The sequence below is a fragment of the Ruditapes philippinarum genome, unplaced genomic scaffold (assembly GCF_026571515.1).
Source record: "Ruditapes philippinarum isolate M1 unplaced genomic scaffold, ASM2657151v2 ctg12075_1_1_1_1, whole genome shotgun sequence".
In the NCBI taxonomy this organism is placed as follows: domain Eukaryota; kingdom Metazoa; phylum Mollusca; class Bivalvia; order Venerida; family Veneridae; genus Ruditapes; species Ruditapes philippinarum.
The window spans coordinates 1-56,340 of record NW_026854615.1 but is presented as its reverse complement, the minus strand read 5'-3'; the positions used below and the strand labels follow the sequence as shown (position 1 = coordinate 56,340).

The window sequence follows — 56,340 nt, the reverse complement described above, 5'->3', positions numbered from 1 at the left end:
CACAATAAAATATAATACGGAGTCAATGAAAAAAAACAACAGCTCTCGCTAAAAGTTCTCATTTCTTGTGCTATTGATAATCCAAGCGAAATACATACACATATCATAGTAATTTATGTTTACAATGTTTTATAACCTCAAATATACCTGTAAATATATTGTTGGCACACAAATAAAATATAATACGGAGTCAATGAAAAAAAAAACAACAGCTCTCGCTAAAAGTTCTCATTTGTTGTGCGCATGCGTAAAGGTTAGCGTGACCGAATTCAAAAATGAAGTGAATGAGGCCCGTCAACGTGTTACAGGTCAAATGAAGTTATTAGTATGAAGTTGAATAATGATATGAATGATAGAAAAAGAGACGATAGGGGAATGATATAAAGTATGGGTATGAATTACAGAGTATTCTAGCAAAGACAAAATGACCCTGTGACACATATCCAATGCATTTTGTTGTGAAACAAAATCAACACATTATTAGTAAAAAAAATTGCCAGGTCATTAGAGCTGACGTTGATTCAGTACAAAGCAAATAAATGATATATCAGAGAGACAACAAATATTGTGATACACCGAATGCGAAAGATCAATAATTACATACTTCAAATATCAATTTGTAATTCTTATTCATACCCGTTTTAGGCGTTTAGACAATTTCAGTAAAAAAAAATCATGTTTTATGCATACCATGTCCAGTTTATTAATGCCAATTACATGACTTTTGCCGACCATTTTTTGTAATCACTGCCGAGTATGAAATACTGTATGCTTGAACTACATTGTCATATGGTTTGGATGAATTTTCATAATTTCTAGAAATTCAATTATCAAGCCAAAATTATTGATTTTCTAAAATATTTATCTGACACAGGGTGAAAAAAATGTGCAGCCTGACCGGACTTGAACCCAGGAGTGAGGACCCTTGGAATACCGTAGCACAAGTTATCCGGCCACTTACACGTCTCCCCTAAATGAACAGTTCTGAACTATGACACATGGAAATCATTTTTATTGACAGGTCCATTGGTCATATCGTCAATTTACAAAATTTATTTCCATTGCCTAGATATTTTGTCAGTGAAACCCCAATTAAAAAATGTGTAATCAAATCAGCATCTCTAACCTATTCATTTTGCATTTAAAGAATTTCACATTTATTTAGAAAATTTTACTTCTTTTGTCAAAAATGTACACCTCAAACTGTTTAACTCAAAAACAACTCAATTATCAACTATGCAGATCGTGTGGGAATGCAGAAAAAAATCAGGACGGTTTGGGACTTCAAAGTCTCACTTATCCTAATGAAACTCTGACCCTCCTGTGCAAAAATGCTTTGAAACCAATAAAATCACTTACCGTGCTTAATTTTCGAAAGGAAAACATCCAACTTCAAAGAACTGCAACATAACATATGCGTTGTGTAACACAAATTCAAGTTCAAAACTTCTCCAAATGTCAAGTGAATAACAAACTCCAATAACAAAAGTGTCATAAACATCGTCCAGAATTGTTCCTTACCCGTGACACGCACAAAAAAAATCATCAATTTTTCTTTTCTTCATAATTTAGTAAACATGTATTTTTGCTGTTTAAATCGCAAATGGAGTTGATGTAATGTAACAGATCTCTCGATTGGACTAAATCTACCATCGACCAATCGCGGAACACTTAACATTCGACCTTCTTGTAAATCCGGAACGGGACAGTTAATATGCACACGAAATGGGGAAAAATATCGTTGTCGTCGCGATTTTCGTCCGGTTTTTTTTTGTGGAAATTTGAGCCGGCCCAAATATCGTTTGAAACGGTCAATTTGGCGGGCAGCCGGCTCTTAATGACAACCCTGTGTACCCTGTAATGAACCAATAAACGTTTTATTCCCAACAACGTAAGAAGAAGAGCTTCTTACCTTTTCAACGTCTTCCTTGTTGTTCAAAATTAGAAGCACCCCATCTCTATTGTCTTTTCCTTCCTGCAGGGCAGCTACTCTTAAAGGAGGAATTTGTAACTTCGCCAAGATGTTACAAACGTCGGCAATCGAAATAAAGCCACTACCATACACTTTTATGGCGTTCTCCACGTCTAAAGGATTGAAGAAATCTGTTTTCAACGACGGTTTCTTGACTAGTACAGGCATTCTGAAATTATATACTGATCAAACAGATTAGTATTAGCAGATACAAAGCTTCTGTACCAGGTAAGTATGCCTCAACTCCGAAAATGAAATATTTTATTCCACTAAATTACAACAGTATCCCGGTTAGCAGTTCAGATATACTCCGCCCCTGTGTGCAATTCTCACACCACAGGCCAAACGCCCAAAATCAGTAAAAAGAATCGCCAGTCATAGGCTCTATGTATTGTTAAAACTAATATATGACCGTTATTGTATATGACCGTTACAATAACGGTCATCTCCCGCTCCTTTTTTAACAGAATTCCGAATTCGAGCTACCATCCGACGTACGGAAAACATATTCAGTACGTTGAACCGACATTTTTATTAGCTTGTTGTGATTCAAATCGCCTTTTCTTACCTTATTTCGTAATCTCAGGCTGCACTTATAGTGGAAGCGGCGACGTGACCACCATGGAGTTGATGCTAGGTGGCGTGAATGGTAACTTACACTTTCCAGTAATATCAATCAAACCGAGCCGGCAACATCATTAACTTTGCTTTTTGGCTGTTTTAGGTATTCTGATTTTCATATCCTATGATCCCCTTTCATGTTTTATTATTTTAGTTCCACCTCTCATTATCTCGTTTAGGGCCCGCGCATTCTGTAACTAAGGTATCAACCGCCGATTTAAATAGAATAGCACTAACGTGTCCTATTGATGATTCCATTATTGACTATTGACTATTATTAATTCCAAGTTTAACATGCTGCATTGCTAAAGCGGGTGTAGGGGAGTGGACAATAACTTGCATTCTGTTTTTTATTATTTTGGTTTTAAGGTGAACGATACAGTATTTGAAAGTACACAGTACTTACGTGTTCTGAAGTTACAACACTTAAGTGAAGTACAGGGCAAGTTTTTACAGCTGCCATACAGCACTTGACACCTGACCTTTAGGTTATAAAACTTTTGTCTGAGTTCTGTCTCAAATTCACGATTTTCATTGGACAATGTTCATTCTGTGACTTGTGTTTGACGAATCAAAAACCTGTGCTTTGAGAATTTCTTTAAAACCTTGAGGCCTGCTGTTGTTTAGCATCAAAATCTGGATAAAGTGTGATTGTTCGTTCATGTGGCGCCGAAACAAGATTAAATATCAATTTTGTAGTTTTTAAGGGATTCCCTTTTTCTCTATATTGACTAACTTCGAGGTTTAAATCGTCGAAGCAGCACCAGTTGTAAAAATCAAAGGGCTGCAAGCTCTGTGGTATTTTCTGATCTTTGCAATCTAAATCATACTAACTATCTGTATGTATTTTCCTGTATAAGTTTATTTTTATATACATGTACTATATTTCATCTTACGCAGCGACTGCGTTTAGATTTTTTCTATAACAGTTTGAGATTGATACATATGGAAGTTTGCATGAGTTGCATCAAAAAATCATTTTTCCTTTTTAATCACAGCCACACTTTATCCTTGCATATCGTGGCTTGTTTGTTTGTTTGTTTTGGGTTTTACGTCACATCGACACAGTATAGGTCATATCGCGACGTTCCAGCTTTACTAGTGGAGGAAGACCTCAGGTGCCCTTCCGTGCATTATTTCAGGCACGAACGGGCACCTGAGTAGAACCACCGACGTTCCGTAAGCTAGCTGGATAGCTTCCTCACATGAAAGAATCCAAAGTCCCTGTCGGGATTCGAACCCACAGAGGTGAGGGGCAAGTGATTTGAAGTCAACGACCTTAACCACTCGGCCACGGACGCCCCGCATATCGTGGCTACTTCCTTAAAAAAGACACTTCAAAAAAAAAGTTGCCCCGACTAGGATTTGAACCTTAGGCCTCTCACACCCTAAACGAGCGCGCTACCTCTGCAACACGGTGAAGTAATGCGTATGCAGCTTGAATAAAAACAAATATCCCGGAACAACCAATATTCAATCAGTTAAGTTGTTTTCAGCCAATAATAAATGAAAGGGGAAATTATGCTTTAAATTTATTTTAGATATTAATGCATCTATCAAGATTTATTCATTTTAAGGTTGGTACATTTTCAACATGTCTTGATCTTTCTTAGAAAAACAATCAAAACGATATGACCCACTCAGGTCACTCCCAGGAATATTTTAACCTAAATTCAAACAGCAGTGTAATCACCACTAAAGAATTTGTTCAAGATAAATCAGGGCTAATAAAAATTGTAGAAAATTTAACAACAGTCTATTCAACGATTTTCAACTTTAAAAAACTTACACTAAATGTTATAACATATGTACAGTACAATGCATTGGTATGACTACTGTTAATGTGTATATAAAGGGCAGTTAAAGGTGTCACTTTTTAGTACGCTATTTCGAGTGCAAAATGATAAATGCATTCAATCTTTACAGCCATTTTACCTTCCCCATAAATATGAAAACTTGTCAAGATCTGCCAGATGGTATCGCATACAAAAGATTTATTTTACAATCATCAATTAAAAAATCTTGATTAAAATTTAAGATTTTATTAATAAGGACCCCTCTGTAAAGTCTGTTGAATATTTAGTGGTACATCATATAAATAAATGTTTTAAATACACCTAAAACTGAGGTAAATGGTAAAACCCTGTACCCAATACTGACTTGCTTGGAAATATTTTTATCACTAATGTTAAACAAGTGACTATTTTGATATAGTTTAAGTTGGGCAATTTATATTGTGTCACTTAAAACAAACAATTTCTTATTGTTTTTCTGATAACATCTGACAAGTAATCAAGTATAGCATTCCTGCAAGTGTTGAAGTTAATACGACAAGTGACTTTATGTACTTTAGTCAGACATGGCATCAGCATCACAGAATCAAGAATATGTTTGAGTTTAGGTTTTGATTGAAAATTGGTTGTTTCGGGATACATTGTAATTTCCATTTCGTGTTTGTAAACCTTATTAATTTCGAGGTATTTTGTTCACGATAACACTGATGAAAATAATGTAGCGAAAATCTTCTCGCCAAAACAGTCCGACATGTATATATTCCACTACTCGACAGTCAGATTTATTTGTGTACTACGCTCTGGAGTATTCGGTAATCGACATAGCTAAAAATAGCATTTTCATTGAATCCATAATCCGAAGCTTTACGGAAATAGCCGAACATTTTTCATTGGGTAAAAAAGATATTCATCCGCGAAATTTGTGACTGTAACCTCATATTTCTATTGACTAATCTAAACTTTTAATGCACTGTAATTCGTTAAATGCCTACATAAAAAATCATTCTTTCTTTTAAATTGCTGGTTTTTAAGCAGTTTTGAGTGAGAACTACTTTGCGTTGTTAGATCTGTTAGGACATTTTGTGTTAGACCGTGGATGTTAGCTTTGTATTTACTGATCTTGCGATCAGAAAATACAAAGATTTATTTGTGTACTACGCTCTGGAGTATTCGGTAATCGACATAGCTAAAAATAGCATTTTCATTGAATCCATAATCCGAAGCTTTACGGAAATAGCCGAACATTTTTCATTGGGTAAAAAAGATATTCATCCGCGAAATTTGTGATTGTAACCTCATATTTCTATTGACTAATCTAAACTTTTAATGCACTGTAATTCGTTAAATGCCTACATTAAAAATCATTCTTTCTTTTAAATTGCTGGTTTTTAAGCAGTTTTGAGTGAGAACTACTTTGCGTTGTTAGATCTGTTAGGAAATTTTGTGTTAGACCGTGGATGTTAGCTTTGTATTTACTGATCTTGCGATCAGAAAATACAACAATATAGAGAAAATACAGAATATTGAGAAAATGGAACTCCTAAATAACGCTTAAAACTATTATTAACAAGATCAACTAGAACTATCACTAAATGTGATTAATACCCCCACAAGACTGCTTCGGAAATGAGGATGTTACTAGTAAAAGAATACCTTGTAAAAGAATTGAAATATAGAGTTATGGTTGTGGGCAATTAAAGATAGTTGTGGTTCTTATATGTTGCATTTCCTTTCAATGTGGTTGGCCATTGATGAAGTTTAATTGAATTACTCTGTAATAAGTCCAGAAAGACAAAGAAAAGGAACAAAGGGCAATAACTCTATAAATACTGTAGATAGAGTTATAGTTCTTGTGCACTGCACTTCTTATTGTGCTTGACCATTGTATGAAGTTGTTTTGAATTCCAACCAGTACGTTTTAAGTTATGCTCCTGACAAGGAAAAGTATCAAAGGGCAGTAACTCTGTATTTTGTCAAAATGGAGTTATGGCTCTTGTGCACTGCACTTCCTTTTAATGTCCTTGACAACTGTATGAAGTTGTATTGAATTCCAAACAGTAGTTTCAAGTTACGCTCTGGACAAGGAAAAGTAACAAAGGGCAATAACTATGTAATTACTTTGGACAGAGTTATGGTTCTTGTGCACTGCACTTCCCCTTATTGAGTTTGACAATTGTATGAAGTTGTTTTGAATTCCAACCAGTTGTTTTCAAGTTATGCCCCGGACAAGGAAAAGTAACAAAGGGCAATAACTCTGTAATTAGTCAAGATAGAGTTATGGTTCTTGTGCACTGCACTTCCTCTCAATGTGCTTGACCATTGTATGTAGTTATATTGAATTCCAACCATTAGTCTTCAAGTTATGCTCCGGACAAGGAAAATGCAACGGACATCTGGACCGACCGACCGACCACCGGGTGACTCCTATATACCCCCCCCAAACTTCGTTTTTGGGGGTATAACAAGGAAAACGCCGCAACTCAAACACGACCCAGCACAGGTGATTATGATGTAGGCTCAATTGCGTTCATTGAACAGCTTCCCTTGTTGATCTTGTTTATCAAATTTGATAGTGCCTGTTCATGGACTGTACCGGAAAATTCAAGTTTCCGTCCACTTCAATTTGCATCGGCTTAAGCACTTTCCATTACCGTCCATGAACAGGCTCAATCAAACCGAGCCTACAATATTTTCAATTTTGTCGTTTTATGCGTTCTTTATGGATTCATTGTAACACTATTCGAAGCAGAATTACACATTTGAACAGTGTTTCTCGTTTAGGAACCTTAAATATGTCCGAGTGACGTTAAACCCAATTAACCAAACAAACATTCTCGTTTAGGGCACACGCTTTCTATTACTGGGGGACCGACCATACGCCGCATGTCATGAAATGGCAAGGAAGTGCCACATTGAAGGTTCTATGATAACTGCCGTATGTACACATTGCTGATGTTTCTTAATTTCAAAGTTTTATCATTTCATGTTGAATGTTGTTTAAGCCGGTGCTAGGAGGGATGGACGGTAGTTTGCCCTCGACAGTGCCGTCCATGAACAGACTTAATCAAACCGAGCGTGCAATCAATATTACCGATTGGACTTTCTTTAGGCATTCATATTTTTTTGCTATGTGACCTTATGTGTTCGTTGGTCGTAAAACCAAAACAATTTTTATATACCTGTTGATATTGACGCGATTGCACAATCTCTTCCCTTTTACTCACATCGTTTAATGCAAATCTCAGGCTTCAGCAGTTTAACCCTAATGCAAAATTATAAATTGACTAATTGCTAAGCAGTATGACCAGGGTTATGTGCCTTTTGCTTTCGATCAATGTTATTAGCTCGATTTAATTTTTGAAAAAAAGTAGAGGTATTGCTATAATCGCGGCGGCGTTGCCGTTGCCGTCCGCAAACTTGTACCTGGATCATAACTTTTTTATTTCTTGGTGTATTGTCTTCATACTTGGCCACATCAACCCTTGGGACAAGACCTTTCAGTAGACCACACTAACCTTGACATTAATCCATAAATGACCTTGACCTTCAAGGTTAAAAGTCCATATTTTGCTTGTTCATGCTGTTATTGGCTGTAACTTTGTTACTTTTGAATGGATTGTCTTCAAACTTGAACATAATAATCATCAAGGATATCCCTAAATAATAACCCGACAAACCTTGACCTTCACTCATAAATGACATTGACTTTGAAGGTCAAATTATTGAAATATTCATTTTTGGCTATTATTGGCTGTAACTTTGTTATTTTTGAATGGATTGTCTTGAAACTTGAACATAATATTCTTCAAGGATAACTCTTAAGAATAACCCGACAGACCTTGACCTTCAATCAATAATGAAATTGTCTTTGAAGGTCAAATTATTGAAATTTTCATTGTTTTGGCTGTAACTGACTGTAACTTTGCTATAATTGAAGGGATCAACTTCATATTATAACAGAACACTCTGAAGGACCAGACCTTGTTGATTATCAAACCTAAATTTGCTTGGGCTCTTTAATGACCTTGACCTTGAAGGTTAAATAACTAATTTTCTCAGATTTGTGCATTAAATGACCATAATTAAATATTTATTGGTGTGTGTGTGTGTGTAGATGATTATATATATATAATCATCAACATCATCATCAACAATGACAACAACAACTTTTAGAAGTGCGTGTTTCTATTTTTAGAATTGCTTGTTTCTAATTTTAGAATTGCGTGTTTCTATTTTTAGAAATTGCGTGTATGTTGTTTGTCATTTAGTGATTGACCTGTCCGTGCTCTGTCTTTGCCCTGTCCTGTTTTTGTTTGGGGTCCGCCTGGGCTCCTTGCCACTGGTTCTTGTGGCTGGGTCATATGGGGGTTGCGTTCATTGAACGCCGCCTTTCCTTGTTGATCTTGTTTATCATATTTTCTATTTTTAGAAATTGCGTGTTGCTTTTTTGTTTGTTTGTTTGTTTGTTTGGAATATTACGGCACGTGTTGCTATTTATAGAAATTGCGTGTTGCTAGTTATAGAAATTGCGTGTTGCCATTTATAGAATTGTATATATATATATATATATATATATATATATATATATATATATATATATATATATATATAAACAAAATAGACAAAATAGACAAACAGAACTAATGTGACAAGACAGACCAACTAAATTTATAAAAAGGAAACGTTTAGATATGTTCAAACCTTTCTATGTTTGCTTTTAGAAAAAGTAAAAAGTCGAGCGTTGCCCCTGCCCGGCGGTGGCTCTTGTTTGATTTCCTTGTCGGTTACGATTATTTCCTATTATGTATTATTAATTGATTATGTTCGTGCTCTACCTTGGCTTCTGGTCGCTGGAACTTGTGGCTGTTACGTTAAGTGAGCACCACCTTTCCTTGATTACAAACATTTATGAAAAAGAAATCATTAGCATTGTTTTCTGATTTACGGCGCAACACAATAAAAACAAATTTACTAGTATTACGGCGCAACATCACAATAAAAGAAAAAGCAATATAGGGGTCAAAACAATATAGGTACAGTCAAAAGTGTGAATTAGTGTTGATTCAATAAAAATGCGAAGAGATCAAAATATAACAGTTTAACAATCTATGTTGTATAATCTTTTTAAGATGAGGAAAATCCATTTCAGCCGATGAATATAATAAAACACCCCTCGAATATGATTGACGTACGCGCATTTAACTGTATTTTATGTATGCTTCTTATAAATTAGCCTTATCATATTTTTTTAAATGCGGGAACCCAACTGAACCAGCGGATATAACAATACACCAAGTGAATATGATTTCCTTATTTCATCCCTTGACTATTGTTTATTTTAAAAAAATTCAAGTTAGGTTTAAATTATATAATAATCGTCAATCATAAATGTAGAAAATGATATTTTGAATGAAACCCTTAAAACAAACCCATGGGATATTGTTTCTCCACAAAATGCCATACGTCGACAGGAAGCTGTGTCCGAAACACTTCATCCAGATATGTAAGATCCTGGTAACTCGTCATGATCAATCAATAAAAAAAGCTTAATTTCAAGCGGTATAAATATGTAAATACATACTCAACTTCGAATTGATAGTTTTACCTCAGTGTTTTTTCCCAGAAATTCGTCATTTGGTATAACATTTGTTTTCTTAAAATCTGACACAAATTGAACAAAAAACTCTTTTTCCAGTTCCTTATTAAAGAATGTAAGACTGGTGGTGGTGTGTGGCTTCCTCATAATATGACCGTGCTTTTATTCCTAATATTTTGGCAATTTCAATCAGAGAAATGTTCCATTTTTATTTAAATAATGCTTTTATTATGTTTATTTCGAAATGGCCAATATCATGTATTTAGTGCACTAAAGTGCAATATAACTACATGGATTTACCATAGCTCATCTATGACCTTTTTGGTTTTACTCTGAAACTTGGAGGAGCATTTTTCAGAGTATGTATTGTACACCTGTTTCTCCTGGTCTTCGTGTTCAACTATGAGCTCATTTCTTTCAATTTCATTCGTGCAATTTCAGAATGTCTCATTTACTTCATCAAGAAGTTCTTCTTTGTATAAACTACTTAAATGCAGGAACGATTTTAGTCTACCGCAGCATCTGCGAAGCGGTGGCATATAGCGATTCGTTTGTGCGTTCTTGCGTGTATTTGTGATATTGATTATAAGGTGAAATAAAAATCTTCTTGAGAAAAACCACAAAATATGATAAACAAGATCACCAAGGAAAGGCGGCGTTCAATGAACACAAGTCCAATTTCAACCAATTTTGGCAGGATTGATCCTCGGGTCAAGGGCTTCCAAACTTGTTCAAAGAATTTCATTCCAAGAGGAAATCTAGTTGCCATGGCAACCAAGAGGAATTATAAGAATAAATTTAAAAAATCTTCTTGGAAAGACCAAAAAGGCCTAGAGCTTAGACATTTTGCATAAGGCATTGTCTGGTAGACTTTTTACAAGATTGTTCAAATTATAGCACTGGGGTCAAAATTGGCCCCGACACAGGAGACATTGATTTTCCCTATATGAACATATAGTTAAAACTTAAAATACCTTCTTGTAAAGACCTCAAAGGCCTAGAGCTTAGATATTTTGCATAAAGCATTGTCTGGTAGACTTCTAACAAGATTTTTCAAATTATTGCCCTGGGGTCAAAATTGACCCCGACCCAAGGGGACATTGATTTTCACTATATGTACGTACATACTGTAAAAACTTAAAATACCTTCTTGTAAAGACCCAAAATGCCTAGAGCTAAGAAATTTAGCATAAGGCATGGTCTGATAGACCCTTCAGAAGTTTATTCAAATTGGCTCTTTTTTGTTATCATTTGCAGAGTTTTACATAATATTTTAAAATAGACAAACACAGAATCCCTAAAGAAAGCCCAACACGGCAAAATTGAAAATGTTGCAGGCTCGGTTTGATTGAGCCTGTTCATGGACGGTACTGGAAAGTGCAAGTTACCGTCCATGCCCCCTAGCACCGGCTTAAGCAGAATTCAACATTTAAACAAAGTATTTAAAGCCTATTATAACATTCGGCACGATATGGCCATTTATGTGTTGACGTGCCGTAAAATCCAAACAAACGAACAAACAAATTGAAACCAAGTCATGCAAGTATACGAGGTAATGAAAAAGTAGATGCTTTAGCTAAACAATCATTAAATTTTCAAAAAAAACTGACTTATTGTTACCTGCTTGTGATTTTAAAACTGCTATAAATAAACTCGTTTCATCTGAATGAAAAGCAAATTGGGACAATGCCGTCTTCACAACAGCAGGTGTCAAGTGCCGTGTGGCAGCCGTAAAAAGTTGCCCCGTACTTCATTTCAGTGTTGTTATATTTTCTGGTCCTTCGGGATCATTGATGCCAGCACTATAAAGTGTTGAGAATTGAGTACCGCTCAAGCCGGTGCCAGGGGGCGTAAGGGATGTTGCACTTATTCATTATCCCTCATGTACAGACTTTATCAAACCGAGTCTGCAATTCTTATGTTATTTGGTTGTGATTAATGCTTCCGAGGGATCACTTTGTTTCCAGAATTTTTTTTAATAAACTTCATGTTATAAACCCATCTCTTGATGTGTCACCATCTCTGTCTTCGTCAAACCGCCATGATCAAACAGTTCTTCTTCGATGCCGAATTGGACACACTAAAAATACCCACTCTTATCTCCTCACGAATGACAATGCCCCTTTCTGTGTAGCTTGCAATGAAAATTTTACTGTCAAGCATTTTCTTCTGGAATGGAATGTCATGTTTTTGCACAGGCCCGTAATAGACTTCATAATGTAAATTCACTCAAAGAACTCTTTAATACAATTCCATCAAAAACATCATCGATTATTTGAAAGAGATAAACTTGTATTTAAGAATCTAATTGGCTCTTCTCTTTTTGTTGTCATATGCAGAGTTTTACATAATATTTTAAGCCTATTATAGCATTCGGCACGATATGGCCATTTATGTGTTGACATGCCGTAAAATCCAAACAAACAAACATTATCATATATCTTAAGATGTGGGGGAAATGACATCCCGCGCACCTGTTTTTATACGGCCAATATTCAAACATGGCCGCGCTTACAGATTTGAAGAAATCGGTGATATAGCGATTTAAATTTTATTATCATTCGTTTAATACTATTATTTGAAGGCAGAACATTTGCAGATTTACTATTTATTGTATTTTATTTCTAATATCAAGTTCTTATTCTAACATTGCCTTTCCCTTTAATATTAAGTCGTTAAAATGACGAGGTAAATACATTCGATCAAGCCTACAACCTATTAAATTATTTTTATTGTTGTGACTGATCTGTTATTAGATTGAATAGAACGAAAAGAATCTATAGGCTTAAATTTACTAAAAACTTGGGAAAATATTTTTGAGCTAGAAGTGCCACGTTCAAAATTACCACATATTTTGTCAATATTCGTATCAATAATTAAATCATAATACCCTAAAAGCAATAAGTTGTTAGAAGTGACAAAATTTGGAAAAATAGTTTCGAAAAATTCATTGTGCTCTGTCTTTGCCCTGCCCTGATATTGTTTGGGGTCCGCCTGGGCTCCTTGCCACTGGTTCTTGTTGCTGGGTCATATGGGGGTTGCGTTCATTGAACGCCGCCTTTCCTTGTTGATCTTGTTTATCATATTTTGGTACTTTTGACAAATATAAACAATAACGTAATCAAAAAACATAAAAAAGGATTTCTAAAATCATAGTCGATCATCGGTCCGAATCGATCCAGTCATGAGAAAAAGGATGTTTATCCATTTTGCTAAAATCAGTGTTCCATATTCATATGTGGTTGTGAGGGAAAGAAAGACAAAATGTTGTCACTTTTCAGACGAATGGTGGCCATCCCCCGTCTCTCATAAAACACCGTGCCCGACATCAAACTCATCGATCACTAACGGTGGATCCTCTGGGTCTTATGCTAGGACGTCGAAAGGGTTGCGAGACTCTACTGCGCGGAACGACCTTTGACGGTCTCCTTGTTTTGAAGGGCGGGAAATCTGTTCGAAAAGAATTGTCTAATACCTCATCTTCTCCTTGTGAAGGTTTTCTTCCGCTGGTCTCATTCTCATTCTCCATATCTTCTTCCTCATCTGTATCTTTCTCCTCGTCATTTCTTTGTTCGCCATTACTCAGAACATCCACATCATCGTTTTCGTTTTCATTGTTTCTTTCTGTTGTCTCCCTTGTCTTTGGGTCGTTCCTGTCGTTTCGTCAGTACTGCTCTGTATCTAAAAAACACTACTTCCGGAAACTTTAGATGAGTAACCGTAGGGAAAATTTCTACCAACTTGTCCAACTTGTGAACACCTCGAACACAGTGGTGGACGGCCATAAAAAGTAATCAATACCGACATACCGTCGTCGAATTTAAGGTGTGGTATTGATCTTCTTTCCACTTCTGAAACTTCTAAAGTAACAAAATATGATAAACAAGATCAACAAGGAAAGGCGGCGTTCAATGAACGCAACCCCCATATGACCCAGCAACAAGAACCAACGGCAAGGAGCCCAGGCGGGCCCCGAACAAAAACAGGACAGGGCAAAGACAGAGCACGGACAGGTTAATCATTAAAATGATAAATAATCTGGAACTGATTAGGAATTCAAAGAAAATAATAATAGGCCCACAAAGGGGAAGGGGATAGGAGACGGGGGAAGTGGGGGGGGGGGGTAATTAAAGAAATAAAAACTAGAGGCAATGGGGAAGATACTTACCGTAGACGAGAAAACAACAAGTCTAATGCCATTAGACATTCTTACGTTTTTATTAAGGAAGGAGAGTCTTTTAACTTCTAGAACATGTCCAAAGGGACTAAGCATTTCGTGTATTGCTGTATCATTAATATACAACGGTAGCCAATGTAATTTCAAATAGACAATTTGCTTGCCAAGCGCAACAAAGTGAAAAGGTTGACTTTTAAAAGTTAAAGGTGAAAATTAAATCAAAGGAAAAATTTGTAAGGAATTTTACATGTAAATTATTGCTCTGTATTTAGATACACAATATTGGTGAGCGAAATACGGTTAATTATGAAAGATACCAATTTATAGATTGGAATGTTTTGAAAAAACGACGTATTATAGACTAGTACATGTCACCAGTGGTGAATCCAAATCCCTCAGGTCGTGTACCGAGAAAGGATTAACATCCACAAAACTGGATGGAGCCTTGGGCGGTCTCCTTGGCTTTAAGGGAGGAAAATGTTTTTTTAACGAATCTATTATCTCACCATCATCTGAAGCTTCTCCTGCCCGTTTTCTCACTCTTGTTTCTTCTACATAAATTAGTTCATGTACATGTTGTTCTTGTTGTTGTTTTTCTTGTTGACGTTCTTGTTGCTGTTGTTGTTCTAGTTCTTGTTGTTGCAGTTGTTGTTGTTTAACTGTGTCCTGACTTTCTTCTGCTTTCTCAACTGTCTGCTTCGAATTTCTGAAATTAAGTGGACAATTTTTCTTGATATGGCCAAGATTTTTACAAAGCAGACACAAAGGTGGTCTGCCACCACCTGTAACGACCTGTAACGAGGTACAAATTACCACATTGGATTTCAATTAAATGAGGGAAATCAATGCGTTGAGATTCAAACACTTCAACGGTTAAGGTGCGAATCCCGTTTTTAATAAGGTAGTTATTTACCGTTAAGGCAACAGCATCATTCTCAACATCAAGAACATTCCCAAACTCGCTGAAAATGGTTCGAATGCAGTCTGTCTTCAAATATGCAGGCAGCCAGTGAAGTCTAAAGTGAACGACCTGCTTATCCAAGGAAACGATGTTTAATTTTTTATTATCTATAATATAGAAAATATGAAAAACAAGATCAACAAGGAAAGGCGGCGTTTAATGAACGCAACCCCACATATGACCCAGGGGGGGGGGGGACAAATCAAAGAAATAAAAACTAGAGACAATGGGGAAGATACTTACCGTAGACGAGAAAACAACAAGGGACACAAGCAAAAGTGTCACCAAAAACAGTATGAAACAACATAGACATACATCTGAGGAACACAGTGGGGCGCCGCCTTGGAAGGCTTGTTCCTTACCTTTTCTACGTCTTCTTGATCTTCAAGGACAAGTAATACCCCATCTCTAGCGTCTTTTCTCTTTTGTGGCGCCGCGACCTTCGACGGGTGTATTTGAAAAAAAAAAATTCTCGAAACAAAGTGATCCCTCGGAAGCATTAATCACAACAAAATTACATAAGAATTGCAGTTGAGTCTGTACATGAGAGATAATGAATAAGTGCAACATCCCTCACGCCCCCTAGGACCGGCTTGAGCGGTACTCAATTCTCAGAGCGGTACTCAATTCTCAACACTTATTAGTGTTGGCATCAATGATCCCGAAGGACCAGAAAATATAACAACACTGAAGTGAAGTACAGGGCAACTTTTTACAGCTGCCATACGGCACTTGACACCTGCTGTTGTGAAGTACAAAATTCTGGAGACAAAGTGATCCCTCGGAAGCATTAATCACAACAAAATTACATAAGAATTGCAGACTCTGTTTGATTGAGTCTGTACATGAGAGATAATGAATAAGTGCAACATCCCTCACCCCCCCCTAGCACCGGCTTGAGCGGTTCTCAATTCTCAGAGCGGTACTCAATTCTCATCACTTATTAGTGTTGGCATCACTTGAAGACTTGTGCAGTAGCTTGATGACAATTTGAAGTGACGTGAATCCGCTGCTCCAGATCTTAATCGTGTTCTTGACGTCATGAAAATTAAAATACGACGTCATCAACGCTGGTTTTTTAACAATGACAAGCATTCTGAAAATAAAAAATCTACTGGTTGCCGCTCGCTCATGATAGTTTTTTATCTGGCCTTATTGGCGTACGTCTTTCTACACAAAACACACGAAAATCGTTTTTGTATCCCCTTATTCATATCGAGATTTCACCTGAGATTTACATAAATTTCAAAATGAAAAACTGAAACTTTACCGACTAAAAGTAAAAAACTTTTTGTGTGCCTAATCTGTTAATATCTTATAAATACAAAGCGGTTAAAATGCTTCAATTTTAATGAATTCGAATAATCAAATCGCGTAAGTATTTTATTTCAATATGTCATCACAGTGATACGATGCATATGAAATTGTATATGTTAATCAGTTACGAATAATAACGGTTACACTCCATCATAGTATCACAAAATGAATGATATTGTTGGCTCCATCACATTTTCGAGGGCTCATTTACATTGCCGATGGCGCCAGCACCTTGTCGATGGCTCGATCACAATAATAAAAATGTGATTATTTGGTTTTCAACTAAGTTCTGTAAGATATTTTTTGTGTTGGTCCAAGGAGGAGGTTTGGGACAATGCTATATGCACGATTAAGTGGGTCAGTATCTACTTAACGGTAGTGAAATCACTCAAAATGTGTCTCCTCGTAAAAGAAAACCCACAAGGTTATATTTGGTAAAAGTTCTAGCAACGTCATTTCAGGATATTTCTAATCGAACTGCACACAACATGATGAGAAAAAATGTTCTACGTGGCATGACATTCTTCGATTTTTGAAAAACAAGCATGATCTTTTTAAAATGATATTTTTACTAAAATTTCGTACCTCTTTCAGACTTGTTTTCATCGAGGGCGCTGCAACGGAAGTGTCGATGGCTCTCATTTAAACAGATCACCAAAATGTGAAAGAGCCACCGTTTAGTAGGCGTGGATTGTCTAGCTTGACATAAGAAATTATCGAATGTCTAGCTGATTGTTGATTGTCTATTTCAACATTCACTTTGAGAATTGTTTAAATTTTTATTATAGATCGAATGTTGAGCTGAATGTCGATTGTCAAGCTCGACATAAGTCAATTTCGAATGTCTAGCTGATTGTTGATTGTCTAGCTAAACATTCGTTTTTAAAATACTTTGATAATTATTACAGGTCGAATGTTGAGATGAATGTCGATTGTCTAGCTCGACATAAGAAATTTCTGAATGTCTAGCTGATTGTTGATTGTCTAGCTCAACATTCATTTTAGGAATACTTTGATAAAAATTACAGGTCGAATGTTGAGCTTGATGTCAATTGTCAAGCTCGACATAAGAAATATTCGAATGTCTAGCTGATTGTTGATTGTCTAACTCAACATTCAGTTTAAGAATACTTTGTTAATTATTCGATTCGAATGTTGAGCTGAATGTCGATTATCTAGCTCGATATAAGAAATTATCGAAGTTCTAGCTGATTGTTGATTGTCTAGCTCAACATTCACTTCGAGAATTCTTTGTTTATTATTATAGACAGAATGTTGAGATGAATGTCGATTGTCTAGCTCGACATAAGAAATTTCTTAATGTCTAACTGATTGTCGATTGTCTAGCTCAACATTCACTTTGAGAATTCTTTGATTATTATTTTAGATCGAATGTTTAGCTGAATGTCGAATGTCTAGCTGATTGTTGATTGTCTAGCTCGACTTAAGAAATTTTCGAATGTCTAGCTGATTGTAGATTGTCTAGCTCAACATTCACTTCTTTGAGAATTGTTGGATTATTATTATAGATCGAATAATGAACTGAATGTTGATTGTCTAGTTAGACATTGAATGTTGATTGTTTAGCCAAGTTATTTCACATACCAAAACTTACCTGTTATTTATCTAAGTATACATATAATTTAATTTCCCTGACCAAGGTGACTGTCCCAGACTCTGCCCGACTTCTCGGACTCAACCGGGGATTCATCAATCACCAAAGGTGAATCTGAATCCTCGTCGTCGAGTACCGAGAAAGAGTTATAGACCGAAAAGCCGGGGGGGGGGGGAGTCTTGGACGGTCTCCTAGCCTTTAGTGGGGGAAAGTTTTTATGGAAAGAATCCTGTAGCTCACCATCAGTAGAGTATTGGCTTCTTTTCTTCCCTTTTTTATCTGACTGTTGTTGTTGTTGTTCATCATTCTCGTCATTTCTTTCGATAACATATTTCATCTAATCATCCGTACCATCATCATTCCCCGTCTCATTCTCGCCCTCCGTCTTGTCTTCATTACTCATTTCATCTTTTTCTGCCTCTTCTTGGTCATTCACCGTTTCATTCTCAACTGTTTCTTTCGTAAGTCTGTTCTTAAAAAAAGGTAGGGCACATTTTTTTAATATGGCCGATCTTTTTACACAAAAGGCATAGTGGTGGCCTGCCACCACCTGTTATAAGGCAAGCATTGCCACAATCAAATTCCAGTGTGAAAAATCTCGACGCTGAATTTCAGTTACTTCAGCTGTTACGGTAAAGATTCCGTTATGGTTTTTCTCATTGTTCTTGCCATAATGGCTAAAATCATGCTTAACGTCGATAATGTGCCCATAATCCTCAAAAATCGATTTAAGATTTTAAGACAAATAAGCTGGTAGCCAGGGCACCCTGTAATGAACCAGTTGTTTATTCAGTGCGACAATGTTCAAAGTTTTATTTCCAACAACGTAAGAAGAAGAGTTGCTTACCTTTTCAACGTATTCCTTGTTGTTCAAAATTAGAAGCACCCCATCTCTATTTTCTTTTTCCTTCTTCAGGGCAGTCACTCTTGAAGGAGGAATTTCTAACTTCGCCAAGAGGTTGCAAATGTCGGTAATCGAAGTAAAGCCACTACCATACACTTTAATGGCGTTCTCCACGTCTACAGGATTGAAGAAATCTGTTTTCAACGACGGTTTCTTGACTACAGGCATTCTGAAATTATATACTGATCAAACAGATTAGCAGATACTAATTACCTTTCACAGTAGCTTCTGTACCAGGTAAGTATGCCTCTACTCCGCATTCGGCGGGATCCCTAAAGTCTGCAGGCACTCCACCGCATCATTCATAGTCACGCTTCCATACGCCGAGGCATTTTAAAGTTTGAGAGTACGCTTTAAAACATCGTGGTCAAAAACACCAGTAATCAAAGCAGGGCAGTCAACTATGATGTCCATCTTCAAAGTATGTTTACCGCAAAAGTAACAGACACTACGGTAGCTTCTGTACCAGATAAGTGTGCCTCAACTCCGAAAATGAAACATTTTATTTCACTAAATTACAACAGTATCCCGGTTAGCAGTTAAGATAAACTCCGCCACTATGTGCAATTCTCACACCACGAACCAAACGCCCAAAATCAGTAAAAGGAATCGCCAGTCATAGGCTCTATGTATTCTTAAAACTAATATAATTATGACCGCTACAATAACGGTCATCTCCCGCTCCTTTCTTAACTGAAATCCGAATTCGAGCTACCGTCCGACGTACGGAAAACATATTCAGTACGTTGAACAGACATTTTTTATTAGCTTGTTTTGATTCGCCTTTTCTTACCTTATTTTGTAATGTCAGGCTGCACTTATAGTGGAAGCGGCGAACTGACCACCATGGAGCTGATGCTACTGTCGTTACGTCTTTTTAGTCATTTCCTGTACAAGTTGACGCTATTATAGAATAAGGCTTGTGCCAGCATCATATCCCGTGCCTCGTTCCGCCCACTTCGTGCCTAGAAATAGTCTCAGTTTCGCAACATGTACATAGCTTGTTCCGGTTGTATACTAACTGGGAGAAATGTTTCTTCAATAATTTTTACTTACTTAACTAAAATGCAACCCGATCCAGTATTTTGCAAAGTAAAACCAAGATGTAGAATGATTTGAAATAATATCTTGTTAATGTTTTAAAAGGAGAGAATACAATCTTAATTTAATATAAGGAATGTTTAAACCGCCGTCTTTAAAAGGTAGATATAATGTTTTTCTTAATGAAAATAGGTTCGAAAGATGAATTCCATATAAATCTAAAAGAGGCTCTTTGAAACAAATCTAGATAATGTTCGGGAATAATATCTGCTGTAATATAATAAATAAATTTTGAAAAAGCTAACGAATTTAGAATTATACTTTTACCTTTAAATGAAAAACAATTTGATGACACAAGATTTAATACTCTAGAAAATTTGAGAAAACGGTCATGCCATATTTTATCGAAATCAATATTATACCCCCCAAAAATAACCTAATAGTTTACAATTTTGAACCTAAGAAATGCCAAAAGGATGGTCAGACCGATTTTTCCACTTGCCTAAATATAATCCATTTGATTTCCTATAATTGATTTTTGACCCAGAGACTTGTTGGAATAAGTTTACTTCGTGAAAAAATTCCTTCATTGATAAATTATCTGTAAGTTTACATATAATGGCATTTTGACCTCGAACTTACCACCAGGAGAAATTATATCTTTAATATTTGGATTGTCTTGAACTTTTTTAGCAAATGGTTCTAAACATAAAACATATCAAAGGGAAGAAAGAGAACAACCTTGACGAACAGAACGCGAAAGAGAGAAATAATCTGATATATGGTGATTAATAATTACACTAGACTGAATATCTTTATATAAAACTTAAATCCAATTAATAAAATTGATGTTAAACCCAAAGAATGTAAGGTATTAAATAAATATTCCCACGAAACCCTATCAAAAGCTTTTTCCTGATCCAAATGAATAAAACATGCTTTTAAGTTTTATTGTTCGACATAATCAAAAATATTTCTAAGTAAATATATATTATCGAAAATAGATATACCTTTTATAGAACAGGTCTGAGATATACCTATTATATTTGGTAAGACATTAGATAACCTATTTGTTAATATTTTAGATAAAACTTTACGGTCAATATTTAAGAGAGATATAGGACGATAATTTTTCATTAATTTTGAATTATTTTTATCTTTACAAATCAACGTAATATAAGATAACTTTTGGGAAGCAGACATTTCACCTGATTCATAACAAATTTGGAAAACTTTTAATAGAACATCGCCAAATAAATGGAAAAAAACCCTAATGTAAAATAAAGAAGAAAGACTGTCACTACCAGGAGATTTTGTATAATCCATTTGTTTAAGGGAATTTAAAATTTCAGACTTATTTATTGGACTAGTAAGGAAAAAATTATCAGATGAACTGACTTGAGGTAAATTATATAAAAATGTGAGGAAAGGTCTGAATTAACAGGTTCTTCTGTATATAAATTTTTATAAAAAGATCTAGCACAGAATAAGCGTTGGATAAATTTATATCTGAAGGAGCCCAAAGTGATCGTTTAGCCTTCAGAGGGGGGGGGGTTGCTTTTTTCAACGAATCATCAATATTTACACCCTCTGTCGAATCATGTTGATTTCTCTTCTGCCCTCGACATTCTTCCTCCATTTCGCTCTCGTCTTCCTCTTTCTCACTGTTCTCATCTTCAGATTTATCCTCATCAACTTTCTCTTGTTCGTCTTTCTTTCCTTCTTCATTCTTCTGTTCATCTCTGATTTCTTCCCTTTGTTCTGTCTGCTCTTTTTCTTCTGTCTGCTCTTGTTCTCGAAACTACTAGAGCAATTTCTTCTAATATGTCCTATATGTTAACACTGGAGGCAAAGGGGTGACATCCCACCACCAGTAACTAAACAAGAATTACCACACTCGAACTCGATCAAGTGCGGAAACTCACGTCTTTGAATTTCGGATAACTCCACCTTAATGGTGCGAATTCCATTTATTATTTTTGTATTATTTACAGAATAGTAACTATCGGATTCGTTTTTCAGTTCTTATATGTAACCATATTCGCCATATATTTCTATAATGCTGTCTGATGTGAGATACGCCGGCAGCCAATGCAAACGGAAATAAACATTCTGCTTGTCCAGAGAGATAATATTAAAACGTTTATTATCTATCGTATAAAAAGGTTGGCTTCTCAACTTTTCTACATCTTTTTTCTCCCTCAAAACTAAAAGGACCCCAACACGGCTATCTTTCCCTTTCTGCAATGCCACAACACGAGTTGACCGGATATCTAACATCTTCATCAAATTGACAACGTCTTGAATTGATGTGAAGCCGCTGCTCCATACCTTGATCGTATTCTTCACATCATGTTCATCAAAATAAGTCGTCTTCAAAGAAGGTTTTCGTACAACCACCGGCATCCTGAAAATATATATCTAAACGAAAAGCGTTAGGAAAAATATACTTATCACGGTAGCTTCTGTACCAGGTAAGTATGCCTCAACTCCGACAATGAAACATTTTATTCCACTAAATTACAACAGTCTACCGGTTAGCAGTTCAGATATACTCCGCCCCTGTGTGCAATTCTCACACCACGAGCCAAACGCCCAAAATCAGTAAAAGGAATCGCCAGTCATAGGCTCTATGTATTCTTAAAACGAATATATGACCGCTACAATAACGGTCATCTCCTGCTCCTTTTTTAACTGAATTCCGAATTCGAGCTACCATCCGACGTACGCACAACATATTCAGTACGTTGAACCGACATTTTTATTAGCTTGTTGTGATTCAAATCGCTTTTCTTACCTTATTTCGTAATGTCAGGCTGCACTTATAGTGGAAGCGGCGACGTGACCACCATGGAGCTGATACTACTGACGTTTTTATATAATAAGGCTTGTGCCAGCATCATATCCCGTGCCTCGTTCCGTCCATTCCGTGCCTAGAAACAGTCAAAGTTTCGCAACATGTACATAGCTTGTTCCGGTTGTATACTAGCTGGGAGAAATGTTTCATCAATAATTTCTACTTAACTAAAATGCAACAAAAAGTAACAAATACACACACTAGCCCGCCTGTATTATCTCTGTCCGCGAATATTTCTTGTTTTCTTCTATTTTTTCGGGCATTATTCGCTCACATACAGTAATATGACAGATAGAAAAGCATAAAACTTCATCAAACACGGGGAAAAAATGAAAATGAAAAAAAAATCAAAAGTCTACTGCACCCGGTATTCCCACGACGTTGCTTAACTTCGGTGATCGGACGAGAACCGGTGTTTTCAACGTGATATGGCCGTAGACATTAGAATGTAATTCTTTACGGCTAATATACGAGAATTTCGCTGATACTATGATGTACTTCCGGTTTGCCTTTTAAAATAATAAAAGTCGGACATATTCAAACATTTATACAGAACTATCCTTTATGCTCATATATGGAACTATCTTTTTTTTATTGTAGAATTATTTCCCGGCCAAGACAAAATTCGCATTTACATATATACAGTGCATACTTTTCTCACCATGCATTAGTAAATATCAAGATATACCACTTAAATGTACAACCGTACACATGAGCAATAGACCAACTCACATACGATTCCGTACGTCTGTCTGTCCTTGACAACGGTCGAATAATCACTGTTACGGTGTGCCAGTGCAGTACCGATAGCATTTGTTTGAGAATTTTTTTTCTCTTTTTTTAAAGGCACAGTTTGCCGCCAAAGATCAATAGAATCTACTTTTTTCATTCAATACTTTGAAAACTGTAACGAGATACAAAACATGAGAAGATTTTGAGAAATAAAATTGCTAGCATTACTTAGGCATAATGAGCCTTTAATTCCGCGAGCTTGATTTGATGTTTCAATTAGACATGGGTAAGCGCGAACGCAGACCCCCACACAAATAAATTGCGTACCCGAGTTACCCACATTAGGGGTAATCGCAGGCTTCAACCCAACCGAAGTGCAATGGAAGGGTCTCTTCCTGGAAGCACTTTTTTTTCTTTTTCATAAATTTATTCAGTATATTTACAAGTAAAAATCCTACTGTATAGCAGTAGGACCCGGTTTTAAAAGAAAACTTAACAAATATTTATACACATATATATGAATTTTAACAACAAACATCAATTAACAACACACGTCATACCGGGCATGATTGTTATCCACAATGCCACGCAATGCGTGCCATTTTAGATACCAAACATGAACGGAATACCTTAACAAAATATATACATTGAAACACATATTACTAAAAACACGTATCACTCCCATGCATGCCTGATGTTCACAATCATAAGCTACGCGAATTCTTGCGAACAAAACAAACATGCATGGGAGATCTCAAAATAGTCATGAACAAGAAATGAAGGCAATGGGTATGTTTTTTTTATATAGTCCTATATCACTTTTATCACTGTATTATGTATTTTTTAGTTGACCTATACAATTATCACAATATAAAATATTATTCAAAATTAATAAATAAGACGTGTGTATTTTTATGAATAGGAATAATAGAAACCGGGTTTACAATGTGTGTTAGTAGTATTTATGTAAGATAAAGTTTTGGATAATTCTGTATTTAATAAATTATGAAATAAATTTGGATCACGTTTTGTTTAATGTGAAGAAAAATAAATTTTGGTACAGTAGACGACAAAAAGGTGAGAAAAAATGATTAGAAATTCTTCACAAAGTAAAGAACGGAAGACAAGAAACCCCCAGATCGCGCAACCCCAAGACTATGGGTGGGTAAAGTCCACAATCTCGGGGTGGCGCGAAATAGGCCCGAGCCTTACGCCACCAATAAGGTGTGAGACTCAGACGGGCCTCGGCGAATGACACCCCCAGCCGACTGTCTCGAAGCCTGAGAAAAACAGCCGACCCGAGGAATCACCGCCGAACCCCGTCCGACAAAAACGTGATATATATAAAGAATAAAATTACTATGAAATTTGAATACGAAAAATAACTTTATCTTAAAAAAGGAAAGGTTAGGAGAAAAAAAAATCTGATCCCAAAGCCGCATAAATGAAAACACACATACCTGAAAATATACAAAGAAAAATACTTTAGATGAAACATGTATATATAATAATGAAGGAAATGATTGATATGAGGTAATGGTCCCAAGCTGGGTTACATTTACAATGAAAGTGAGTGATATGAGAATGATATATAAAGAAAATAAATTAATGAAATAATGATCCTTAGACTGGGTGACATATAATAATGATTTATGAAATAAATAAATATATACACGGTCTCTATAAATGCTTTTATACGAAACAGGTATGTGTTATGATGAAAACAAATTATTGAAAAATAAAAGTAATAATGCAAGACGAAAATGGAATGTTTCGGGAAAACCGCATAAGACAGACCAAGCAAAAGTGTGCAAACTGGGCCGATCTGTCCCACACAGCTCCCCACAAACAAAATAAAAGTAAATACAATATACAGACATATACAAAGTTCGCTCCCCTTTCCAGGATGACACCACCATCTCGAAGGAGTAAATAAACACCAAAGAGACAAACTGCCATCATCCTGAAAAGAGAAGAAAACAACAACAGCAGACAGAATATACACGAAAAATATACGAAATGAGAACTATAATAAACTTGGAGATTGATGAGAAAAAATATATAAACTGCATAAGACAGACCGACTTGAGCGTGCAAGCTGGGCCAATCTATCTTATACAATTCAACATAAAAAGATCTTATTTATCCGTATGAGTTATAAGAAAATATAAAAAGGGAAGTAACTTATGTATACAAGTAACAGACGTTAGTGTACAGTTTCTCTCCCTTTCCAGGACGATGGGGTTAAAGACACATCATGACAATAACGGCCACCATCCTGGAAAGAGAAAGAAAAGAACAAACAGCAGCAAAATTATAATTTCAAATTAAAAATCAATGAAACACATTTTATTAAAGGACATATCATTTTCGTTTAAGGATGCGAAACCATGCTGAGCCCAAATATTTAAAAAGTGAAGGGAATTAAAACGTTTTTCATCTAAATATATTCAATATCTTAAAATAGACAGAAACTTTTCAATAACAACCCGTTCAGAAAATTTTTTATTATGGTGTTTAACATTATTGCGTGTAGACCAAATTATATATCTAGAAATTGATAAAATGATTAAACATGTGTATTTGATATCATTATTGATTTTAGGTAAATCAAAAAATCTAAAAACCTTTTCACTAAATTTAATTTTATTTTCACTTAAAGTTTTTAGTAAATATATAGTTATATTATTAAGAGGTTTGAAAAAAGAACATTCGATAAATAAGTGTGAAACCGTTTCGATGTTTTTACAGAAATAGCATAATTTTCTCCTAGATATACGTTTACAATACAAATAGTAATCTACATAAACCACGTCATGTACCAGTCTAAAACAAATATTCTTATGAGCAGGATCAATTGCATTAGAAAAAATATTTGAAAAAACATTTTTGAAATTAAGTTGTGGAAATAAAGTTTTGCATTTAATCATATAGTCTGTGTCTAACAAAAAGATATAAAAAACTTTAGACGGGAAAGAATTAAACATAAAATCTGGAATCTTTTCAGTAAGATGTAATAGAGCTTTTAAACACATATTGTAAAATGGGGGACAAGATTCACTATGTGGAAAATTATTTTCATGTAAAGATTCATTAAATTTTCTTAATTGTAACCCAATCCAATATTTCGCAAAGTAAAACCACGGAGGAGAATGATTGGAAATAATATCTTGTAAATGTTTTAAAAGAAGGGAATACCATCTTAATTTTATATTAGGAATGTTTAAACCGCCGTCTTTAAAAGGTAGATATAATGTTTTTCTCGAAATAGGTTCGAAAGAAGAATTCCATATAAATCTAAAAGAGGCTCTTTGAAACAAAACTAAATAATGTTCTGGAATTATATCTGCCGTAATATAATAAATAAATTTTGAAAAAGCTAACGAATTTAGAATTGTACTTTTAATTTTAAATGAAAAACAATTTGATGACACAAGATTTAATACTCTAGTAAATTTAAGAAAACGGTCATGCCATATTTTATCGAAATCAATATTGTACCCAAAAAAATAACCCAATAGTTTACAATTTTGAACCTAAGAAATGCCAAAAGGATGGTCAGACCGATTTTTCCACTTACCTAAATATAAACCATTTGATTTCCTATAATTGATTTTTGACCCAGAGACTTGTTGAAATGAGTTTACTTCATGAAAAAATTCCTTCATTGATAAATTATCTGTAAGTACAGTTGTGTTATCATCAGCATATAATGACATTTTGATCTCGAACTTACCACCAGGAAAAATGATACCTTTAATATTTGGATTATCTTGAACTTTTTTAATAAATGGTTCTAAACATAAAACATATAAAAGAGGAGAAAGAGAACAACCTTGACGAACAGAACGCGAAAGTGAGAAAGAATCTGATATATGGTGATTAATGATTACACTAGACTGGATATCTTTATATAAAACTTTAATCCAATTAATAAAATTAATGTTAAACCCAAAAGAATTTAAAGTATTAAATAAATATTCCCACGAAACCCTATCAAAAGCTTTTTCCTGATCCAAATTAATAAAACATGCTTTTAAGTTTTTTTGTTCGACATAATCAAACATATTTCTAAGTAAATGTATATTATCGAAAATAGATCTACCTTTTATAGAGCAGGTCTGAGATACACCTATAGTATTTGGTAAGACATTAGATAACCTATTTGTTGAAATTTTAGATAAAGTTTTACGATCAATATTAAGGAGAGATATAGGGCGATAATTTTTCATTAATTTAGAATTATTTTTATCTTTACAAATTAACGTAATATAAGATAACTTTTGGGAAGCAGACATTTCACCTGATTCATAACAAATTTGAAAAACTTTTAATAAAACATCCCCAAATAAATAAAAAAACCTAATGTAAAATAAAGAAGAAAGACCGTCACTACCAGGAGATTTTGTATAATCCATTTGTTTAAGGGCATTTAAAATTTCAGATTTATTTATTGGACTACTTAGGAGTAAATTATCAGATGAATTGACTTGTGGTAAATTATTTAAAAAATGAGGGGAAAGGTCTGAATTAACAGGTTCTTCTGTATATAAATTTTTATAAAAAATACGAAAACTGTCTAAAATATCTAGTGATGAATTCTTAATTTCGTCATTATCATTAATTTCGAAAATTGTTTTATCAGAACCTTTTGATTGTTCGAAATTACAAAAATATTTAGATGGATTTTCATTGCTATCAATTAACTTCTAATAATTTGACCTTTAGAATACCTATTTTCTAAAAGTTTAAGTTTAGATAAAATCTCTTCTTTTTCGAGTAATCAGTTGTGTTTTGATATTGAGATCTAAGTTTATTTATTTCTGAAAAAGTTTCTTTATTTTTACTTCTACTATAGTCTATACAAAAATCTTTAATTAATTATTTCATTTTATCCCACCACTCTAAAGTATAACATTCAGTTCTTGAAATAATTTGCCAATAAATTCGAAATTCTGTATAAAAGTTTCATCATCTAAAATACTGTTATTTAATTTCCAATATGATTTGCCAAAAGTTATTGTTTCATTTAATTTAAGTTTAAGAAATACAAAATCATGAACAGAAAAACAACAAGGTAAAATATCACACTTTAATATTAAATCTTTAAAATGACGAGGTATATAAATCCGGTCTAGTCTACAACCCATTGGATTATTTTTATTATTATTACACCATGAGACTGATCTCTAATTAGGATGAATGGAACGAAAAGAATCTATAAGTTTAAATTTACTAATAATTTGAGAAAATATTTTAGAACCATAAGTGCCACGTTCAAGATTACCACCTATTTTATCTATATTGGTATCAAAAATAAAATTATAATCACCGAAAGTAACAAATTGTTTGAAGTAACAAAATGTGGAAATATATTTTCAAAGAAATCACTTCGCTCTGTATCTGAAACAGGTGCGTAAATATTACAAATTCGAAATTTATTGTCGTTAAGTTGACAGTCAGCATAGATAAATCTGCCGTCAAAATCTGCTTGATAACTACAAAGTTTCATATCAGCATTCACAAAGATAATCGTAACACCACATCTGTTGCTTTGACCAAAACTCCATAGAATTTTATTTTCTAAGTTTAACCTCTTTTCAATAGATTTAGATAAATTAATATTATCAACATGGGTTTCTTGTAAACAAAGAACGTCAATATTACAAGAAGAAAGGAACATTTTAAGATCATTTATTTTATCATTGGATCTTAATCCATTTATGTTTAAAGTATATAAGTTTAAATCAGTCATTGTGTATTATAGTATTTTTAAAATATATATGAAGTCTATATTTAGAATAACAAAACAAGGGAAATAAATGTTGAATGACTGAATATGAAAAAGAATAAGTTACTGTAAAGGGGCTAAACTGTGCAAGATTAAACAAAAGTTCAAGGTCATGTACTTTTGTAAGTAAGAGAAAATTCAATTTGTGACTGAGCGAAAAAATTACAATGTTAAACTTTGTATATATAAGCAGACGATACAGAAAAATGTTATCAGTAAAATAAACGCGAAAGCTGTAAAAACAACCTATTATAAATTGACTAAGAAATAATTTATTGGTTTTACATCGGTATTCTTTATCAATCGTGTAAAGATAACATTGTAAAAATGTGTATTTAAAAAGAGGCAATAAAGGAAAGGGAAAATATGATTTTTATAGTCGAGTAATTTCGTTAAATCGTGTAATGTAGTGTCACGATAAAAAATAAGTTGACCACTAGAGTGACAATCGTTCAGTTTTATGATGAAAGGAAAACGGTACCTTAGGAAAGGAATGTTGTTTTTATTGAATAATTTAATAAGATATACTTGGAGTATGGTATTTGACAAGAATGGAATGTTAAGAAAAATCGACACATTATAAATACATGAATTATGCGTAAAACGGTACAATTTATAGATTGGAATGTAACAAAAAATGTTAGTATTGTAAACTTGCACATGTCCGTGGATAGAAAATTTACTGAAGAAAGGTATTTTCAATGAGAGATTAATTCGACTAGTTTTATAGCTATATATTCTAATAAAAATCATTATTTTATTTTTCAGGTTGAAGATAGAAGAACATGACATTATGTAAATAAGGATAAAAGGTAAGATTTGGTAAGTATATAAATACATACTTTTGACAAAAATGAACAATAACGTAATCAAAAAACATAAGAGAGGATTTCTAAAATCATAGTCGATATTCGGTCCGATTCGATTCCAGCCATGAGTAAAAGTGTGTATGTCCATTATGCTAAACTCAGAGTCCATATTCATGTGTAGTTGTAAGGGAAACAAGAAATATCTTTAAAAAAGATAATTGGCGTATATTCAGTGCAAAATGTCTCATAGCTTTATAATATTTTCAAAATTAATTATATTTATACTTTATAACAATATAAATGACACTATAAATGTCTAAATTGAAATATATTTGGTGGTTACTAGTATAATCTATGACAGAAACTTTGTCTAAACTTAGCTGAAACATGTATGCTCCTATAATGTCAACAAATTAGTCATGTTATTATAGATGCTAGAAGCTTTTTTTGTCACCGTGACTTTTGACTACTATTCAAAGTCAATACCAGATAATAACCAATCACACTACCAAATTTAGAGACTGCAAAGGCCACAATCAGCTGACAACTTGAATTTTATTGTTAAAAAATATTAACTTATATGTATCTGACCTTTATTTTGTAAAAGCACTTCTGTGAATAAAATGCTGCAATTATTAGGTCATGATAATAACACCAAAATCTTTTGTTGTTTATATCTTTTATTTATAAAAGAATACAAACTGTAATAAACAATCAATGGAACATATCAACTCTGAACTATACTATTTATAATGCCTTCTTATCTATCTGGCAATGAAAATGAATAATTGAAGACTTAAATCAAAAGTTAAACATAACCTTACTAGTAAAAGTTATACTTATGTATTTTATGAAAAAAGGATTTCTATTAAAAATTGCACAGCTTGACTAGTATTTTGTATATACTAGGGGTATGAGGTGGAGGTACTAGTTAAGCCTACTGGCATGGCTACGTGTCGTACACCTACACAGGTTATATTTTACAATGTACTTTAAATGTGGAATGTAAAATATAAATGTTGTTCCATATATACAGAAATATATCTATTTTTCTTATAATAAGTACTAAACTCAATTTTGTATAACCCATCAATGACACTGATTATCAAGTGAGACAGTTTCAGATTGAGGTAGTCAATTGGGGTGTATTTCGATCAATTTACCTACCGGTGTAAACAAACGCCGAATAACTATGAATAAATTAATTTGTTATTATTACGCACAAAAAATAATACTGAAAGTTTTGCGATTCTTTATGACAATGTGGCATTTTAAATATATTAATTTTCGCAATTCATATCAGCTCTGGAGAATCTTTTTGTTGATCAAAAATATCGTTCATTTTCATAGGAAACAGAAAAGCTACGGCAAATAAAGTACGAGTGAGTAGTAATCGAATGTTTAAGTAAAAGCTGAAAAACAAAAAGTTGGGTTTGTTGTTAATATTATCAACAAAATAAATTGTACATGAAATCATATGTACTGTATATTTTTGTATTTTGATATATCTTTGTTTTGGTCATAACGTTGTGATATTTAGTTTACGATTGTATAAATATTTTTAATACAACTTTATTCTTAGAGACAAGTAAACTAAAGATTACGAATTTGTCCTTAAATTTCATAACAGCCAGTCTTTCCACCAATGAAAAACACCCTCTTTAAGCTGAAGATTTTGTAACTAACAATTTCATTTGTTACAAATCTAGGTCAAAATCCATTTTAATACAGCTACGCCGAAAAAAGACAAAACCTATCATTTATCAGATAAAAGATGGCCATCTCCCGTCCCAGATAAATCACCGTGCCTGACATCAGACTCGTCAATCACCAATGGTGGATCTTCCGGGTCTAATGCCAGGACGGCGAAAGAGTTGCGAGATTCAATACTTCTTGGGACGACCTGGGACGGTCTTCTTGTTTTTAATGGTGGAAAATTTTTTCTAAAGGAATCATCCAATACCTGCTCTCCTCTTTTTCTGCCTCTGGCCTCATTCTCGCTTTCCATTGTTTCCTCCTCATCAGTATCATTCTCTGTATTATTCTCCCTGTCATTCTCATTTTCACCATCACTAACAACATCGTCATTCTCGTGCTCACTGTCCTTTTCTGTTGTTTCGCTGTTCTGTTGGTCGTTCCTGTCCGTTTCTTCAGTATTTCTCTGCGTCTGAAAAACACTACTACCGGACACTTTAGAGGCGTAACCATAGGGGCAATTCCTACTAACGTGTCCGACTTGTGAACATCTTAAACATAGTGGAGGACGTCCATAAATGGTAATCAAATAGATAAATACAGAATCCCTAAAGAAAGCCCAACACGGCAAAATTGAAAATGTTGCAGGCTCGGTTTGATTGAGCCTGTTCATAGACGGTACTGGAAAGTGCATGTTACCGTCCACGCCTCTTAGCACCGGCTTAAGCAGAATTCAACATTTAAACGTGAAATAGTAAATTTTGAATTTAGAAACATCCGCAAATGTGTTCATACGGCGGTTATCATGGAACCTTCAATGTGACACTTCCGTGCCATTCCATGAAAAGCGGCGTATGGTCCCCTAGTAATAAAAAGCATGTGCCCTAAACGAGAAAACAATGGGTGGAACTAAATAAAATGGAATTTTGAAAGGGGATCAGAGGTTATGAAGCCTGCGCATCACAGATAAGACGTCAAAAGACAAATTAAAAAAGCAGGCAACATATCCTAAGGGTGATTCAACATTATTCAAGTAGGAACATTTGAACCACCCAACTAGAAAATGCCGAAAAGTTGAAACTAAAAACACCACAAGCACAACAATAATGTCGTGTTGAACGATCTTCAAGGATCGAAAATATAACATCATTGATTAAATGTACGGGGAGACTTTTTAAAGCCGCCACACGGCACAAATAACACGGATGTAATCATAAAATAGATAAATACAGAATCCCTAAAGAAAGCCCAACACGGCAAAATTGAAAATGTTGCAGGCTCGGTTGCAATACTGACAAACCATCATCAAATTTAAGGAGGTGCGGTATTGACCTTCTTTCGACCTCAGAGACTTCTAAGGTAACGAGTCTTACGCCATTCGACATTCTTACATTTTGATCAAGAAAAGACAGTCTTTTAACATCTAAAACATGTCCAAATTGACTAAGCATCTCATGTATAGCCGTGTCATTAATGTGTAACGGCAGCCAGTGCAATTTTAACGAGACAATTTGCTTGCCGAGTGCGACAAAGTGGACAGGCTGACCTCTAAAGTATAAAGGTTTACCTTTCAAAAGGTCGACATCTTCGCTCCTCTTAAACACCACGGTAGTTCCATTATCCCCAGGTCTTCCAGACGTGATTGCTTCGATGTTCGAAGGCTCGATCCCCTGGTCTTTCACAATTTTCACAACATCTGCCATGCCAAGGCCCTTCGCAGAAATCTTAACGCTCCTGTTCACGACGTTGACATTGTAGTGCCGCTGGTCCAAGGACCTTAACTCCACCACCGGACGTAACATTCTGCAAGTATAAAAAAGAAATCGCCGCAAAAAATACTCTGTAAACGGTAGCTTCTGTACCAGGTAAGTATGCCTCAACTCCGACAATGAAACATTTTATTTCACTAAATTACAACAGTCTCCCGGTTAGCAGTTCAGATGTACTCCGCCCGTGTGTGCAATTCTCACAACACGAGCCAAACGCCCAAAATCAGTAAAAAGAATCGCCAGTCATAGGCTCTATGTATTGTTAAAACTAATATGTGACCGCTACAATAACGGTCATCTCCCGCTCCTTTTTTTAACTGAATTCCGAATTCGAGCTACCATCCGACGTATGGAAAACATATTCAGTACGTTGAACCGACATTTTTATTAGCTTGTTGTGATTCAAATCGCCTTTTCTTACCTTATTTCGTAATGTCAGTCAGGCTGCACTTATAGTGGAAGCGGCGACGTGACCACCATGGAGCTGATGCTACTGACGTTACGTCGTTTACGTCATTTCCTGTACACGTTGACGTTATTATATAATAAGGCTTGTGCCAGCATCATATCCCGTGCCTCGTTCCGTCCACTTCGTGCCTAGAAATAGTAAAAGTTTCGCAACATGTACATAGCTTGTTCCGGTTGTATACTAGCTGGGCGAAATGTTTCCTCAATAAGTTTTACTTAACAAAAATGCAACAAAAAGTAACAAATACACACACACTACACCGCCTGTATTATCTCTGTCCGCGAATATTTCTTGTTTTCTTCTATTTTTTCGGGCATTTATCGCTCACATACAGTAATATGACAGATAGAAAATCATAAAACTTCATCTAACACGGGAAAAAAAATGAAAATGAAAAAAAAATCAAAAGTCTACTGCACCCGGTATTCCCAGGCGGTCACCCATCCAAGTACTAACCGGGCTCGACGTTGCTTAACTTCGGTGATCGGACGAGAACCGGTGTTTTCAACGTGATATGGCCGTAGACATTAGAATGTAATTCTTTACGGCTTATATACGAGAATTTCGCTGATACTATGATGTACTTCCGGTTTTCCTTTTAAAATATTTAAAAGTCGGACCCATTCAAACATTTATACAGTACTATCCTTTATGCTCATATATGGAACTATCCCTTATTTTTGTAGAATTATTTCCCGGCCAAGACAAAATTCGCATTTACATATATACGGTGCATACTTTTCTCACCATGCATTAGTAAATACCAAGATATTCCACATAAATGTACACCCGTACACACGAGCAATAGACCAACTCACATACGATTCCGTACGTCTGTCTGTCTGTCCTTGACAACGGTCGAATAATCACTGTTACGGTGTGCCAGTGCAGTACAGATAGCATTAAATTTTGTTTGAGAATTTTTTTTTTTTTTTTTAAATGCACAGTTTGCCGCCAAAGATCAATAGAATCTACTTTTTTCATTCAATACTTTGAAAACTGTAACGAGATACCAAACATTAGAAGATTTTGAGAAATAAAATTGCTAGCATTTCTAAGGCACAATGAGCCTTTAATTCCGCGAGCTTGATTTAATGTTTCAATTAGACAGGGGTTAGCGCGAACGCAGACCCCCACACAAATAAATTGCGTACCCGAGTTACCCACATTAGGGGTAATCGCAGGCTTCAACCCAACCGAAGTGCAATGGAAGGGTCTCTTCCTGGAGGCACTTTTTTTCTTTTTCATAAATTTATTCAGTATATTTACAAATAAAAATCCTACTGTAAAGCAGTAGGACCCGGTTTTAAAAGAGGAAAACTTAACAAATATATTTATATACATGTGAATTTTAACATTAACAATAAATTTTATTAATAACACACGTCTATCTCATGCATACTTGATATCAACAATGTCACGTAATACGTGCCATCGCGGACACCAAGCATGGATGGGATACCTTAACAACAAAATACACTTAAATACATATCACTCTCATGCATACCCGATCGATCGAAAAGTATGAGAACAATTGAAAGGCAACTTCAACAAAATTGAGATAAAATCCAAAAGTGGGGAATAGAAAATGGTTTTAAATTTTCAAAGTCAAAAACTCAATGTGTTCATGTTTGTCGATTGCGGAAACACCATAATGACCCTGAACTTTACATATCTGGTTCTAAAATTCCAGTAGTTGATGAAGCTAAGTTTTTAGGAATTATATTTGACAAAAAACTTTCTTTTATACCACATATTATACATTTGAAAACTAAATGCCTTAAAGCTTTAAATTTACTTAAGGTTTTATCAAGTACAAATTGTGGTTCAAATTCTTCCACATTACTGAAATTATACAGAAGTCTTATCCGATCAAAATTAGATTATGGTTCTGTTGTATATGGGTCTGCAAGAAAATCATATCTTCAAATGCTAGATACCATACATCACCAGGGTTTACGGTTAGCTTTAAGTGCATTTCGCACCTCACCTGTAGAAAGTCTATATGCGGAAGCTGGGGAACCATCGCTTTATCTTCGTCAAAAAAAGCTATCACTTCCATACGCAACTAGAATTTCATCAAATAGCAAAAATCCAGCCAAAAATATTATTTTCAAACCACGTTATATTGAAAAATTTGTTAACAAACCAAAGGAAATTAAACCATTATGCATTCGTTTAAAAGATGATTTAGATAAACTTAAAATTAATCCTGTCAGTATCCTTCAAAATGACGATGAGGATGTTCCACCTTGGACTTACAATGCCCCTGAAATAAATATTAACCTTTCAAATATAAAAAAGTCATCAAATTCACATGAACATTTCAAAGAGAAGTTTCTAGCAATTAAGGAAGAACATGAAAATTTTATACATATTTATACGGACGGTTCAAAGGAAGGTTGCAAAGTAGGTGCGGCTGTGTATGAAAATGATTTTACATCTAGTATGAGGTTACCAGATAATGCATCAATTTTTACTGCTGAAGCAAAAGCTATAGATTTAGCATTGTCATACATAGAACAGCATACCCATGATAAATTTGTGATATTTTCTGACTCGCTTTCTGTTTTAATATCCATTAAAAATAAAAAATCTGACAATATCATGATAAAGAAACTTCTTTTACGATTTCATGATATACTTAAAAAAAATCTGTTAAATTATATTGGATTCAAAGTCATGTAGGTATACGAGGAAATGAAAAAGTAGATGCTTTAGCTAAACAAGCATTAAATTTTCAAAAAACTGACTTATTGTTACCTGCTTGTGATTTTAGAACAACTATAATCATCTGAATGGAAAGCAAATTGGGACAATGCCGTCTTTAATAAACTTCATGATATAAACCCATCTCTTGATGTGTCACCATCTCTGTCTTTGTCAAACCGCCATGATCAAACAGTTCTTCTTCGATGCCGAATTGGACATACTAAAGTTACCCATTCTTATCTCCTCACGAATGACAATGCCCCTTTCTGTGTAGGTTGTAATGAAAATTTTACTGTCAAGCATTTTCTTCTGGAATGTCATGATTTTTCACAGACCCGTAACAGATTTTATAATGTAAACTCACTCAAAGAACTCTTTAATACAATTCCATCAAAAAACATCATCGATTATTTGAAAGAGATAAACTTGTATTCAAGGATCTGATTGGCTCTTTTTTATTATCATTTACAAAGTTTTACATAATATTTTAAGCCTATTATAGCATTCGGCACGATATGGCCATTCATGTGTTGACGTGCCGTAAAATCCAAATAAACAAAATGTTCAGAATCATTAGCTTTGCTAATTCTTGTGAACATACAAACATGCATGAGAGATCGTAAACACAGAACAACAAAATATAAGAAATAAAAGTACTGAGTAAATGTTTTTTGTAATGTCTTGTTTTACTGTATGTTATTTTATTTTATTCTCTTTACAATTATCATAGTATTTAATTTAACAAAATAAAACTAGAAATTTAATCAAGAAGACGTGTGTATTTTAAAGGTGCAAATGAAAGAAACCGGGTTTACAATTATATATGTTAGTAATAATTATGAAAGATAAAGTTTTGGTATTTCTATATTTAATAAATCGTTAAATGAATTTGAATCACGTTTTATTTAAAGTGAAGAAAGATACATTTGATATAGTTTTAGAAGTTAGAAAAAGTTAAAAAGTAATAGAAATTCTTCACAATGTAATAACGCAAGACAAAAAACCCCAGATCGCGCAACCCCAAGATTTATTGGTGGGTAAAGTCAACAATCTCGGGGTGGCGCGAAATAGGCCCGAGCCTTACGCCACCAATAAGGTGTGAGACTCAGACGGGCCTCGGCGAATGACACCCCCAGCCGACTGTCTCGAAGCCTGAGAAAAACAGCCGACCCGAGGAATCACCGCCGAACCCCGTCCGACAAAAACGTGATATATATAAAGAATAAAATTTACAATGAAATTTGAATACGAAAAACAACTTTATCTTAAAAAAGGAAAGGTTAGGAGAAAAAAATATGATCCCAAAGCCGCATAAATGAAAACACACATACCTGAAAATATACAAAGAAAAATACTTTAGATGAAACATGTATATATAATAATGAAGGAAATGATTGATATGAGGTAATGGTCCCAAGCTGGGTTACATATACAATGAAAGTGAGTGATATGAGAATGATATATAGAGAAAATAAATGAATGAAATAATGATCCCTAGACTGGGTTACATATTATAATGATTTATGAAATAAATAAATATATACACGGTCTCTATAAATGCTTTTATACGAAACAGGTATGTGTTATGATGAAAACAAATTATTTAAAAATAAAAGTAATAATGTAAGACGAAAATGGAATGTTTCGGGAGAACCGCATAAGACAGACCAAGCAAAAGTGTGCAAACTGGGCTCAATCTGTCCCACACAGCTCCCCACAAACAAAATAAAAGAAAATATTTTATGTAAATATAATATACAGACATATACATAGTTCTCTCCCCTTTCCAGGATGACACCACCATCTCGAAGGAGTAAATAAACACCAAAGAGACAAACTGCCATCATCCTGAAAAGAGAAGAAAACAACAACAGCAGACAGAATATACACGAAAAATATACGAAATGAGAACTATAATGAACTTGGAGATTGATGAGAAAAAATATATAAACTGTAGAAGACAGACTGACTAGAGCATGCAAGCTGGGCCAATCTATCTTATACAATTCAACAGAAAAAGATCTTATTTATCCGTATGAGTTATAAGAAAAAATAAAAAGGGAAGTAACTTATGTATACAAGTAACAGACATTAGTGTACAGTTTCTCTCCCTTTCCAGGACGATGGGATTAAAGGCACATCATGATAATAACGGCCACCATCCTGGAAAGAGAAAGAAAAGAACAAACAGCAGCAAAATTATCATTTCAAATTCAGTTTCCTGATATAGAAATCAATGAAACACATTTTATTAAAGGACATATCATTTTCGTTTAAAGATGCGAAACCATGCTGAGCCCAAATATTTAAAAAGTGAAGGGAATTAAAACGTTTTTCATCTAAATATATTCTATATCTTAAAATAGACAGAAACTTTTCAATAACAGCCCTTTCAGAAACTTTTTTATTATGGTGTTTAACATTATTGCGTGTAGACCAAATTATATATCTAGAAATTGATAAAATGATTAAACATGTGTATTTGATATCATTATTGATTTTAGGTAAATCAAAAAATCTAAAAACCTTTTCACTAAATTTAATTTTATTTTCACTTAAAGTTTTTAGTAAATATATAGTTATATTATTAAGAGGTTTGAAGTAAGAACATTCGATAAATAAGTGTGAAACCGTTTCGATGTTTTTACAGAAATAGCATATTTTTTTCCTAGATATACGTTTACAATACAAATATTAATCTACATAAACCACGTCATGTACCAGTCTAAAACAAATATTCTTATGGGCAGGATCAATTGCATTAGAAAAAATATTTGAAAAAACATTTTTGAAATTAAGTTGCGGAAATAAAGTTTTGCATTTAATCATATAGTCTGTGTCTAACAAAAAGATATAATAAACTTTAGACGGGAAAGAATTAAACGTAAAATCTGGAATCTTTTCAGTAAGATATAATAGAGCTTTTAAACACATTTTATAAAATGGGGGACAAGATTCACTATGTGGAAAATTATTTTCATGCAAAGATTTGACATGAAATTTGAGAAAACCGGACGCTGAGAAAATCGGAACTCTCTAAATACCGGACGAATAATTCAGTCCCAAATTTTCCCTTCTTTAAACTATTGTATTAAACATTGACAATACCGGAATCTGTAAAAACCGAATATCGGACGGTTGAAAGGGGACTACAAAGTCCATTATATAGACAATTACCCTGACAATACCGGACGACGAAGGTGTGAATAACCTTGTGTACTTATCAATTGGTTGTGTCTAATACGCTAACTGAGCGGTAACGGAACAATGATTATCTGATTTGTTAATTATGACTCTTTTTACAGTTTGATTCATTGTAAGGTATAGATGTTACCGTTTTATATAAATGCCAAAATGCACGAGAAATTGATAAGTTAAAATCAGTATGAATGAAAAATAGAATATTATTATACTGCATTGCTTTTTGTATATTCGTTTCCCAAAATGACAACGCGACGGAAACGACATTTATCAGCGCTAAATTCTATTCCATGGCCTAAAAGAATTCGACGAGAGCTGTCCATAAGTGACAAATTTAAATCAGTTAAAGACAGTGAAACTTTTCCGAGACCTACTTTTAAAATCTTTATCTGACAAATATGGTATAGGCAATATTTACAATTGGGGCATTATTATTATAAACAAACAAAGTTAACTATGTTCGTTAAATCCACCCATCATTACCCAAATGTAAACATATGCGGTTGTAATCGGACTTTATCGTTATGAGGTAACTGCTGTTCGTTTAAATCCAAAAGTTTATTGTATTTATATGCAATAATGGGACAAAAACAATTAAAACATATTGTATAGTATTTTTATCATTTCTTTATTAAGCAATATACTTACTCATGATCATGAAAATGCAAATATACGTTCAGCATCCTTTGTAAGTTATTGCTCGGTTTATAGGACCCTGAATAGCTGAAGGGGACATTGAGAATACCGGACCCCTGAGAAAACCGGACAAAACCCTCGGTCCGAACGCCGTCCGGTTTTCTCAACTTTCACTGTATTTCGCAAAGTAAAACCAAGGGGGAGAATGATTTGAAATAATATCTTGTAAATGATTTAAAAGGAGAGAATACCATCTTAATTTAATATTAGGAATATTTAAACCGCCATCTTTAAAAGGTAGATATAATGTTTTTCTCGAAATAGGTTCGAAAGATGAATTCCATATAAATCTAAAAGAGACTCTTTGAAACAAAACTAAATAATGTTCTGGAATAATATCTGCCGTAATATAATAAATAAATTTTGAAAAAGCTAATTTAGAATTGTACTTTTACCTTTAAATGAAAAACAATTTGATGACTTTGAAGATTTAATACTCTAGTAAATTTAAGAAAACGGTCATGCCATATTTTATCGAAATCAATATTGTACCCCAAAAAATAACCCAATAGTTTACAATTTTGAACCCAAGAAAAAACAACATACAAAATATCTGACAAGTAGAATTGTAGTGGCGATAATCTAAAGTTTAAATCACAAGCGTCACAACAGTCAATACCACATATTATTAAAACACAAATACTTAAGTCAATTACAATGTGCTTCTTTTTGGAGATTCTTTTACTAACTGGCAGAACTATGATAGTTATATATTCAGCAGTAGCTGAAATATATACACACTGTAGTAAACAGGTTTAACATGAAATGTAAAACCGGACAAAAGAATAAAAGTTTGATTACGTGTATGTAAAAGGTTACGATACATTAAAATCTATCTTGCTAGGCTAAGTCCGGATTGCTTGTAACTTAGTTAAGTAACATGAGTTTGGAAGTCATTTAGTTATATGAGAAAAGAATGACACACTGACGATGACATCAGAAACTTTGGAGAAACTGATAAAAGCAGACACATACGATTTTGGGGCATTTTTAAGGGGGGGGGGGTACAAACTTTCAGTACATAGGAAATAATCTGTAATAGAGCTCTTTGTATTAAAGTTTTAACATGCATTTTCCAAATTGCTTACCTCTCATAAAGCGACAACCTTGCACCATGACATTTTTCAAATATTGTTTGAAATATATTAAATTCAAATATGATAATGTGATGCACATTAAGTTACAAGGATATTGCGTTATTAGTTTTTATAATTTCCTGTCCAATCCTTACACGAAGTGAATAACTAATTTCATGCTATATCATGTTGACAACTAGAAAATCAAACTAACTGAATATGTTTATAGATATAAGCAATCACATTTGTCCAATATGTTGAATAGTATCAAAGTAGTGGTTCTCATGTATTTGACTGGATTTATGTTAGGTATTTTAATAAGGTATTTTAGGTGGGTGAATAAAAACAACATATAAGTTGAAAAGTGTAGCATTAAAATACTTCAAAGTGTGTGTTTCTCTTCATAATAAATCTTTTCAATAAAATTTTGAAAATGTCTTCAAAAGTATAATATTGAAGGGAACGAAGAAATTAATTCATTTTTCAAAACAAAATATTTGTAAATACAATGTTAAACATTTTTGTTGTTGTTGTTGAAAGCGTATAACTTGGACTGAGTAGGAGATCGTCAGAATTTTGTTGACAATTTTTTAATTAAATGGGTTAACAGCGTGTGTGTTCTTTTCTTGTTATAAATGAGTAACATTACACATTTTTCTGTGTTGGGAAAATCAATTCTAAAACATTGTTATCTTTTGATAAAAAAAATTGTTGCAGAAATGTTTTGAAATCTAGGAAATTATCACTGAATATGTCTAATTTGAATATGGGAATGCACAAACTATCTTTGGAAGCTTGTTATATTTGGTATGTCAATTAAACTTGGCCATTCTTTATTAATGACACTAGGTATTCAAAGTGTTTACCTGTGATTTGTTGAGTTTTAAACTTATTTTTCATGTGTGTAATACAATAAATGTTCATTTTGCAATTATCAGTATTTTAATATTTCATATTTTAGCCAGCAATACAATTACGCGGTTTTGTTTAAAGGTACTACTTTGTCTTCTTGAGCATGAAAAGCTGATTTTTGTGAAATGACTATCTTGAATCGAGTTGAACCAATAATCTCTCTTCTTTATAGTACAATGTTGTTGTTCTTTTACATAAAAACAAAGGATATTGTCCGTTTATATTTGTAATTTTATGCTTGTTAATAAATATGTCTGTATACAATTCAGAACAGAATATTTGAAATGATGCATCTATTATGCTCTTGAAATCTCTGGTTTATGTTTTCAAATCATAATTATGACGACACGGTAGAAATAGGATGTTAATCAAATGAATATAAAACATCAAACTTGATCTTTAGATTTAATAAATTCAGTAACAATATTTTAGAAAATAAAGAAAGGAATTACCTTTTTATCATCAGCAAATTAAACGTGTGTTATTATATGTACATAAAAATAAAATGTGTGTCTTTGGAAATATGTTGGTTTTGTTTTCTTTTGACCGTTTATCGTTTATTTAAAAATAGTTTAGTACTGTTTTCTGAATGACATATTAAATACATTATGCTTAGCCTTGTTAATACCAACGAATGTATTTGACAAAGCAAGAAGCTTTAAAGTAAGCAGTTTCCGGGTAGTAAGATAGCTTCGTCACCCATACAGGCTCATTTTTCTCATATGAAATAATTATTAGTTCCTAGAAGGTAACTCGTGATTAATTCAAATCAAATAGAAGTTTAATTACAACCGAGCTTAAACTGACAATTTAAAACTATCACTTTAACTCATCCTTACAAGCAGTTACTCCTTTCATTTACCGTCAGCAAAAATAAGAATACATTACGATTCTATTTAGAAGCGCACGTATTATCATTTGAATATTTGATTTTTTGTGAAATGCCTTTATCATTTACGCCATGTCTTTGTAAATTTATTTTTCGATTTTTAAGTCAATTGCAATCACAGTGTCCTTTAGGACGTTTTCTGTTTTGACTCTTGGTGACCAATTGTCGGTATTGACGAGGTCTGTTTAAAAGATTTGCTTATTGTGCTATAACTCAATATTCACTAGCAAATTTCGAAATGTCTCGATACGACTATATAGCTCTATTCAATAACTACACGTACCGATGAAATTGTTCAATGTGTAGCAAATTTGCCATTTAGGTAAACACAGACTGGCAAAAGTATAGATAAGAAAAAAGCAAAACGGGCTTATGCTCTCTTGTTGAAAGATATTTCAAACGAAATTAGAGTTGTTTATTGTAATACTTTGCTGTCCTATAACACTGTTCGTATGTGGAAAAGAAAACTGGTTCCGGCCAACAATCCGTTGAAAACTAGACAGACCAAAGCGTGCAACAGCAAAAGAAAACGTCGCAAAAATAGATTAAATCATTAAGAAAGATGCTAGGTAGACGGTGCTTAATATAACACAAATGGTATATCAATATCGATTGTTGTACAATTTGCTCTGAAGATACTGAATACTGAAATTTAAAAAACTACACCAAATGTTTACATAGTATGACCAATCAAAATAAGCTAATGTAGTAACTGGAGTTGAAACCTGAATGTTTTGAGCCAGTACAAAAACAAAATAATGAAATAGGTGCAACAAGTAAATTCTAAAGACCTGTCATCGACAAAAAAAAAAAAAAAAAAACCTTTCGCGCTAAAAAATGTATGTACATAATTTTCTTTTCAATTAAATACATTGCAAATCAAGGACCAGTCAAGAGGGGGAAACATACAACAGGGTAGTACTACAGAGACTTCCTGCTGGAGAAACTGAACGAAATACAAATAAACGACGTTCAACAATTTTTGTCTTCTTCATTATAACGCCTCTGCAATAGTTGCGATTTTTTAAACAACAGAAAGCCAATGTTTTCCCTAATACCTCACCCCGTATTTTCCAGAGCTTGCCCCCTGCCATTTTGTATTTTTCCAAAACTTAAAAACAACTTTTCAAAAATATCGGTTAAGACAGGCATTGAGTTCTCGAGTTCCTTAGCACTCTACCTAAATCTAAAATTATGCATTTCTAGTTACGGGAAATACTTTGAAGGTTTGAAGTTAAGAAATCTGGTATTCATATAAGATTTCGTGTTTTTTGTGAAAATAAGTAATTCTTTTCGAACAGCCTGTGCAGCCTGTTTTGGGCTTTGATCCGGGTGATTCGGAACACCCACAAGATCTTGATATTCTGCTAATAATTGTGATATATTGTCAAACAAAAATATTTTATGCTTAAAGTAAATCCCTTTAAAATAAATGCAACATCTTCTAATTTTACGCATATGAATGAAATCAAATTGCACTTTCTGTGAAAACGATGAAAATTGACATGATGATAGGAAAAAGTATTTCAAATTACTAAATAATATATTGTTCTATTTCGGATCGCTCGAACACCGCTCACTCGAACTCTCGAACCTGATCTCTGGTCCTTTCGGCAGAAATATAGTGAAAATCACAACTTTTCGATTGAACACAAAAAGACATCAAAAGTTGTAGGTCGACATGTTCTAAATAAGTGACAGCCGGCGACACATATTTTTAACACCTCGTGATCGTGAGAAAGGCAATCAATTTTAATTGGAGGTGTTGTAACCGATTTGTTTGTTATGATAATTTTGTTCATTTGCTGTATTTACTAACGTCACCTAAAGAATTAATTGGTTTAGGCAAATATGTTTATTTTGCATCGTGCAATAGACTCATTTTTATACTTGCAGTGCTAACCTTTTTGTACTTTCTTACATTTGAACTTATATCACTGTTTACATTATATATACTTTATGGCTATAATGTTGTTATAACATTTATGCAAATAAAATGTTTTTGTTGTTGTTGTAGTAACGATAAAAAGAAAATAACTCGGGGAAATAAGTGAAATATGCAAGTCAATAAATAGATGACGTTTACTCGGAAGGCTTTAATTACGTTCAGGGTGCATGTAACGTGATTATCTATTGATATCTCTACGTGTGTTTATATAAGTAAATAACTACAAATAAATGCTGCTGTTAAATGTTTTTTTGTTGTTTTTTTTTTAATATTTAATTAATTCATTGTTTAAAATTAGTCTTATCCTATAATAAACATACAAATATATATTGAACATTGTTCAACAAGATTGGAAAATTATTGCCTAATCGAACTCAACCATTTACAATATGCGTGAATATAGATTAACACAGTGTTCAGTTAATACTCAATTGAAAACACTGGGATACTAATTCCTAATATTTAAAATAAATGACGCATTCCACGGACTGATGTACTAACACACAATTATATTGAGACGTATTTATCATTCGACAGATGTAAGCTGGAAAACGTTTATGTCTATGTCCTAATTGATAATAGTCCATCCTCGGTTTGCTCGAACTACCGATCTCTCAAACAAATTTGCACAGACCCTCCGAGTTTGAGCGAACGAAGTTCGACTGTATTGAAGCCTGGGATCCATTTTTCAAAAATCCAAATGGCCGCCAAAATCCAAGATGGCCGCAAAAATGTACAATGTACAAAGGACATGACAAAATTGAGTTATTTATGCCATGAAAATGATAAAGCTTAACATTGCAGGTCAAAAATAGTAATTTCTTAGACAAATGCTTTGGTAGCCTGGCTTCAAAATACAAGATGTCTACCATTAAATGATAATTTTTGGACAAATGCCTATGCTAAAGATAATTCATATGATCAAAACTCTACATATAAATAACACACAAATAAACTGGGATTCCTGCAAATAGTGGTACATTCAAAGGGAAAACATGCATTACGGATAAAACCATTTAGCTCGATGAGAGCGATATTGTACACAAAATACGTCAGCTTTACAGTTTGGGTAAGGTTTTGCATGAGAGTTGGTTTTGTAAAAATTACATTATGGAATAGGATGAAAACTAATACACTTATTCGGAGTATAATATAAGTTCACTGTTAAAAGCATATAACTCTATCGTGGATTGTGACAGAATTATGGCCCTTTTAATTATAGAAAATTCTTCATTACCAAGATTTAGCTTCCTATTAAGCTATCAAGCCTTGAGAACAGTCGAGCACTCTATGATGTCCTACCGGTTCTGACACCATGCAAAACCGCTGACTGCAATAAATGCCCCCAGTTACCTTGTTATCAAACATAACACACAGGCGAGATAAAATTAATATGAAAACGGTTTCCTTATTAACAACATATCGTAGAATCACCATATCAGTCGCATACTTATATTCTACAAGAATGTGTCGAATACATGTTTTTGTGCATCAACATTTGCAGAAGTTAAATCCTGAGCCGTAGGATGAAGTATTGTGTTTCTGTAGATTTTAATACACGAAAAGGGTGGATTAATCCTCTATTGTATTATACCGGTATTGTAAACGTATGTCAGGATGGGAAAAATAAATACAATTCTTATACAGTTTTCTAAGTTTATAACAAGTATTTCGGCAACAACAGTGTCTAGTGAGTTAATAATACTGAACATAAATACAAACAAACTTACAAGTTTTGATAACAATGCCGTTTGTAAGATGTTTGAATTTGAACTTTGGCGGTTTTAAAACTTTATTTACATTACTTGGAGGTCAAGACCGAAGCGACAACAGAATTATTTTAAGCATTAAAATAATTAATTACCCTTCATTGGTTTGTTTACCTTTTTAGTTCTATTTTTAGTGTCCGTTTCTTAGCATCAACAAAACAACTTCTTATTGGTTTAGATTTGATATTCATACACCTTGGCTATTTACATGGACTTGTTTCCAGTTTTCATTGCTATTAGTAACTTTTGTAGTGTCGCTTGATTTTCAAAAAACGACTTCCCTCCGCTATTTGTTTGGATGTTATTTGTTTTCATATATTACTACTGTTTGTGTTATTCTTTATACAGAACAGGCGGTTATTTGATTAACTCTAAAGTACTTTGACGTTGATTTATATCCATTACATTAGATCTTGATTGCGAGACATAGAACAAATAAAGTTATTAAATTATAACTGTTTTAAGTTGTGACATATGTCGAAAGTAATTTCGGTTGGATTCTGACTTTTATAAGGTTCTGTGTTTGAAATCCACCAATGAAACACCAGAAATCCGGAAATCCTCCAATGGACAGACGGCCGGATTTCTGAATCGGAAATATTGGATTTCAATGGCGGCCATATTGAAATCTCATATATAAAATCGTTTATATACAAAAACAGTGAATACTTAAGGATTTCTGACCTAAATCAATCATACACTTTACATAAATTACGTTCTTGAATTGAATTTGACGACTTTTTCGTCATTTCATGTACACGTTGACGTTATTATATAATAAAGTTTGTGCAAGCATCATATCCCGAGCCTCGTTCCGTCCACTTCGTGCCTTTAAATAGTCAAAATTTCGCAACATGTATATAGCTTGTCCCGGTTGTAAACTAGCTGAGATAAATGATTTTACTTAAATAAAATACAACAAAAATACCAAATACAAAATCTATCCCGCCTGTATTCTTTTTCGGGTATTTATCATACAGTTATGATTATGACAGATAGAAATCATAAAACTTCATCTAAAACGGGGACAAAAATTGAAAAAAAGAACAAGAACGTGTTTGTTAAACACAAATGCCCCCGGCCCCGATTCTTGTCAGTAGCAATATTTCAAAATATATTTACCCATTCACTCAGTTATTGACAGAAACATTGTCAAAAAAAAAATGTTAACACAAGTTATATAGCTTGACAGAGTCATGGCATTTTGTAATTTTGAAATATATAAGTTGCCAAGTCATTGCTATGACTTGTGAAGTGATAAATATTCAACTTTATCAAATATATATAAATGTAAGAAATCTATACTTGGCACCCTTGACCTTGAACCACTGACACCTATAGAATATCATGCAAGTTATCTTCCTACCAAATATGAAATACATCTGTTAAAAAATAAAGGCTGTATGAACAAAAATGTTAAAATCTACTTTGAGCATTGATGACCTTGATCAAACTGACCCCTACTCCATCCAAAGGAAAAATACTATGCAAGTTATCTTCCAACCAAATATGAAATAAATCTGTCAATAAATAAAGGCTGTATGGGCAAAAGTGTAAAAATCTATTTTTAGCACTAGTGACCTTCACACACTGATCCCTAACCCAATCAAGAGGAAGAATACCATGCAAGTTATCTTCCTATCAAATATGAAATACACCTGTCAAAAAATAAAGCCTGTATGGGCAAAAGTGTAAAAAATCTTTTTTAGCACAAGTGACCTTGACCCACTGATTCCTATCCCAATCAAAAGGATGAATACCATGCAAGTTATCTTCTTACCAAATATGAAATATATCTGTCAATAAATAAAGGCTGTATGAGCAAAAGTGTAAAAAAATATTTTTAGCACTGGTGACCTTGACCCAACTGACCAATAACTCCATCAAATTTTATGTTCCTATCAATTATAATGGCCATCTGTCTATAGAATACGGTTAATACACCTGTAACAATCTATTTTTAACATTGGTGACCTTGACATTGGTGACATTTACCTTGACCCAAATGACCCCTTACTATACCCAAAGAAGGAGGACCTCCCTTGGCATGTTTTTTTTTAAACATGAAAGACATCAACCAAACAATGAAGGCTGTCAAAAGGCTGAGCAAAAATGTTTAAATTTATTTTCTGAACCAGTGACCTTGACCTTGACCCTAGAGACCACTTACTCCACAAAAATATGAGGACCATTAAAGGTATCCACCTAACAAATATGCAAGATATCATTTAATAAATTAAGCAATTAAGAGAAATCAAGGATAAATCCAACTTGCCGGAATAGGTTAACCAGACAAGGCCCTATTTTCAAAGTGAAAAAAGGGAAATAACTGGGAAATATGGATGACACAGTTATATAACTTGGCAATATCATGTACTTTGTATTGATAAGTAAGTGTGGAAATTATGAAGCCATTAGTATAGATAGAACTTAAGATATTTACAATTTGCCGTTTTAGGTTAACCATTATTCATTTTCTAAGTGCTGAAAAGGGCAATAACTTGGTGAATATGGAAGCCATAGTTATGTAACTTGACCAGATCATGTACTTTGTATTGATTAGTAAGTGTGTAAACTAAGAAGCCATTGGTACAGGTAGAACTTAAGAAAAATCCAACTTGCCGTTCTAGGTTAACCTCGTACGGAGAGACGGACGGACGGACGGTTCAATTACTATGTGCCCGGGGGCATAAAAAGAAAAATCAAAATTTTACTGCAACCGGTATCCCATCCAAGTACTAACCGGGCTCGACGTTGCTTAACTTTTTTCAACGTGATATGGCCGTATATATTAGAATGTAATTCTTTACGGCTTATATACGAGAATTTCGCTGATACTATAATGTACTTCCGGTTTGCCCTTTAAAATAATAAAAGTCGGACATGTTCAAACATTAATATAGTACTATCCTTTATGCTCATATATGGAACTATCCCTTATATTTTTTGTAGAATTATTTCCCGGCCAAGACAAATTCACATATACATATATACGGTGCATACTTTTCGTAAATACAAAGATATTCCACATAAATGTACACCCGTACGCACGAGCAACAGACTAACTCACATACGATTCTGTACGTCTGTTTGTCCTTGACAACGATCGCATAATCACTGTTACGGTGTGCCAGTGTAGTACCGATAGCATTAGTTTGAGAAAGAAAAAAAATCTTTTTTCTAAAAGGCCGTTTGCCTCCAAAGATCAATAAATTCTACTTTTATCATTCAATACTTTGAAATCTGTAACGAGATACCAAACATTAGAAGATTTTGAGAAATAAAATTGCTAGCATTTCTAAGGCATAATGAGCCTTTAATTCGCGAGCTTGATTTAATGTTTTAATTAGATAAAGGTTAGCGCAGACCCCGACACAAATAAATTGCGCACCCGAGTTACCCACATTAGGGGTAATCGCAGGCTTCAACCCAACAATTTTAACAACAACAATCAATTAACAACACACGTCGTTTCCGTGCATGATCGTCATCAACAATGCAGATACCAAAGATAAACGGGATACTGTATGTTAATTACACTAAAATGATGGATAAAATTGACAACTCTGTGGTTAGTGATAATTTAGAGTTTGGTTCAGATGCCTTAGGTATACTAGGACATGCACACAAGTTAATAAATGTGCGTCGTAAAGAAATGCATCAGGCAGATTTAGACAACATAAACATTTATGTTCTACCGATGTTTCTTTTACTGACAAACTGTATGGTGATGATGTATGTAAAAACGTCAAAGAAATTCAAGATATGAGCAAGATATGAGTCGTGTTGGGAAGCAGTTGTCTGTACTGTCGAGATTAAGGGCTCGAAAAGAGGCCGTCAATATCCCTCAGGGCCTTATGGCAATTTCCGAGGAAGAGGCGTGGTGGACGTTACCAAACATTGACGAGTAGTTATACTCCAAAACCCCAAAATGGGAGTCGGCAAACGTTAATTGGAACAAAATTGGAGAAATATAACTTTTGATCCGAAAATCTTAGATATAGCTCTTCATTGCCATTTTGAAATAAACGATGACTCTAAACTTGAAAAAAAAAACCATTTAATATTGATATATGAAAATGATATATAGAGATAAATAAATGAAATAATGATCCCTAGACTGGGTTACATAGTATAATGATTTATGTGTATATATATATATATATGTATATATACGTATTTATAAATGGTTTCATACAGGTATGTTTTATGATGAAAAACAAAGTTATATTTAAAAATAAAGCAATAATACAAGACGAAAGTGGAATGTTTCGGGAAAACCGTATGGGACATACCAAGCATAAGTGTGCAAACTGGGCCGATCTGTCCCACAAAGTTCTCCACAAACAAACTAAACGAAAATTCTTTTAAAACGAAAGTAATATGAAAGGCATGAGACAAACCGGCAATAGCATACAAACTCGGCCGATTCGTCCCATACGATTCAAAAAGACAAGGAAAAGGTTACGCCGAAGTTTGAATATCTATTCCGTCTAATCACGACGAAATGCGTAGCGAAAATTCCTTTGTAATAAGAAAAAACAAAAAAGGGAAGTAACTTATGTGTGTAAGTAGCCGACATCCGTGTACAGTTTCTCTCACTTTCCAGGACGATGGGGTTAAAGGCACATCACGACGATAACGGCCACCATCCTGGAAAGAGAAAGACAAGAACAAACAGCAGCAAAATTATAATTTCAAATTAAGTTTCCTGATATAAAAAAATCAATGAAACACATTCTATTACTCGTAAAAGACATATCATTTTTTTCATTTAAAGATGCGAAACCATGCTGAGCCCAAATATTTAAAAAGTGAAGGGAATTAAAACGTTAAAGGCAATCAATTTTAATTGGAGGTGTTGTAACCGATTTGTTTGTTATGATAATTTTGTTCATTTGCTGTATTTACTAACGTCACCTAAAGAATTAATTGGTTTAGGCAAATATGTTTATTTTGCATCGTGCAATAGACTCATTTTTATACTTGCAGTGCTAACCTTTTTGTACTTTTTTAAATTTAAAATTATATCATGTTTACTTTATATCTTTAGGGCATAATGTTGTTAAATTTTTGCAAAAAAAATTTTTTTTTGTTTTTGAAACGAAAAAAAAAATAATGGGGGGAATAAGTGAATATGAAAGCAAAAAATAGAGACTTTACCCGGAAGGTTTAAAATTACGTTCGGGTGCTGTAACGTGATTTTTTTTGATTTCTAGTGTGTTTATATAATAAAAATAAAAAAAAAATTCGTAAAATTTTTTTTTTGTTTTTTTTTTAATTTTTAAAATTTTCTTGTTTAAAAATTAGTCTTTCCTTAAAAAAACATACAAATATAAAATTAAAATTGAAAATGGAAAATTATTCCCCTAATCGAATAAACCCATTTACAATATGCGTGAATTAGTTTAAAAAGTGTCCCTTTAAAATACTAAATTGAAACATGGAAACTATTTAATTTAAAAAAATGCGCATTCCCGGACTGATTACTAACACACAATTATATTGAACGTATTTAATTTCAAACAGATGGTTTAAAAAAATTTATTCTATGTCCAATTGTATAGCACCCTGGGGTTTGCTCAAATACGATCTTCAAAAAAATTTGCAAGACCCTCCGAGTTTGAGCGAACAAAAGTTCGACTTTTAACCCTGGGATCCTTTTTCAAACCAAAGGCCCCCCAAAACCCCAAATGCCGAAAAAATTAAATGTACAAGGAAACGACAAAGAGTTTTTTATGATGAAAAATGATAATTTAACATTGCAGTCAAAAATGTAATTTTGAAAAATGCTTTGGTAGCCTGGTTTAAAAATAAAAGGTTTCCCTTAAAAATGATAATTTTTTGGACAAATGCCTATGCAAAAGATTTTTCTTATCAAATTACTATAATAAAAACCCCAAAATAAGGGGATTCGAAAAGTGGTACACCCCAAAGGGGAAAAACTGCTTTTGGAAAAAAAATTTGCTCGATGAGAGCGTATTTACAAAAAACGTCCTTTACTTTTGGGGTAAGGTTTTGCTATTGGTTTGAAAAAATTAATTAGGGAAATAGGATGAAAATAATACCTTTTTTTCGGAGTTTATAATATTCATTAAGATTAATTTCTATCGTGGATTGGGGACAAAATTTAGGGCCTTTTTTAATTTATAGAAAATTTTCTTCATTACCAAGATTTAGCTTCCTATTAAGCTATCAAGCCTTGAGAACAGTCGAGCACTCTATGATGTCCTACCGGTTCTGACACCATGCAAAACCGCTGACTGCAATAAATGCCCCCAGTTACCTTGTTATCAAACATAACACACAGGCGAGATAAAATTAATATGAAAACGGTTTCCTTATTAACAACATATCGTAGAATCACCATATCAGTCGCATACTTATATTCTACAAGAATGTGTCGAATACATGTTTTTGTGCATCAACATTTGCAGAAGTTAAATCCTGAGCCGTAGGATGAAGTATTGTGTTTCTGTAGATTTTAATACACGAAAAGGGTGGGTTAATCCTCTATTGTATTATACCGGTATTGTAAACGTATGTCAGGATGGGAAAAATAAATACAATTCTTATACAGTTTTCTAAGTTTATAACAAGTATTTCGGCAACAACAGTGTCTAGTGAGTTAATAATACTGAACATAAATACAAACAAACTTACAAGTTTTGATAACAATGTCGTTTGTAAGATGTTTAAATTTGAACTTTGGCGGTTTTAAAACTTTATTTACATTACTTGGAGGTCAAGACCGAAGCGACAACAGAATTATTTTAAGCATTAAAATAATTAATTACCCTTCATTGGTTTGTTTACCTTTTTAGTTCTATTTTTAGTGTTGTTAGCATCAACAAAACAACTTCTCATTGGTTTAGATTTGATATTCATACACCTTGGCTATTTATATGGACTTGTTTCCAGTTTTCATTGCTATTAGTAACTTTTGTAGTGTCGCTTGATTTTCAAAAAACGACTTCCCTCCGCTATTTGTTTGGATGTTATTTGTTTTCATATATTACTACTGTTTGTGTTATTCTTTATACAGAACAGGCGGTTATTTGATTAACTCTAAAGTACTTTGACGTTGATTTATATCCATTACATTAGATCTTGATTGCGAGACATAGAACAAATAAAGTTATTAAATTATAACTGTTTTAAGTTGTGACATATGTCGAAAGTAATTTCGGTTGGATTCTGACTTTTATAAGGTTCTGTGTTTGAAATCCACCAATGAAACACCAGAAATCCGGAAATCCTCCAATGGACAGACGGCCGGATTTCTGAATCGGAAATATTGGATTTCAATGGCGGCCATATTGAAATCTCATATATAAAATCGTTTATATACAAAAACAGTGACATACTTAAGTATTTCTGACCTAAATCAATCATACATTTAACCATAAATTTACGTTCTTGAATTGAATTTTGACGACTTTTTCGTCATTTCATGTACACCTTGACGTTTAATTATATAATAAAGCCTTTGTGCAAGCATCATATCCCGAGTCCCTCCCGTTCCGTCCCCACTTCGTGCCTTTTAAATAGTCAAAATTTACTCTGGGAAACATGTTCACAATAGCTTGTCCCGGTTTTTAAATGGGCCTGGAAAAAAAGGAATTTCCCTTAAAAAAAAATAAACAAAAAAACCAAATCCCAAAAATCAAACCCCGATTTGTATTTTTTGGTTTTTTTTATAACAGTTATGTTTAAAAGATAAAAAATAAAAAATTAATTTTTTAAAAACGGGGGACAAAAATTGAAAAAAAAAAAACGAAGTTTGTTTGGAAAAACAAAAAGGGCCCCCGGGTCCCAAAATTTCTTGTCAAGTGAAATTTTTTAAAAATTTAAAACCCTTCACTCAGTTTTGACAGAAACATTGTAAAAAAAAATTTAAACAAAATTTAAAATTAAACTTTGACAAGTTCTGGTTTTTTTGAAATTTTTTGAAATTTTTAATTTTCCCGCCCATTGTTTTGCTTGAAAGGGAGTAAAAATTTAATTTTTTTTAAAAATATAAAAATGTTAAGGGAAATCTATATTGGCCCCCTTGCCCTTGTAAACCAACCTTTTTGGGGAATTATCCCCCAAGGTTTTTCCCCTCCCAAATAAAGGGAAAAAAATTTTTTGTTAAAAAAAAAAAGGGTGTTTGAAAAAATTGTTAAAACTTTGAGCTTGGGGACCTTGTCAAATGCCCCCCTACCCCATCCAAAAGGGGAAAAACTTTGAATTTTTTTCCAACCAAAATGAAATAAACCCGGGTAAATAAAAAAAGGTTTGTATGGGCCCAAAAGTGAAAAATTATTTTTGGGGCCACTAGTGCCCTTCACCCCCCACGGGACCCCTTAACCCCAACCGGGGAAAGAATCCATGCAATTTATTTTTTTAAAAATTTAAAAATTAAAACGGGTCAAAAAATTTAAACCCTGTATGGGAAAAGTGAAAAAATCTTTTTCCCCAAAGTGCCCTTGGGGCCCCATTGGGGTTTTTTCCCCCAAAAAAAAGGGGATGAATTTTACCATGAAGTTTACTTTTTACCAAATATAAAATTATTCTGTCAATAAAAAAAGGGGTTGAGGAAAAATTTGAAAAAAAATATTTTTTAGCATTTTGGTGCCCTTGCCCCAATAAACCAAAACTCCATAAAATTTTATTTTCCCTACCCAAATTAAAATGGCTTGTCTTTGAATAGGTTTAATACCCCGGGAAAAATCTTTTTTAACCTTTGGTGCCCTTGACATTGGTACATTTCCCGGGGCCCCAAATGACCCCTTCTAAAACCCAAAGAAGGAGGACCCCCCTTGGCATGTTTTTTTTTTTAAACATGAAAAAATAACCCAAAACAAAAAAGGGCCGTAAAAAGGTTGAGAAAAATTTTTTTAAATTTTTTTTGAACCGGGTACCTTGCCCTTGACCCTAAAAGGAACCACTTACCCAAAAAAATATGAGGCCCTTTTAAAAGGTATCCCCCTCCCAAAATATACAAAAATTTCTTTTTAAAAAATTAAGCATTTA

The 56,340-nt window shown here is 33.7% G+C and overlaps 3 non-coding genes across 3 annotated transcripts; all 3 read right to left on the bottom strand.

Annotated features, from left to right (window-relative positions):
• Positions 1 to 23,867: 23,867 nt before the first annotated feature.
• LOC132740591 (U1 spliceosomal RNA) lies at positions 23,868 to 24,035 on the bottom strand. Its single transcript, XR_009627181.1, has one exon. It is a non-coding gene; the product is annotated as a U1 spliceosomal RNA (small nuclear RNA).
• Positions 24,036 to 34,526: 10,491 nt separating this feature from the next.
• LOC132740588 (5S ribosomal RNA) lies at positions 34,527 to 34,645 on the bottom strand. Its single transcript, XR_009627179.1, has one exon. It is a non-coding gene; the product is annotated as a 5S ribosomal RNA (ribosomal RNA).
• Positions 34,646 to 35,227: 582 nt separating this feature from the next.
• Positions 35,228 to 35,388, bottom strand: LOC132740589 (U1 spliceosomal RNA). Its single transcript, XR_009627180.1, has one exon. It is a non-coding gene; the product is annotated as a U1 spliceosomal RNA (small nuclear RNA).
• Positions 35,389 to 56,340: the final 20,952 nt, after the last annotated feature.